This window comes from Coptis chinensis, chromosome 8, assembly GCF_015680905.1.
Source record: "Coptis chinensis isolate HL-2020 chromosome 8, ASM1568090v1, whole genome shotgun sequence".
NCBI classification, from domain to species: Eukaryota; Viridiplantae; Streptophyta; class Magnoliopsida; order Ranunculales; family Ranunculaceae; genus Coptis; species Coptis chinensis.
The window spans coordinates 63,759,589-63,824,318 of NC_141463.1; the positions used below are offsets into that span (position 1 = coordinate 63,759,589).

At 37.5% G+C, this 64,730-nt stretch overlaps 3 protein-coding genes and 1 pseudogene across 3 annotated transcripts; 2 read left to right on the forward strand and 2 right to left on the reverse strand.

Moving 5' to 3' along the window:
• Nucleotides 1–9,713: 9,713 nt before the first annotated feature.
• Nucleotides 9,714–11,052, forward strand: LOC147482387 (inositol-3-phosphate synthase 1-like; annotated as a pseudogene).
• A 3,624-nt stretch (nt 11,053–14,676) lies between these two features.
• LOC147482388 (zinc finger protein) lies at nt 14,677–25,482 on the reverse strand. The gene is made up of 5 exons (XM_086580124.1): nt 25,348–25,482; nt 24,432–24,686; nt 16,220–16,307; nt 15,142–15,208; nt 14,677–15,036 (listed from the first exon to the last, which is right to left on the reverse strand). The coding sequence occupies exons 2-5, from the start codon at nt 24,544–24,546 to the stop codon at nt 14,983–14,985; spliced, it is 324 nt and encodes a 107-aa protein (XP_086436250.1). The 5' UTR covers nt 24,547–24,686; nt 25,348–25,482; the 3' UTR covers nt 14,677–14,982.
• A 9,690-nt stretch (nt 25,483–35,172) lies between these two features.
• On the forward strand, nt 35,173–37,043 carry LOC147482389 (zinc finger BED domain-containing protein RICESLEEPER 1-like). Its single transcript, XM_086576198.1, has 3 exons — nt 35,173–35,860; nt 36,101–36,659; nt 36,751–37,043. The coding sequence occupies exons 1-3, from the start codon at nt 35,432–35,434 to the stop codon at nt 37,041–37,043; spliced, it is 1,281 nt and encodes a 426-aa protein (XP_086432324.1). The 5' UTR covers nt 35,173–35,431.
• A 17,742-nt stretch (nt 37,044–54,785) lies between these two features.
• LOC147482390 (uncharacterized) lies at nt 54,786–56,438 on the reverse strand. Its single transcript, XM_086579301.1, has one exon. The coding sequence runs from the start codon at nt 56,436–56,438 to the stop codon at nt 54,786–54,788; it is 1,653 nt and encodes a 550-aa protein (XP_086435427.1).
• Nucleotides 56,439–64,730: the final 8,292 nt, after the last annotated feature.

Consider the following 64,730-nt stretch of genomic DNA (forward strand, 5'->3'; position numbering starts at 1 on the left):
TAATTTGAGTATACACTCAAACGACTTGGTCACGTGTTTGAGTGTACACTCAAACGACGTGGACACGCACTCAAACATTTCCAAACGCACTCAAACGATTTCAATTGAATTAGAAAAATTGAAATCCGATTTAAAAAATTGGGTTAGAAATAACACAATTACATCAATAAAACTACATGCACTCTGCACTCTTTTCTGTTATGACATAGTATCTTTATAACCAAGTTAAAACATGTAATCAAACATGCTAAAATCTAAAATAATAATTTGTTTTATATCTAAACTTGTTATTATTATTATTTTTTCAATTGTTAATCATAAACTAGTTTGGGGTTTGGAGTTCAGAGTTCAGGGTTTAGAAATTTCGTGACATAGTATCTTTATAACCAAGTTAAAACATGTAATCAAATATGCTACATGTAATCAAACATGCTATAAAATCTAAAATAATAATTTGTTTTATATCTAAACTTGTTATTATTATTATTTTTTCAATTGTGAATCATAAACTAGTTTGGGGTTTAGAGTTCAGAGTTCAAGGTTTAGAAATTTCGTACCAACATATTTCACTTAATTATTTGAAATAATAATTTGTTTTATATTTAAACTTGTTATTTTTTATTTTATTTTTAAAATTGTGAATCATAAACTAGGTTGAGATTTAGGGTTTAGGGTTTAGAGTTGTTTACAAATTTCGTGCTAACATATTTTACTTAATTATTCAAAATAATAATTTGTTTTATTTATAAACTTATTATTTTTTATTTTCTTTTTCAAATTTTGAATTATAAACTAGTTTGGGGGTTTGGGGTTTGGGGTTTGGGTTTAGGGTTTAGGGTTTACAAATTTCGTACCGACATAAAAAAAAAATTTAATTTCAAACATATTTCACTAAATTATCCAAATCTAAAATAATAATTTGTTTTATATCTAAACTTGTTATTTTCCATTTTTTTTTATTCAATTGTAAATAATAAACTAGTTTGGGGGGTTTACAAATATATTTCACTCAATTATTCGAAATATATCAAAATTTCAAATATATATAGAATACTCATTCACTCAGTTTAGAGTTTAGGGTTTACATAGAATACTCAAGTTTGTCTACATACTCAAGTTTCTCTACACACTCAAGTTTCTCTAAATGGAACATGAAGATGAAGAAGAAATATTTGAGGTAATGTTTGAGGTACAACAACAAATTAGAGAAGAACAACAAATTAGAGAAGGAGAAAATAGAAGATATGTTGAAAGTGAAGAAGTGGAACAAAATGTTGAAGGTCAAGGTGAAGAATTTGAAGATCGACAAGTCGAAAGCAAATGAAATTCGAAAATCGTCGACGGCAAAAATGCAAACCTAAATAATGAGGTAACACTTTATTAAAATGAATACAAAACACTTGATTGATTGAATGAATGAATGAATGGATGCAAAATAAATGAATGCAAAACCCGAGCCCAAACGACATGGCTGGGTCGTTTGGGAACACTATCAAACGACATGGGCTTGTAGTTTGAGAACACTACCGAACGACATGGCGGTGTAGTTTGAGAACACTACAGAACGACATGGCCGGGTCGTTTCATTACACTATAGCACTACATGGCTGGGTCGTTTGGTAAAACTATAGAACGACTTCTCCAAATCGTTTGGGGACACTATAGAACTACATGGCCGGGTCATTTGGACTCTTGATGAAACTACATGGCTGGGTCGTTTGGACTAAATTTAATTAAAAGTTTTTTTTTTGTAACTTTGAAACTAAATGCAAATTGTTTGAGACTCTTGTTTTATTCTTCTATATGTAGAATTCTTTGCCGCTATCCGGGAACCGATCTTCTGCAAACTCGAATGATGTGGATTGTCAACCGATTTTAAGTGATACAACAGAAATTTTTACTACGGAAGAGGTATGATTGAGTAGGCATTGATTTCATTTTTTTTTTTAAATTTTCTAAATATAGTTTTATTAGTGTATTAATAATAGTTGTTGTTTTTTATGTGTTTAGGTCTTTCATACATGTAGCGAGGCAATCGATTGGGCAACCGCTAGAGAAAGACAAGTTAATGTTGTTGTGGTCATTGAAAAGTCGGAGTGTACCAAAGGAAACCGAGTAGCAAGATTGAATTTGGCTTGCGAGTGCTCGGGTGTGTATCGATCACACAAGAAGGAAGGCGAAGAGAAGGCTAATAAGAGAAGGTCGGGAACCAAGAAATCGGGATGTCCATTTAAGTTAAAAGGTGTTTTCCAACGCGGCACTATCGATAGTTGGAAAATTGTCATTCTTAATGGTGTTCACAACCATCCATTAGCGAAGACCCTTGAAGGACATGCATTTGCTACTCGACTAACCGTTCGAGTTCGAAAGTTATTTGTCGAGATGAGTAAGTGTGGAATAAAACCTAAACAAATATTGGATTCCATCAAGAATAGGTATCATGATAACATCTCTAGTATATCCCAAGTCTACACTGCAAGGCAGAAGGTGAGGAAATTGGATATGAACGGTCTCACACAATTATAGAGATTGCGTGAGTTGTTAGCAAAAGAACATTATTTTGAGGAGTTGAGATAGGATGAGAATACCGAGGAGATAACGGGATTGTTATGGGCCCATCCAGAAGGTGTTAAGTTGGCTCGGACTTTTCCAACAGTTTTCATGTTAGACGCTACCTACAAAACTAACAGGTATCGGTGGCCTTTCGTACAGTTTGTTGGGGTGACTTCAACGTGGAAATCTTTCACCGTGTGTCGTGCTTTCTTCACCAAACAACGGTCGACTATGAGTGGGCCCCGCATCATTTTAGTGGCTTGCTTGGTGACATAAGCTCATCCGTGCGGATCGTGTAATGCGACGGGACTTAGCCCCACGATGAGTCTTTCTTGACGGCGAGTTTTTCCTAACGCACACAAGCATCTATGTAGATGGCATATCGCTACGTGCATCCTTTCAAAATGTTACGATATTTTTCCAACTACAGAACTTGTAGAGAAGGCCCAGTTCTCGTGGAACACTGTAGTCAAATCGAAGACGAGGGTTATTTTCCAAAAGATGGGATGATTTGGAAAAATATTACGGGTTGAGTACTCAATTTTGTTTGTTATTTGCGAGAGACTTGGTTTCCTCCACGGGGATCGATTTGTATGTTGTTGGACTGACCAACACATTCACTTTGGGGAGTACAACGACCAATAGAGTTGAAGGGTCTCATGCTCGGTGAAGCGTGTACTAGGAAATGCAAACCGCCATGATTTTTTTTGAGTATGTTTAGCTTAATCCACCCAATTCTAGAGATCCGGATGTTCGAGATTAGAGCTACCTTCGAGAGAAGTATGATTGTAACTTCAAGACCACCACCGATTCCTTTGTTTCGCGAACTTCGGAGGCCTTGTCTCACGAAAATGTTTAGACTTGTTATTTGAAGAAATAGATACCCGCGTAAAAGCGTGTTAAAGATGGAGAGATAAGGTGTTGGTGCTATTTTGGCGCCACGAGCCATGGACCGCCATGTGCTCATGAATTAATTGAGTTTGAAGAGCAAGAGCGGTCCATCCCTTTGATCGCTATCGACCCCTTTTGAAAACATTGTCCGCTTCTCCCAATGTGTCGATGGGTGTTGGTCCCGATGTTGCACCTTCGATGGACTTGTTCATGAATAGGTTTGCAATGGTTTCGAAGAAGAAGCGGGGTTATGATTAGGAAGCTTATGGAGATTGCCGTACCGAGAAAAGTACATGGCTAGTACCGCCTTGTGAGGAAGCAAAACCAAAGGTCGCCCGAAGGTAGGCTGCAGCAAAAGCTTCAAACCGGAGATGATAACTCTTCAAAGCGAGATCCATCTCATTTTGAACATTCTCAACGTAACCATGAAGAGTGGGTCTCGTCCACAACCAAACATTACCCACCCAAAAACACCCACACTACACCAAGAAAGAAGTCTTCTCCAAAACTACCAACCCAAAACATCCACACCACACCAACAAATAAGCCTTCTCCAAAACACCAAAACAACCACACCAAGAAATAAACCTTCTCCCAAAACACCAAAACAACCACACCACGAAATAAGCCTTCTCCAAAACACACACCACGAAAAATGTGAGAGATGGCTTAGACTTTGGAAAGACGAGGGGTCCTAAGGATTACGGGTTGGATATTCCTGAAGAAATGCATAAATACATTGTTAGAGTCCATGACCCTGTTGGCGATGGCAACTGCGGTTATAGAGCTTTCTGCATTGCATTAGGAATAAGTCAAGAAGAATGGCCATAGATGAGAAGGGAGTTGTACGAAGAGCTTACTGACAACCTCCCCCTTTATTGTACTTTGTACAATCAAAGTGAGGTTTTTTATTCGATGAAGGAAATCCTACATGAAGAAGGTTACGCACCCTTAAATAAGTGGATGAGCATGCCTTTTGCTGGACAATTATTTGCTTCAAGATTTAATGTTGTCCTTATGCATTTAGGAGCTCGTCAGTGCTTCCTTCTCATGCCGCTGATAACCCAAGCAAATCCTGAGAGAGTGACCCAAGTATTGGGTAGCGCACATGTTGGTGGAAATCATTTTGTCAATGTTGAACTTGTTGAAGATTGTCCGGTTCCTCCAGTAATGTGCCAATGGCTTAGAGCTGAAAGTTGGAATTTGGCCTTGACAGTAAGGCAATTGCAATTTATGGCATTGAACATTCCCAATTTAATATGGGAAAAGGAGCTCGTTGAAGACCCAACAGTACATGTTATCGACTAAGTTGTTTGTATGTTGTCGATATGATATTTTGATGTAATTTGTATTTTGATGTAATTTGGAACAAGTGTAATTTGATTTGATTTTTATGTTATCAATGTTAGGGCTTTTATTTGATTTGATTTGGAAATCGAAAGTAATCGACTAAGTTGATTCGACGGCAATCGAAAGTGATTTTGAAATCGAAATTATCGACTAAGTGATATATTGATGTAATTTGATATTTTGATGTAATTTGGAACAAATGTAATTTTATTTTATTTTTGTTATTTGGAAATAATGTTAGGGCTTTTATTTGATTTGATTTGGAAATTGAGTGATCGATTAAGTTGATTCGACGGCAATCGAAAGATTTGGAAATAGAGCGTCGACTAAGTTGATTCGGACGTCAATCGAGTGATTTTGAAATCGAATGATCGACTAAGTTGATTCGGATGGCAATCGAAAGTGATCGACTAGTTGATTCGGACCCTTGTCGAAAGTGATTTGAAATAATGTTCGTATGTTGTCAATAATGACCGAAACTACACGGTGAAGTCGTTTAGCTTTAATACAAAACGACCCAGCCAGATCGTTTGGTCTAAAGGCCAAACGATGTGGTCATGTCGTTTGGCCTTTAGACCAAACGATGTGTCCATGTCGTTTGGCCTTTAGACCAAACGATTTGGGTGGGTCGTTTGAGATTAAAAGCGAACGATCTGCCGTGGTCGTTTGGTATAAAGGAAAAACGATCTACTGAGGTCGTTTGGCCTTTATGCCAAACGATGCAGCTGGGTCGTTTGGAAAAAAAAAAAAATCAAAATTCGTTTTGTTTTTACAACACTTTCATATTCATCAAATTCCACTTTTCCATTCAAACATCAAGTATCAAACACTCTCATTCATCAAATTCCACTTTTCTATTCAAACATCAGATATCAAACACTCTCATTCATCAAATTCATCCATACATAAAATTCCATTCAAACATTAAACCCTAAACTAAAACAAATTACATTCAAACATTAAACCCTAAACCCTAAACATTAAATTCCATTCAAACATTCATGCAAACATCATATCCATCAATTCATTCGAAGTTAACAAAATTACAAACCCTAAACTGAAACAAAGTATATCCATCAAACTAAATTACAAAGTTACAAACCTTAAACTGAAACAAATCAACTATAGTGCCCACCAATGTACTTGCACCTAGTCAAGTTGTACGTCTGTTCGAAGGAGGACCTTGCTTCCTCGGCATATCATTCCCGACCAATTGCGGACCTCTCTCTAGCAAACGACTGGTTTCATCGATGACGCCGTTCATTTAAAAAAAGAAAAATCAAGATAAGTTACCAATCGAATGCAAAAATCACGGTTAGATAAAACTCAATTAAAAATCACAATACTTACAATCGGTGAACAGTTAAGGGCAAATGTCTCGGGGAGGGATGAATAGGAAGAAGCTCGGGGTTCACCAAAACTACATGAGAATTCCTCGCATACCAAGTCATGTAGTTTTGATGACACTCCCATGGATAAGGCGAAATACGTCCTCGGTTGCGAGTTGGATCACGTGATTCTGCCCACGACTCCCGAAAAAAGTGGCCCAATATTGGTCCAAATTTCACCTCGTACCCGCGTCCCCCCCGCGGTTCTTGTTCTCCAATTTGGCATTGGAGGATCTTTAGGTACAAGTTGCACGTGACCCAACCGACGCACCACCACTTGCGATAGCGTAAAAAGCTCGACAATGTTGAAAAAACATAGCAATCCCTCAAAAATGCAATGTCATCGATCGGTTTGTATCTCCGATATTTTTTGTAGGGATGCCAAACAACCTTAAAACAAAATCAAATGTGTCATTAACAACTCTAATGATCAATTACTAAAAATAAATATAAACAAACTTAAATACCAAATTGTCATTGAATTTAATACTTACATTGAACTCATTCAAATCATCAATTATCGCCGATAAAACTGCAATGCATACGTTGTGTCGTAATAGTGTGGAGCGACCGGCATTTGTCTATGAGCACGCCGGTGAGACGAGATATAGTTGAAGTTTGGGACTGCCATGAATACCGGAAAATACTCATAGATCCATGCCTAGATATACACAAATAGTTAACATATTGATAGAGTAATAAAATTAACATTAAAAAAAAATAAACTCTAAAATACTCAAGTTTTACAGTAGAAGAGTCATATAGCACAAACCCTTTCACCTTCACACATGTGGCGGCCCCGAGACCTCTCTATATAAAAACGCCAAAATTGCCGCACCCCATGCATACTCTTCTATCTCAATCAATTTCAACAACGACCTCGGATAACATATAGGCACTCCAATCCCGGACTTGTCGATAAAAACAGCACATCCAAAGAAAAAGCAGAATAAAAGCTCTAACGGTCCGTTGAACATCCCGAAACTTCGAGGCCTTCTCTACACATTCCCAACGTCACATATATGGCTATTATTATGAATCTTATTCGCAAAAATGCTTCCGGATGAATTCTAGCCTTACTTTTGAAGTGAACTTGCTAGCTTCCATCTCCGCCCTAATCAAATCAATAGGGAGCCCCGGACCAAGATGTAAGAGATTTATCGATTGTTGTAAGTTCACTTTCATCGTCCCTTTGCACCGCTCTTCCTCTAATCAGACTCCACAGATTTGGACAACATCGTCCAAAGTCACAATCATCTCCCCCTAACCGCATATGGAAGGTGTTGGTCTCCGGATGCCATCTCTCTACAAACGCAGAGATCAATGGTGGATCCATATGCTCGTGATAACCTTCCACGAGATCAAACAACCCAATCCTTCTCAACCGCGGCAAATCTCTGGAGAGACCTTTCACATTCATTTTTGAAATTCCATTGGGATAACTTCGCTAAGTGTGAAACACACTTCAACGCTCGCGATCCTCCTCAAACAACCGAAAGCACGCATTAGATATATATGAAATGAAAACAAAAGATTTTGTAAAAGAAAATCAAAGTACACAAGAAAAACAAAATATTACCCTTCTCTCCCAAACCATCGCGGCGACATGCACCGCATAGTCATACAACAACTCTGGACTCATACGGGCCTCCCCATACACACCTCTTTGAAACTCCAAATCATCATTGGATTTTCTTACGAAATCCAATACCGGAGGTGCTTCTTCCACTGGTGGTACGTCTTCTACCACATATTCTTCAACATCATCATCCTGCTCATCCTCCTCCTCACTCTCCTCCTCACTCTCACTCTCCTCTTCTACTATACTCTTCCCTTTGTCTAAACCTACATCTAAACCTACATCTAAACCTACATTAGTATCACTATCTACACTATCTACACTATCTTCACTAAACGAATCAACCTCAGGAACCTCTTTTTCCAAATGGTCCCCTCTACGCTATCTTGCCGTTAAGCCGTCACGCCTCTATGTCTTTTCTTCCAACTGCATCACCGCTAGAGGAACCGCCACCAAACAATTTCTTAACACCCTTGAATGTAGTTTTAGCTACATTCTTCACATTCTTTGATCGAGGACCCATCGCTACAAAGAAAAATAAAACAAGTATTAGTAAACCATATTTAAATAAACAATGTACAAAGAAAACCACTAGAAAAAAGAGATCATCCCAGTCAAATAAAACTAATATATACTTATAAGCTTGCTATGATAACTCCAAGTATATATGAAGAAATAGAATGAGGCGTTACGCTATCCAAATTCTATCGAATTTTTTTGGCGAGTTTCCTTTGTTTGGTCAACGTTTAGTATACTTAAACCTATCATAACACGGAAATCAATAATGACATCCTTCCAAAACCATATGTACATAACACCCTATAAAGTATTCAACCCACAATACAATTTCTAGCCGCGATATACAAGATCAAGTTTACGTATGAACCGTCATTTATGTACATCAAGTATTACAAAGAAAAATAAGCGGACTCTCTCTACAACAAAATGAACTTGACTCGTCCCTCGTCAAGCATAAGGAAACCACCCAAAAACCACCTTGATTGTACATTCAAGAAATTTGATAACCAAAGAAAGAGCTTCTCACCTATAATGCTTTACCGGTTTGTTCCCCTCATCCGGACCTTAAGCAAGTACTCGTAAAAGCCGCATGTGATCAAGGTCATTACTCATTAGCCAAGACTCAAGAACATAAGCAGTATGAAAGGTGAGTAACAGAATGTACAGAAACACTAATCATAAAATGGTAAAAGTATCTTCTCTTATAATATCAGGCCCTAAAGGAAAATACTAGGTATATATGAAAGATGAGCACTATGAAAGTTTAAGCCCGCCGGTAGAATGCTAAGATTGCTAGGGCTATTGAATCAAAAGATTGAGGTAGAATTACATCAATTGAGGAAAAATCTTTTGTAGTCTTGCCTAGTGGTGTTCAATAGTTCAATCAAAGTGGGTCTACTTGTATTATCAAGGAGAGACAAAAAGCTCAAATGTAGCCATTCTCTTTTCAGAGTCTAGACATTTAATAAAGACTTACAATAATGTATGATACATTGATACCATGAATGCCATCCTATTTTAAGGTGCAAGTTCAAAATTTTAGATACAAAATTTCCAAAAGTCTCTATATTCCGACAAGAAAGACCTAAATTTTCAGTGATATCTACACTTTTCGGCACATTCCAGTACTTTTAGACCAAATTCTTCCTAACTGAATTTCTAATGGAACTTGTGTTTACGCACTAAGTTTAGAACAATATCGGAAGTTTAATCCAAGGTTATTGAAATGGAGTTCTTGGGCCAATAACAAGGATTAATGACCGATTTTTGTCATCAAGGACTCAGGGAAAAGTTCTCAGTGCTAGTGGAAGGTTGACATATAAACAAACTCATTGTCGTTGAATTGGTCCCATTAGAAAAGCATAGATACGGTTGGTTTTTGTAGGCATGATCTCCTAAGTAGAATCTATGATAAACCTAAGTAGAATCCTAAGTAGAATCTGTGCTGGTTGATTTTCTTGTGGGAGCTGGAATCAAGGTGAGAGTAATTGGTGATTAACTGTCATGCTTTATTTAAGTGGTTATGGTGTTTAACGGTAATTGTGCTGTTAACTTGGTATTACAGCCAACATCAATAGTAAGCTACAACCATCTCGGTAACAATGATGGCATGAATCTTTCGGCACCTCGGACTTTCGGTCAAAAGGAAATCTCAAAAGTAATGTTGTCGGCGACATGGTTTCTAGCAATGGTATCCTTTATGAGCGGGGCGAGCACCCGACCATGTCATTGTCATCAAGGTACAAAGACAATCTCATTTTTCATCAATGAACTCTTTTGAGATGGTGTAATCTTACTTTTGGTATTAATGAATTGACATTTTATATTCTTCTAGTATGTGCCATATGTGGGGGATAGCAAGAGAGCTATGGATGAGTACACATTAGAGATATTCATGGGTGGTAAGAGCATTATTGTCATGCACAATACTTGTGAGGATTCCTTGTTGGCTGCTGCCATCATACTAGACTTGGTCCCGCTTTTGAACTCGGCACCGAATCTAGCTCAAAGTCGGAGGAGAGAGGTAATTTTCTAATATGCACTCGGTTAGTATGTTTTAGTACCTAATAATGTTTGAGCTAATTTGTTTGTTTTATTGCTTTTAATAGGGCAAGTTCCATTCCTTCCACCTAGTTGCTACTATTCTCGGTTATCTCACCAAGGCCCCACGTAAAGCAAACATGCCTCGTCTAATTTTTACTTATAAAGTCATTGTACTAGTCATAATGATCGCCTCCCTCGATTTGCTAGTTGGTGAGGGTGTGAGGCGATGCCTCACCAACTGGACTTGTCCTAGAATCTATGATACGGTTGGGTGTCTCGTCTCTAGAGTTTATGAAAATAGACATGCCCCCATCAGCAAGCCCAAATGCCACAAGAGTAAATTTGCCCCGGCCTTTCGATCCTACTACGCTAGATTAAGGGGAGTCCCCCCCTCCACATCTAGAGCTAAATCATCCATAAAAAGTTTATTGCCGCGACTTAGTTTCAAGTTCAGGAATACTACTTCAGAGATAGAAAAAGCTGCCATCTTGTCAGTAGGTGCGTCGTCTGCGGGAGTTCAAGAAAAGTCTATTGTGTCAAGGATATCATCTCTTACCAAGATATTTATTCCTAAGGTTTGGAGAACATCTTTCCTTCCTGTTACCTCATTTTTGAACACTCAAATCCGGAATCTCTCGCATGGAGGTAGCATGGTCAATCCAATCATGTCAACTGTAAGTTTCCCTCTTATTTGCTTCAGAACTAGGTTACATTGACAAAATGCTATAGCTGCTATCTTTTATGTGTTATTAAAGCCAAAACCATAAGTACCTAATAATAGAACTCTAGGTACTTATATACACTCTTATCATCGATGCTCTAGACAATCATCTACAGTCTCTAAGTCTAATCAAATTGGAACGGCCTAACATGATAAAGTGGAATACTTGGGATCATGAAATATGTACAAGTGTACAACATCACTTGGAATATGGTTCTTACAGTAGAATATAGGATTAAATAAGGTCATAAAGAAAGAGAGAAAGTAAAAGTTCATGAACTGTAAAGAAACCCAACTACTTCTCCTTAACACAAATATTCAAACATCATAATATCATAAACAAACAACAAAACTGGAGAAAACAAAAGTTAAGATTTATGTAATGTACACGAAAAAGCAAACGCGACCAGGGGTTCACGAAATTCTCTTAACACCTCTTTGATCAACTATTCTAGTTGCACGCTCAAAAATTCTTCCCAAATAAAAATGCAAACTGCATAAACAAAAACAGCCAACACTTTAAAACATTCTACATATAATTTTTTTTTTTCTTCTAATTGACGTGAAATTTAAGAGAAAATAAGATGAAGAACTGAAGAACTAATCCATCAAATTTAGTATTTGCATCCATAAATCCATCAAATTTAGTGTTTTTTTTTTTCCTTCTAATCCATCAAAAGCAGTCAATTTTAGTGTTTTGCATTCACTATCGCGTGTTTTTCAATAATTTCTTTGAAACAACTCAAACAAGAAAATTTTTCTTCAATGATCTGAGACATGACTTATAATTGGAGGGGAAATAATAAAAAAAAGAGAAACTTACAACTTTCTCCGCGAGGTCGGAGTTCGACATGAAAGCCCGAAGCAATTGAAGAACTTCATGAAAGAACTTCGCGAGAAATTGTACACATATGCTTCACATATTGTGGCAAATAATTGAAGAACTCGCAGAGATTGAAAAACTCACAGAGATTGAAGAACTTGCAACCAATTCGCAGAGATTGAAGAACTCTCAGAGATTGAAGAACTTCACTAAAACTGAATTAGATCCCGTTTATGGATTGTTTCAATTAGATTGTCGAAGGGTTCAATTGGATTGCTTGCCGATTGTTGATTTTGGGTTTTTTTTTGTTAGGGCAATAACAAACGTCGAAGGGTTTTGGACGACAAAGATGACCGAAGGAATAGGTTTTTCGGTTTCTGCGATTTGGTGGGGTGTCTTGGGCTTTCTTGTTTGGACTTTGTTGTTTGAAGGGCCGAGGTTTTGCCGATCTAATTCGAAAGGCGCCCAATACAACACTCTTTTTTAATTCAAATTTGTACTGTGTTTAGAAACTGATTGTGGCGTGATTAGTGAAATGCACGTGGGGTGCTTACTATTACTTTACTGCTAATTGTCAAGTGAGGCCGGCAGACAACGTTTTTTAAGTAGGGTTTGGAAAGGGGGCCAAAATGCGTTTAGTTAGTTCTCCCATAGCCCTCTCTCTTTGTCCTCCTCTCTCTCCTACTCACGCCCCCACTACATTGTAGTAATACTAGTAACTTATGGTGTGTGAATCAAGCTCATCTTTAATATATAGAAAAACGAGGGTCGAGTGAACAGTGAATGTGTGTGGATGTAGGGGTATTTTGGTCATTTCATATTTTTATTATTTTTTTAACTTTTAAAGAGTAAAATAGTAATTTAAAGTTTATAAGTTTAAAAAAAAAAGTCTGTGGGTACCAGGTGCACAGTAGCTAGTAAAAGTAACTTATGAGCATGTTATGACCGCTTGAGGACAGTCGACACAAGCGAGTGGCTGGGGCCCCCTAAAATTGGCTTAAAATTAGGCCCCATCCTCCTCAACAATATATTGTATATTAGCTTAGTAAATACTAGATTTGAACATGAAATAGCTCGGTTGGTAGTAAAACTAACTTTCAACTTGTTGTTCCTGAGTTCAAGTCTTCTCAAGGTCAATTTGTTCGTGTTGGTTGTCATGAGTGATGGTTTAGACCCATGTCGAATTGTAAATGGCGCAAGGGTGTTGTTTTGAAGTGTCGAAGGTGAAAAACAAAAGTGAGTGACTTATTCTTACATGTTATAGGTCTATCTTCTTCTATTGTTGTTTATTTGTTATTACAGTTGTGACTTCATTGTAGGTATATTGGTATAACCATATGATGAGGTACTTAAGGTAGACCACAACCTTTCCCTACTTAAAATTATAGGTACACTGAACCTATCTCCCACTATTACATTTAGGCTGCATTTGTTTTAGCGAAAACTAATGGAAAAGAAAGGAAAGGAAAAATATGAGGTGGTCCATTTTTTCCATAAATTTGGTGTGTTTGTTTGCTATGAAAAAAAAAATAAATTCTCTTGTGGAAACCAAACTATGGAATGGAAAGGTTTTTTAATTCCGATGGTCAACCCACGGGAAAAGGAAAATGGTTGTTTTCTTTTCCTTTCTTTAGTTTTCGAATAACAAACATGAAATGGAAAATAATATAGGAAAAATAAAAAATAAACATGAATAAACACATTTCATTTCCATTTTCTTTTCCTTTCTTTAGTATTTGCATAACAAACATGGTTTACTTCATCCCGTTGGTTTTCCTTTGTTTTCTCCATTTTACCAAGCATCCAATACCAAAATTTAGTTTCTATAGCTTTCATTTCCTTTCCTTAGCTAAGTGAGTAAACAAACGCACCCTTAAACTTTCCTAAAGTGGAGGAATGCAATCCAAAACAAAGTTTACACTGGGAGTGCACATTTTTGCTATAAAATCTGCTGCTCTGTGTTTTCTCTCTCTGAAGACATGATATGTGAGACTTCTATGCTGATTAACCTTGTCATGAGTACCCTAATGGATACCTGAGCATCTGAACAGTATGGACATACATGGTTCATTATCCATAATAATTTGAGCTGCTCTTTTGGAATCTGCTTATCCAAAAGAAAGTTTGCACTTCACAAAGTTAGACCTGATTTGGCTGCTCTTATATCATCAAGAATACCCTCGAACTGAGTCTGCTTTTGTAACTCTCTGCTCTAATTGCACGTCACAAAGAGATATTTTGTTAGTCACACTAATGTTTAGCCACTCAACAATTTAATATCCTCAAAACCAAGCGCTCAGTTCCCAACTCCGATCCTTCAGTAAGGGCATTTATCAGACGAAGCAACTGCCAACTGTTCAAACTGTTTCTTTTTATTCAGTTATGTAACAACCTGTACTCAATTGTCTATATATAATATAATGTTGTGCGGTTCCTGTAACTCTGTAAGTAAAAGAAGCTGGACCTTATATCTAACCTGTGAAATTCAAAGAGTTGCTCTGCAAAATGCACATGCAAGTTGCATTCTACTCAGGCTACCTTGTTCCAACTTCCAATCAGCAGGCTAATATAGGCTGCCGAATACCAACTTCGACACGGTTAAGGTTCGGGAAACCAATATGAATTTCCCCTAAAGAGATAGTACGGACATATTTCTTGCAAGGTTGAACTGAGAAGTACCATTTACAGATAGCACTATTGTATTTTAGCTAACCATTTTAATAGTAACTAACATGAGAATCAAACTCCAGTGATGGGAGGAAAACAGTCACCAATAGACGACTAACAGGGATGATAAATTTAACTATCAGAATGATAATGGTTTGAGTAAGATAACATCTTTGATTAGCCTCAAATGGAAAGTAAGCTAATGAATCCGATAACACCAAAAATCTGACAATTATAAACGTGCTAGACTGTGTCCAAGTACAGAGTTACACTGCGTAAGCAGACTTACAAAGTTTGTAAGTAAAGAATAAGGTAGTATGAAGTATCCTGGGCGTTACAAATTGGTGGGTCAAACGACAACAAAATATAGCATCCTCAAATAATTTTCCACAATCAAAGCTTGGTAACATTTTTAACTTCCGTGATGCCATCTACCGAAGTTTACCCATTAGTCAAAGAGCCCCTCATCATGCCAGATATCGACTAAAAAATCAACCATCTCCTGCACAGTCCAGAATAACAGATAAGTGCAATACGTATTGAAACTGTCCACAAAATGATATTAAGTGATGTGATGAACAGATAAAAGGCCAAGTCCGGAGATTACAGGGAGTGGTATTGGCTGAGAGAAGGGTTCAGAAGTGGAGAGCAGATCTTCATAAGTCATGGACCAGCTACAAGAGAGGAATACAGTTATTTTCATGTTATCAGTTGATATAATGCACATAAGATGTATGTAACCTGTGAGTCTGTGACCTTTATACAGAGTAACATAATATTCTTTTTTCAAGTTTTCAATCAGAAAATACTGGGTGAACTCATTCCATCAGGGACATCTAACAAAAGCATGCAGGATTGCAGGATCATTTTGGCTTCCACAACTAGTGAGTGCACAGGCCCAGAAGAAACAAATAAGACAACTAATCAGATCCAATGTAATCTTACGTGTTGTTTGCAATGCAAAGGATAATGCATTGCAAAACATCTAGCTATATTCAGTCCAATTCATCGAGTAGATCAAAGAAAAAAAGTTTAAATAGTAATTTCTGGTAATGGTGCCTATATCTCTTATACAGTTTTGTATAAACCTATGACACTTATAGATAAAACTCATAAAAGCCAATGGACAAGTGAATATACAACTTCTCATTTCAACGCATCAATGACATAGACAGAAACATACAATTTACTGGCTGGGTCAAGAAGGCAATACTTTCTGGGAAATGGTGTCTTTCATACAGTAGTATACAACCTAAGACACTTATAGACAAAAGCCAAAGGACAGGTAATTACAGAACTTCAATTTCACAATATCAATACAGACATCGGGAACCCCAGTTTCTCACGTTAAATGCAATGCAATTTTTCTGTTGCAATTTTATTTATTTTGTAGTGGTAAGGGAACTCTGTCCCATAAAAGTATCCATATCAGCATTGTAGCTTCAACAGTACCATTGAGGGCATGCAGAGCTATGATGTCAAGAACACGTAGACCATGAATTTTATCTACTACTACCCACTGACTGCCACTTTCTATTGTTCAAAGAAAACGAAGCAGAAAAGAGTAGGATACTTCCAGTCATTACATCAGAGAAAAATAGAAAGATATAACCACCGTAAGAATTGTACACCTTTAACATTGAAGGCCCTGGTGAGACTTAATTGTAACTTTTGGAAAGTAATACCTTATAACTGGGTCTTTTGGCACTGTTTGCTGCTTCTGAGATTGATCTCCCACCCATTCTCTTCTCTTCTCATGCCAAGCTATTGCAGCTACAAAAAACATCCTTATTAACCTCAAGAGAAAAATCACTCTTATAATAAAAGAGTAGACAGTATCAATAATATCTAAAAGAGGATAAACTAAACACTGCCCATAGATCACAATCTTAAAAACAAGAGCAATTAAGCTTTTATGTCAAAATATTAAGTTGTGCAACAATGTTAAGTTCACTTATAACAGGCACCAATAAGTAAAGTATTCCACTATATAATGAAGTCTTAAAATGGTTCTCCAAATTTTATCCGCTGAGATGAACTACTAAAAAATACGACAACGAGTTATTCCCTATGTAACATGGACACGCCACATCCCAAAAATAATCCGTGTCGGATATGTATCCATGTTTCCTTGTCGGACACACAAGTCATATACCTCGGTATTTTATATTTTGCCATGTCAGACACTTTGTATCCGTGTCGGATACGGACACACTTATCCGTGTCAATGTAACTTAGGTTATTCCCTACCTGAACAATACGCTCCTCTATCCAGATAAATTTTAAATGATAATCATTATCACTTATCTCAAGTAGGGTTATTATTGTGCGCCACCAAAGGAGCTAGCAACAACTGTGATCCACTGTTCACTTTATTTAACATTCTAAGTTTCTAAAAACAGAGGTATACATAAATAAAGTCACAAAGAGTGAAACGAAGTATAGCTTTAGGATTCAAATTAGTATTATACTATTATGCCCATTATAACCGCTATTATTTTTCAACAATGGCTATGACAAATTTGATAAAAAGCTATCTCGTCAAAAAGTAGAATGGATTGGGAAAAAAAATGATGTAGAACATGAGTTCATTGCTTTGAAGACATAGGTGTGTGCCTATATTCCCTCTACATGTTATGAACGTGAGCCCCTTAGTTGAGTCCAAGCCCATGGTTCGAGTCCATTAGTTAGTTGGACACATGTCGTGTTCCTATTGGTTTATGCTTTCTAGGTTTATTTTAAATAACGGGCTTGTAGTTAGGGTTTCGGGAGTTGTGTTTATGTGTGTGATTTGTGATTGAGAGATTAAATAAAAGAGTGATTTTTAGGTCGTCTTTTAATTGTGTTTCAATTAAAGTGTAGATTCAATTAAACTGAAGCTTCCACCAGTAAGATCTACATTATTTGGTATCGGAACAGATTAATTCCAGGAGTTACTATTCACGTTACTGTTCACCAAAAACATTGTTCATGAAACACTGTTCATCAGGTGATGTTTACGCATTACTGTTCACTCGGTTATTGTTCATCGCGAATCCAATTTCGCGAATCCAATTTTATTTTTGTAAATCAAGATATGTCTACAACATCAGAGATGAAGAATTCATGGAGAACTCATGGATTCATATTAACCCCTAGAGTTCGGGTTGCTCGATTAGAAGAGTTGAAAGAAACGTTAATGCAAAACAGGTTTGATCGATTAGAAGAAGCGACTAGTCGACTGAGGGAGGCTATGGTGGAGCTTTTGCAGCCCAAACCCCCCATCGTTGGTGGAGCTTCTATAGCCCAACGTAAAACACCGGTTGTTATCGATGACAGCAAAGAGAAGGAAGGAACTTCTGAAGCCGTTGTGTTGTGTCTTGAGCGTGATTACAAATGCCATTAGCAGCAGTGCTCACCACTATGGACTTGTGACAAACAGGTCCAAAGAAGCCCACACAAATTCTTTTGGGACGGCTTTTAGTGAACATCAATTAGTTGCTGGAACGTCAATGTGACATTCTGGATTTTGGCCTCCAATATCGCATGGGTCAGTATTTTTCGACAGTGATTATGTGGATCCTTTTCTGCCCAACATTGAGACATTTTCTTTAGGGAAAAGCAGAGAAATACAGTGCACATTTGTGATATCGTGGTGCATTATTCCCTTTGTGAGTAGATACAAAGCCAAAACTCGAGGTCGAATTCCTCCGAACCCCAAGAGGGTGATGTATACAAGAATGAAGAGCTTTTGCATATTGGTGGGTTTTCATGTCAACAAGCTTGTGGACAAGCTTCTTCAACTTGGAGACAGGGCCGGCTCTGAGGGGGTAGGCAGCATAGGCCACCGCCTAGGTCCCCCATTTGACTGCTAATATTTAGGGCCTCCAGCTGCTACACAAGTCCACACCCACTGAGGCACTGACCCACGTCCATCACTCCATATTTTTATTTTTTTTAGTTTAGCTGTTTGGCCCATTTAGTACTCAAAAGCCCAACTGCACTAAACAAAAGAAACCAACCGAAACCTATAGACTTTAGACTTACAGTAGCAATTAACAAAACAAGAGATATGAGGAATGAGGATGCCGGATTTCAGACTATTTTAGCAAATTAGCGGATGCCGGATTTCTTCTCTTTTGATTTTTTCCTACAAAAGTCGAAAGTTCTTCTAACAAATGTATGAGGTCTCAAACTCTCAATGCTAAAGTTATTTGAATTGCTTATTCTATTATTTCAATTTAAAATTTCTTTTGTTTATGAATTATGAGTTTGAATATATAATATGTTAGACAAAGTTTTAAACTGAATTAGGACTTTTAGGAGTAGAAATTATTTGAATTGGATATTTGCCATTGGTTTAGGCATGCATTTAAGTGCTACATCACAATTTTGTTTGTGAAGTTTCGAAATTCGTCGGTTATTTTGTTGTGATGACTAATGAAGTCGATGAATTGTAATTGTTGACTAGTTGTTTCACTGAGTTGTTTTACTGAGTGAGTAATAACTTCTAATCTTTCCTATGCAGAACACTCTTATTTAATTGGTTATTGTCATGAAGAATGCTAGAAAGCATCCCTCCGGTAGTGAAAAGAGAAGAAAGAAGCAAAGACTAGAACAACTCACTCAATCTCAGGTTGGAAGCATTCGAAAGTTTTTCCCTGGCAATAGACAAGTAGAAAGTTCTAATGAAAATTTGGTAGGTGAAGATATTGTGCCTGAAGAACTTGATGATATAATAAATACTGAACCCGAAGAGAGATTAGATGTTGAAACCGAAATAGGGGTGAATGTTGAACATGAAGAGAGGATTGATGCTGAAAATAACGAGGGAGTTGATGCTGAAATTGAAGAGGAAGCTATGAATGAGAATGAAGAATGTGGACCGTTTAACTTATTTGATCTAGGGAATTGGAATAATATTGATAAGAAATGCAGAGATTTTTTAGTTGAGAAAGGTCCAATAAGAGATAATGCTATTGATTTTCCTAGAAATGGTGAAGGCAGGCGTTTTTCTATTGTGCATTACATTCGACATATGGATAGTGGTTTGAAGCAGGATAGAGAATGGCTTGTCTATTCACATTCACTAGATAGGGTGTTTTGTTTTTGTTGCAAGTTGTTCAAGCAAAATGGAAAGACTTCTCAACTAGATAGTGAAGGATGTTCTACATGGCACAACATTGGTCAGAAGCTTAAAGATCATGAGAAAAGTGATGACCACAAAAAAATCTTGAATAGCTAGTGTGAATTGAAAAAAAGATTGGAAAGGAATGAAACAATTGATAAGAGTGTTCAAGACCAAATTAGTAAAGATAAAAAACATTGGAGACAACTTTTCTTCGGGATACTTGGCATTCGTTAAAACTCTAGCTAAAAATAATTTGGCATTTCGTGGGGACAATGAGAAGATTTATGAAGAAAACAATGGTATCTTTTTGAATATGATTGAAATGATTGCGGAGTTTGATCCAATATTGGCAGAGCACATGTGGCGTATTATGAAGTCTGAAGTTCATTACCATTACCTTGGTCATAACATTCAAAATGAACTAATTCAAATGTTAGCATCCGAGGTTAAAAATGTGATTCTTCAGAAAATCCGAGAAGCAAAGTTTTTTTCAGTTATTCTCGATTACACTCCAGATATAAGCCATGAAGAACAGATGTCGCTTGTAATACGATGTGTAGATGTTTCGACGAATCCTGTCAAGATAGAAGAGTTCTTTCTAGAATTTATGAAAGTAGACGACACATCGGGTTTGGGACTCTTTAATGTGTTGAAAGGTGTATTGAGTACTCTTCAACTAGATATTGGTGATGTAAGAGGACAAGGGTATGACAATGGATCTAATATGAAAAGCAAATACAAAGGTGTACAGAAAAGATTACTCGAAATAAATCCTAGAGTTTTCTATACCCCATGCTATTGCCATAGCCTTAATCTTGCATTGTGTGATATGGCCAATTCTTGTTCCAAAGCAGTATCATTTTTTGGAGTGGTGCAACGTGTTTATACACTGTTTTCTTCTTCTACGAAGCATTGGCAAGTTTTCAAAGACCATGTGAAAAAAGCTCCGAATCTTACTCTAAAGACATTATCGCCAACACGTTGGGAAAGTCGCGTAGACAGTGTTAAAGCTATTAGAAGTCAAGCTCGAGAGATAAGACACGCTTTAATTCACTTGGCTGACACTAGTGATGATCCAAAGACAAAGAGTGAAACCGAGTCTCTAGCCATACATGAAATTGAGAATTTTGAGTTCTTGGTCGGCATGATTGTTTGGCACACTATATTGAGTGGTGTTAACTCTATTAGTAAATTGATGCAAGCTGAAGATATGCAGATAGATGTTGCTATTAGTGAGTTGAAAAGGCTCATTTCTTTTTTTGAAAAGTATCGAGAAACTGGATTTGAATAAGCCATGATAGAAGCTAAAGAAGTTGCAACTAGTATGGAAATTGAACCTGTTTTCCGTGAAAAACGTATTATTCGAAGAAAAAGACAATTTGATGAGAATGCCAATGAAGAGGTTCTACAATCAGCTGAAGAATCCTTTAGAGTCAACTACTTCATTTACACTATAGACCAAGCTCTTTCTTCACTTAAGAGTAGGTTTGAACAATTTCAAGTATATGAGAAAATTTTTGGGTTTTTGTTTAATTTGGAGAAGTTGAAGTCTGCGGATAGGACTAGCTTAATGGCTTCTTGTGGCAATCTTGCGGAGTTTCTGAAACATGATGGCATCTCTGATATTGATGGGACAGAGTTACTTTTGGAATTGCAAATCTTGAGAGAAGTCTTACTAGAGGACACAAAGAAGGCAATTGATGTGCTAACTCATTTGAACTCGAGGGCTAGTTGTTTTCCAAATGCATGGGTTGCTTATAGAATTTTGTTGACTGTACCGATTCTGATTTGCCTCTGTTTGAGAAAGCTTTTCTAAGTTGAAACTAATCAAGTCTTACCTTCGGTCAAGCATGTCGCAAGAAAGACTAAATGGATTGGGTATGTTATCTATTGAAAAGGAATTGGTAGAGAAGTTGGATTATACAAATGTAATTACTGATTTTGCAAAATAAAACTTGAGGACGGGTAAATTTTAGGTGAAGGTATTCAACCTTTCCGATTGGTGCTTCAATTCTTATCATGTTCTTAACAGGGAGAAGTTATCGCCTATCACGCAGTAATGAACCATTGCCTATTGGATTTTGAACTTAATGCGACTATTTGTAGCTTTATTCGGACGGAAATGCTCCCGAAAGTTTTTTCCCCATTTCTTTTATGATGGTTTACATTATTAATGGAAAGAGAAGGTCTTTGGAGGGTAATGTGGAACCAACGGATCACCGTTTTGTCACAAAGCATTTCCCGTTAATACTATTTGAACCAGATAGTCTAAGTTGTTTCCACAATGGCTTGCGATTCCTCGTTGTTGTGAAGCGTTACTCAGATCGGGCAATTAGCTTGTATAATGGAAAGGCGGTAATTGCATCCAAGGGAGACACAAACACAAATTGGAAAGTGCATCAGCTGATTTTATACAGCGCATGTGGTATACTAGTTGGTGTGGTCGGCGAGCTCCTTGGAGTCCTTGGTCTTGGTGGTGGATTCATATTGGGTCCTCTATTCTTGGAACTTGGCATTCCTCCCCAGGTGTGTATCTGGAACCATTCTTACATTAGCTAGAACTTGTACGAGAGATAGAGAGGGCATAATATTAATTGGAGCTATATATGGATCACCCCTACTTATGTTATTTGTTTTTGTCATTTTTATATTTATTATATCTGTATATCGTAGACCGGTAAATAAAAAGGCACATCAAGCGTCGAGATAGCCGCCCATGAGTATCGATCGATGCCTCATGGTCGTAGGCACCGATCCTAGTAATTTAAAAAAAAATACGCGTGTGTGTGCGTGTGTGTGTGCGTACTTTTTTTTTTCCTAAGACAAAGGGCCCATTTTTAGGAGATCGCCTAGGGCCACCCAAACCTCAGAGCCAGCCCTGCTTGGAGAGAATGATGTAGAACATGAGTTCATTGCTTTGAAGACATAGGTGTGCGCCTATATTCCCTCTACGTGTTATGGGTGTGAGCCCCTTAGTTGAGTCCAAACCTATGGTTCGAGTCCATTAGTTAGTTGGACACATGTCGTGTTCCTATTGGTTTATGGTTTCTAGGTTTACTTTAAATAACGGGCTTGTAGTTAGGGTTTCAGGAGTTGTGTTTATGTGTGTGATTTGTGATTGAGAGATTCAATAAAAGAGTGATTTTTAGGTCATCTTTTAATTGTGTTTCAATTAAAGTGTAGATTCAATTAAACTGAAGCTTCCGCCAGTAAGATCTACATTAAAAAAGGCTCATGAAAGAACATCAAACACTCAAAGGAAGGAACAGTATGATTTTATAAAAGATACACCTAAGGTAGAAGGTAAGAAATTGTGGAATCTCCTGCCAGCTGGGATAGTTGGAATTAATGCAAATAAGGAGCATGATATATTTTTGAGAGCTAGAAAAACCAGGAACCAGAGTGACCCTCCTATCAATACCCCTATAAATTTATTTCAAGAACTTTGCTATATGATGCCATATTTGACCCCATAAAGTGGTGGTCGATGACGTCCCAAGTCCCAACAGGTGGCCACCACTATGCCCTTACCATTCTTCCATCCTAGGCTAGCCCTTCATCATAATTTCTTCGGAAAAAAACCGATAAAACCACAATTCCATCCACAGATGAGTGCCAACTGTTGGATTTAGTGTCTTTTGAAACCACAATTCCATCCACAGATGACTACCAACTACTCGTTTTGTGGATCTTTGCTCACAATGGGTTTAGTTGGGATGTAAGCATTAAACTTGCTGAAGTTCTTTCCCCTCTATCAAGAAGTCGTCACAGATTTGCTTTGAGCAAGTCTCACTTTAACTGATCAGAAGTCTCCCTTTTATGGTTTAACAGGTTAATGTATATATTCACAGGTTAGGACATAAAATCCCGATGTGGGACAACTAATCTCAACATAAGAGAAGCCACAAGGTAAACCAATTGTTGCACCATGGTAAGCCTATAGAAATAAAGAGAAAACAGAGTGCAAGAACCTATCTCCCAAGTCCATTAAAAATGGGCACCCAAACCAAAAACAAATGAACAATGGTATCCTCCTTAGGATTGCACATGAGGACATGTCACATCAGATTTGGATCCCGATATCTCTTCCCAGGCATCAATCCACTGTAAGTATCCTTTAAAGAACCACAATCCAACATAAGAAGACTTTTCTGTATTCATTTCTTTTTGCACAGTAATAAAACCTTCTTCATGAAACCTTAGTAGGTCTAAAAAAACAATTGCAAAGACAAACACGTTACTTTTAATTTTATCGATAAAAGATAATATGTTGATATAATTGCTCAAATTACAACTTTGTTAATTTTTTGATCGACAAACATGTTAATTTAAAATGGGAAATTGAACTTTGTATTTCTTGTTTGAAGAAAAAACCATTAAGTAGGAGAACCAAGAAAGATTGCCAAATAAAATTAATACTTGAAATGAAAAACACCTATGAAGAAGTTCAGAGTAAAGATTGAGAAATTCTTAAGCAAAAATACTTTGTTGTGCTCCATAGGGAGAAGTAATAGTTACCGCTAACGTCATACGTTAAATGTAAAATTACTGTTTTGCAAGTCAGTGTTTTCATGGAGGATGGTGAGTGATATTTCTTATCAATGTAATCGAGTGCAGTCCACAGCATCAAACTTTATACTTTATCTAGGTCTAAGTTTACTTTATTGTTGTCCTGACATTGAGGTTTAGCAATTAAAAAGGTGATTAAGTCGAGCATAAGAAAAGATTGTATGAAAAGGAAAAATCAGTGACTATGGAAACAATTAATTCTTTAAGGAGAGGCGTACCTTGATTTACAAACGTGGGGACATTCTCATTGAATCTTTTTTCCTCGCCAATGAATGTGGAAGGAGCTGAAGGTTTCTTTTCCTGGGGATGAGAATTGCTGACGTTGTTTTCCATCGTCACCGGACTGAATGATCATTGCCTTAGAACTCAACGATTGTCAACCCAAGCCCACCCTTAGTGGAGCCTTTCTCAAAAATCTTTCAACAGGTAAAAGCACTCGTACTTACAATCAGAACTTCAAAACAGCCACTGCTCTGTAAAATGAAAATGAGTACAAACTCATTGTAAGACATCAAGCACCTATAAAAAATTTGCATGCCCTAACAAACTCATACGGAAAGCCACATATTGAAAAATGCTTCTAGATTCCGTAAAACATGAGCCTTTTAGTGAGGTATATATGAATATATACAGATAATTTGCAAATTGTATCTAAGCATTTTCTCCAACTATAAGAAAATTGTCAAGATGGGCCTCTATACAGGACATAGTATCACTCGTATAAATTCTAACACCGAAAAGCATAAAAGGAACCTCCCTCAGCTCCTCCACTAAAATACTCAAAGTTGTTATCTAAACGATGATACCACTTTGTTCTGAAACAACATAAAAAATTAGGAAAATTCCTAATTCAAACATGATTCTAGAAAACCCTTCCTCTACCTAACAAGTCCAAATACGTTTTGCAGTGGGGAAATTTTGTATTAAACATCAACAAGTCTATCTATTAACTCTTCTTTGCCAAAACAATACCCCATATAATCACCAAAGACAAAGATACAACATTACGCTACTATCAGTGAATATAAACGAAAAAAGCAAGAAAATTAAAAAAAAAAAAAAAAATGCTAAAGATATATATAATGGGTAAACAAGAAAATGAAGGTTTGGGTATTTGAAACAAAAGATTACTACCTTGTGTTGAAGTTGAAGCAGTGAAGCATGCAAAGTGGGGCTGGAGTGGAATCTATGAGAAGATTCAAGATTGTGAAGAAAAAGGAAGGTGGGCTTATTATTAGATTTTGGTTGGTGGAACTATTAAAACACGTGGTGGGTTTCTTTCTTTCTTTCTTGTCGTTTAGTGCACTTTATTAATACAGTCACCTTTCTGATGTGGATTTGTGTGTTAATTGAGTAATGACTGAATGGATAAAGCTATCGCCTTTTTTTATAGTCTGACTCTCAAATTACCAATTTTATTATATCAAAAATTAGTAGACGAATTGACTTTTCATGTTTTTAAAGTACCGATATGCCAATGAAAATAAATTCAACCTTGGTTGACCAATAATTACAGTTTTAGCACAAATCAACTAGGTCAATGTAAGCAATTACGGTTCCAGGACAATTTTTTCTATTTTTATTTTATTTAATTCTAATAATAATTTTCTCCTCCTATACATAATAGAATTAGAAAATTTCCTAAATAAACCCAACTTTTATTCGCAAATTCTTGTTTACTTTCTGTCATTCCACTTCTCTCAATCAATTCCACTATTCTCTATCAATCGTTGCTCATCTAGGTCCGTTTTTGTTTTTCTTTCTCATTTTTCCATTTCATCTCATCTTCTTTTTATTTTTATTTTATTGTTTTGAATTGTAAATTTTTCATTTGTAGGTATTAATGTATTCTTCAATTTGAGGCATGTGATACAGATTGTATTCTTCAATTATTTGTAATACATCTTTATTAAGGTTTAATTTAGTGTTATTCATAGTTAATTCATTGTTTGTTTTGATTTTTTATGGTGTTGTGTCATTTGTTGTTGATTGTTTATGGCATGCAAAATATGTCTTTGTATGAAATGTAATGAGTTTACTTTTAATGAATATAAGTTTTTTTTTTCTTGTACTTATATGGATTTTTCAGTACTAGCAGTGTTTTGTTATGACCGTGATAGTTTCACTTTTCGTATCGGAATAAATTCAATATTTTCTAAAATTAAGGAAGAGATCCGAAATAAGTGGAATGAATTGTGTAAAACGGATTTTAATATATGGATTTCTTGTGATAGTAAGCAATCTATCATGAAACTGATGCCGAGCTCCAAGTCATTGCTTGTTATAGTTACGCGAAACATATAAGCATGATTGATTTAATATAGGATTGGGTTTGCCTTCTTCAATTATTGTTGGGAATTGTGAGGGTGAAGGGAGTACTAACTCAGGTGGTTCTATTTTTCTTGATCATGATATTGAGTTTACTCGTGATATCATCTACCCCATCTCAGATAGCCAGTGGGTTAGCCCTATACAAGTTGTACCCAAGAAATCTGGGATAACTGTTGTCCCAAATGATGAAAATGAGTTAGTCCCAACCAGAGTTCAAACCGGATGGAGAATGTGCATAGATTTTAGGAAGCTTAATGCACAAACAAGATAAGATCATTTCCCTCTCCCGTTTATTGATCAGATGTTAGACCGATTAGCAGGTCATGCTTTCTATTGTTTCTTAGATGGTTTCTTTGGTTACTTTCATATTGTTATATCCCCAGAAGCATGGGCGGACCCAGTGTATAGGCAGGGTATTCAAGTGAATACCCTCAAATTTCTCCCAAAAATAAAAATAAAAAAATAGTAGGCTTAAATGTTTAATATTTAACTTAACCCATTAGTATTTAGCCCAAAAAAAAAAAACTTGGCTCATTAGTTAATGATTTTTAACATTTTGGATTAAGGACTCTGTAAGACCTGTAACGTAGGCCAAATCCACACTTTTACTTTTACTCCAATGAGTAATTCATTTTGTTTTTTTTTCTAGTAAATTTCTCAAATGTTTTCGATTTCTCAATCACCTTCTCTATTATTTGGACATTTTCTCGGATTCATTTATCAAACCATCTTGAATTCTCAATTCAATTTCTCGCGGGTATCATTTTGCTTTTTGAAATCATATGTTTATACTCGTTATTTTTTATTTATTTATTTATTTTACATAACACTAAAGAAAATTTTCGTTGTTGAATTTCCTACTTAGCTTGAATATCCTCGACGAAACTCCTGGGTCCGCCCCTGCCCATAAGACCAAGAAAAAAACTACCTTTACTTGTCCTTTCGGTACGTTTGCTTATCGACACATGCCTTTCGGGCTCTGTAATGCACCTATGACTTTTCAAAGGTGTATGGTTAGTATCTTTTCTGACATGGTAGAGAGATTTTTAGAAGTTTTCATAGATGACTTCTCTGTCTTTGGTTCTTCCTTTGATGATTGCTTGAACCATCTGAGTCTTGTCTTAGAAAGATGTGAAGAGAAAAACTTAGTCCTCAATTGGGAGAAATGCCATTTCATGGTGAAGAAAGGCATTGTCTTGGGTCACGTTGTTTCTAGTGAGGGTATCCAAGTTGAGAAGTCTAAAATTAATGTGATTTCTACTCTACCCATTCCCAAGTCTGTTAAAGATGTTAGATCATTTTTAGGGCATGCGGGTTTTTATCTTCGGTTCATAAAGGACTTTAGTCAAATCGCTAGGCCTTTGAGTAACTTACTTGCTAAGGATGCTCCTTTTGATTTCATTGAGGCCTGTATTAAAGCTTTTGACTATCTGAAAAATGCTTTGACCACTGCACCCATCATTCGACCACCTAACTGGTCACTCCCTTTTGAGTTGATGTGTGATGCTTCTGATTACGCAATTGGTGCAGTCTTAGGTCAAAAGGTTGATAAACTCCCTCATATCATCTATTATGCTAATAGAACTCTCAATGATGCCCAACTTAACTACTCAACCACCGAGAAAGAGTTGTTGGCAATTGTTTTTGCTTTTGATAAGTTTTGACACTATTTGATTGGTTCCAAAGTGATTGTTACTCTGATCATGCGGCTTTAAGGCATCTTCTTTCTAAGAAAGATGCCAAACCACGATTGATCCAATGGATCTTGTTGCTGTAGGAGTTTGATCTTGAGATTTGTGATAAAAAAGAAACTAAAAATGTAGTTGCCGATCATTTGTCTAGGCTAGTGACTGAGGCCATTGAAAATTGGCCTATTTCTAAGAGTTTTTCTGATGAGCACTTGATGGATGTTGGTCAGACCCCATGGTATGCTGAGATAGTGAACTTCCTTGTCACCACTAAATTACCCAATCATTGGAGTAAGCACAATAGGTTTAAGTTTTTGGCCACTGCCAAATATTTCATTTGGGATGACCCCTACCTCTTTAAGTGTTGTCCAGACTAGATAGTACATAGATGCATTCCTGAGTGGGAACAGAGAACTATTCTCTCATTTTGTCATGATCATGCATGTGGTGGCCATTTTGGCTCTAAAAAGACCGCTGCAAAAGTGTTGCAATGCAGATTTTATTGGCCTACAATATTGTTTCATGATTCCCATACTTATTGTCAAGCTTGCAGTAAATGTCAACACCTAGGACATATGTCTCGTAGACACATGATGCCTCTTACCCCTATTCTGATTGTGGAATTTTTTAATGTGTGGGGTATTGACTTTATGGGACCTTTTCCTAACTCGCATGGCTTTGAGTACATTTTAGTGGTAGTTGACTATGTCTCAAAGTGGATTGAGGCTATTGCATGTAGGACCAATGACCACAAAGTTGTTCTCAATTTTCTAAGGGAACACATTTTTTCAAGATTTGGTACTCCCCGCACTATCATTAGTGATGAGGGAAAACACTTTTGCAACAAGGTGACATGCGCTCCTTTTTGCGTATGTAGATGATATATGGATGATGTAGATAGATGATGGTCGTTGAACAAAATAGAAGCGTATCAAAACCTAATTATCCCTCACTAAGGGATGAGTAGGGTATCGTTCCACTTTTAAGTGTATGTTTATATGAAGAACAAGACTAGAATTAAAAACTATTATTATAGATTTTAGATTCTAATGCTAAACTAAACTAAATGAACTAAACTATTGAGAATTTATAAGATAGAGAATTCAAGAGATTAGAATACATCAATACTTTTGATTCAATGACCTTTTGCTTCATGGTTGTTCTCACAAGTAGACTACAATTAGGCAATCGAGCGAGTGCTGATGCCCTCTTGGACGAAACATCGTTAACGAACAACTCTACTTAAGGTTGTTCCTATGTTCATGTTATTAATATCTTCTTTCCTTTTATGTGAGCTTAGGCAGCAATTCAATGAATCACCATCTAAGGCAAACACAAAGAATACTTCCTTTACTCTAAAACACTACACAACTAGAAGAAAAATAGAGAATAATAGTATAATATTCAATTACAATAAATAAAACCCCATTCTAGCATTATATTCAACTACAATAAATAAAAGCATGTCACTAAAAAATATTCAATTGCAATAAATAAAACCCTAAACTAGCATGATATTCAATTGCAATAAATAAAAACCTTAATATATACTTCCATCCCCTGGTCTGGGCAATGGAACTAATAACTAAAAACATAAAAAACTAACCTGATTGAAGAACACCATGAACTAGAAGAATCATTAAATCTTAAGTACCGGTTTCATCTCCTCCCTTGAAGGAGAAGATTAGCCTTCCATAAAGAAGGAATAACACGAAAAACGAGAAGAAGAAGAGTTGAAGAACATAAGACTAGAAAGACTAATTTATTAAGACTCGGCTAGTTAAAACCGAATATTTTATTATTAATCTCTCTCTGCCTCAAGTTCTGGAGACAAGAGTATAAGTGAATTGGCAAATTACATGAGGCACTTAGGTCATCTATTTATAGGGGTTACAATGAGTTCTAGAAGCATTCCAAACCGCCATTTGTTTCCTAATACAAATAGACTTCTTTCAGAGTTCAACTTCGTCTCCAAAACTGAGAAAGAATTGGCTACAATGTCGTTTCATGCGTCTGGACGCACGATCCATGCATCTAAGACGCGAGCAATGCGTCTGGACGTGCGATCCATGCGTCCCAGACGCGAAAGTCTATTTTGTCTCTTCTGCTCTATCCTTTTATCCTCTTTTGCGGGCTTTGGTCCAAGCAACGAATTCTTTGGCCTTGGGCTTCCAAATAGGCTTTAAAATAGGACCAAGTCACATCTTTAATAGCTTCAATTCCTTGGCCTTCTCTATGATTGTCCACGAGCTTCCCATGTGATCTTTAATACTTTGAATTGCTCCGTTTTACCCTTTTTTCTCTAATATTCTACAAAACTCTCTTTTTCACCTGTAGAATCATAAACATAACTTACAAATATTATTAGTTCACTAAGATGGTTAAACAAGAGGCATAATCGAGGGTTAAATTGCACTTTTTGAGCACTTATCACAACTCCCAATTAACCTTTTGCTAATCTCTTAGCAAATAAGATAAAGAAATAGATAAGTGAACAAAAATCAAATCCTAACTCACTTTCACAGGCATCGCGATTGCATTTATCATATGCAACAAGATTTTAAACCTGTAAGTTCCCCAAAAAGGACGAGTTATAGTCTCATGAGGGTTTTCAGGTGATATACCCACAAAATCAATCAATAGCATGTTCAAGAATGATAGTATTTTTCAGAAAGAGAAATTCCTTACCCACTTAGTGCTTACTCCAATGAGGGCGGTCTTCATTGCTAACTACATTGCTGCAAAGACTCATAAATTATGATGGGAGATAGTAAAAATTGACAAAATTCTCAATCAAGGCTTATGTGTGTACTTAGTCAATCTCCTGTACTCTCCTATCCAAGAAAGCAGATAATCTCGACTTTCAATCCTCACCGGTCATACTCTCATAAAAGAATCTCTCAGAAGATGGTCTACTATTTTACCTCATGTATGTGGGGAAAAGAATAATGAATACGAACATCCCACATACTATCTTGAAAAACGGACTTCTGAATGAAAGTAGTCTCATGGAAAGAATGGCAATCACATATGAAATGTCAGGTCCTTCACTTTAGCATCCTCTTACCTATTCTAGACTTCGTACCATACTGTAGTAATAAGTTATGGGTTGTAACTTGGTTTATGAAGAAAAGGTAAAAAGGATTGAAAGGTTATTTCTGAAAACACTAAGGGTTTTACTTCTTTCTTTGGAAGATTTCTTCAAATCCTGTATTGCAGAGAAAATTATTCCTTTGTCTTAGCTTTTCCATCCATTCTGTTCAACTTTTTTTTTTTTTTTTTTTTTTTTTTTTTTTTTTAAGCTTAGTAGTATATCCTTGATTAGTACTAGATATGCTTGTTTTCCACTAGCTTCTTTCACTTTGAATAGAATGATGGTCTTCATTGTATCTCTCTGATATTTTCTTGTAATCTTCCTTTTGTGTTCTTTCTTCCTCTTTGTTCCCCTCGTATTCTCATAAACATATGGGTATGGCTGATAAAGGTTTTGCCTATACTCCTTGTCTGGAGTTGGGTAAAGGGTAAAGGGTTTTATGAAAGAAAATGGCTTATTGTAAGGCTCAAAAGGGTTTAACATAATGGTCATACTAGGTGGGATAAAGGCTGAATGGGTTCACTACTTGACTTATCAGTATGATACTCTATGTCGAATAGACTACAAGACCTAATGGCTATCTCCCCAGTTGATGTCACTTCGTGATTAACCAAATCAACAAATAATGAGACTATATTACAACGACATAAAGAACTGAAAGATGTTGAGTCACTAAAACTCAGATGTTTTTGTAAGAACTCTCCAAAGAATAGGTATAAAGCTCAAGTCTCACGGGCTAAGTCTAAAAAAATATGCTTCCAGTTTACTAGGGATTAAATCTCTCTTCTAACAAACGTACACAAAACTGACCAAGTACTATGGTGGTGCCTTGATAACGAATTCTATCAACAAGAACTATGTCTGAGCATAATAAATAGTCTAAGCGGTAATAAAATCAACAATATCAACTATCTATCAAACTCAACACAAAGCAGTATAGAATATATATCCCAGACTCATCATTAAAATTCATTTTTTCTCATGCTGCTGAAATAGAAACAAAAATATTTTTGTTTTTGAAAACTAATTTTTGAAATTCATTTATCAAGTACACCCTCCCCCTACTTATGCATGCATTGACCTCAATGTATATAGAAGTAAATGAAATGGATGAGAAAAAGGTAGGATGTTACCATTGATGCCGAATATCAAAATTAATTCCAAAAATAAGAATATTTCCTTTTACCAAGATTTTTTTTAAGGTTTTTTTAAGTCAGATCCCCAAGACTATATATCATGCATTATCAATTTGGAGTGAGGAGATCACCTTGTGGGTCGTCAAAAATACTCTTTGATATGCTGGAAAGATTGCTGGTGAAGTTGCTTCTCTACCTTGAACTATTTCAGGTCTGATGATTGTGTGATAGGCCCTGTGATTTCTCTGTGTAGAAGATTGACGAAAATCTTTTTTTCTAACAAGACAATAGTATCTGATGTGCCCTTTACCACCACAGTAATGATAATGGATGTTTGGCTAAATGCGCTCAAGGTGGGCAGTAGACTGGTTCACATACCTCTCTCGTTCAGACAATGATGGTGTACAAGAAGCTTCAACAGTGCAATGCTTATTATCAATATGGTCCACTTTCTACTTTAGAAGACTCATTTCAGTTTCTAGATTCTATTGTTTTTCCAAAACTTCTTTAAAAGATTTCTCTAACAACCGATTTTTTAAAGGCGTAAGTCATTTGTTTATCCTGAAATATAGAGTTCATCTTCTCAAGATATGATACTCTCTCTGTCAATTTTCCATTCTGCTCACTTAAATCCTGAATTTTCTGCAGAGATTCCAAGAACATGGCTAGCAACGCCTCTGTGGTGGGGTTCTCAGGTTCATCACAATTTTCTATAGATTGAGCACTCTCAATTGTATCTTCGGATGGGCAGGATTCTTGTATCATGCTATTGAGGAAGTACACCGCTCCACCTTCGACATCATCACAATCCTTATGCAACAGGTGAAAGATATTTATGTCCATGGACATCTTACCAAAGTTGATCTTCATTTCACCGTTATGACAATTTATTAAAGCTTTTGCGGTAGCGAGGAAAGGTCGGCCTAGAATAATTGGAATTTTATCAAAGGCCTCCTAGGTGTCTATCACAATAAAATATATTGGATAGTAGAAATTGGCTACTTGAACAAGAACATCCTCAACTATGCCTCTAGGGATCTTGGTAGAATGGTCAGCTAACTTCAATTTGACTTTTATAGGCTTTAGGTTCTCCAGGCCCAACGCTTGGTACACATGATATGGCAAGAGATTAACACTAGCACCAAGGTCTAAAAGAGCATTACTTGTGAATTTTTCTCCTATCTTGCATGATATTGTAAGACTTCCTGGATCTTTGAGCTTGACTGGAGCTTGCTAATGGATAATAGATGTTGTTTGTCCAGCTAGAAACGCTCGCTTTGGAACATGAGTACTTCTCTTTATGTTGCATGCATCCTTCAAGAATTTGGCATATGATGGCAACTGCTTGATCGCTTTGAGAAAGGGGATATTAATGTTATCTTTCTCAAATGCCTCCTTCATCTCTAAAAATTGCTTGTCCTTTGTGCTTTGAGCAAAAAACATAGGAAAATGTGTCTTTGGTACAAACACATCAACATGTGTCTGCTCTTCTTTCTCTTTGTCATTCTTGCATATCCTGTCTTGGTCATCTTGACAAATGGGAGTGGAAAGGATTTCCCCCACTTCCTTTCGAACTTCATTTGAAATCTTGACTGATTGCTCTGTAGCAATGTCATCATGAGAAGGTAAGTCAACCTTGTTGTCTATCTTCAATCCTGATCTGAGAGTAGTAATTGAGCTGACATGATCATGGAGGTGATCAGTACTTGAAGTTGTCTTAATGTGGCATACATCTACGCTCCTCGATATCGGTTCTAATAAGCTAGGTTGAGTGGCTTGTGTCTTCTGGACAAAGCGTGGTCGGTTAATTCGACCTTAGCCTCTAGAGACTCCATTCTAGAACATTGACTTGCCCGAGATTACTTGGAGATTGAGTAGGCGACCGCAATAATAAGCTCTAGAACACTTTCAAACTTTTGATTTTTCTGTGATAACAAAGTAATAGCATCTTGGCAGGTGCGGCATACTTTCTCATAGGATCAAGCATTAACTCTTCACTGTATTGGAATTCTGCTGAGAGTATAATTGTTATTGAGTAACTAACTGTGTAGCTTGACTTGTCTGTGTAATATAACTTTGATCTTGAGAGCCTTGGGGTCCAGCATTCTGTCTCCAATAATTGCCTTGAAAGTTATTACCACCTTGGTTGGGCCTCTGAAATGAGTTTATATTATACTCTCCAACTAATGCATGTAGGGCAGGGAATCAGGTCGGGTTGACCCGAATCCGACCTGACCCGATTACCGAATATATCGAGTTCGGGTGTATTTTCATATCTGCATAAGTATTTCGGGTTGGGTTCGGTTAAATTTGGCTTACCCAATCGGGTTCGGATACGAATTCGAATAGACATTATAAAGCCCGTTAACCCGAATGTATATCCATGTTATCCAATTACATTTACACTTGTACTTCAAACTTTAACTTCTTCAATATAAATAAAACTAGGTATCAGCCCACAGCCTCCCACCACACCTTTACTTCATCCCAATGAGATAAGAATTGAAGAAGGGTTATTTAATTTAATTCTTATTATGTTGAGGTGAGTTATTTAATTAATTATTGTTTGTTGTCTTGTTGATCCACTACTTTGTTTTTACCACTTTTTCTCTTAAGCTCAAGGAAGTATCGACAGTTCGACACCAAATACTTGTCTAAACAACTTATTTTGCTTTAACCTTGTAGTTTTAAATTTTAATGGTACCCTTCTTCCAAGCTTTTTTTGTTAGAAGTTATGCATTATTCATTTGTATAGTATACTAGCCCCAAGTTCCACATCGTCTGTAGAAATGTTTACTGATCCAAACATACCCACTAATCTGGTTGAACCTCCACTTGCACAACGTCTTTCAAGAGTTCATGATCAGTACTCAAAAACCCATTTACTTGTTTAGTTTTTATTGGTTTGTTTTTTACTTGTAATTAACCATTTCTTTCTTATGCTTTAATGCAGAAATCCGACACCAATCATGGTTAAACCTACAAATGACGCTATTAATTTGCCTGATGGTGATCTTGACGATGGGGTGGTGGTTTTGAATGATCAAGCCAATCCGAAAAGACAGAGAAAGTTAACGTCAAAAGTTTGGTTAGACTTTGATAGGGTACCGAAAGAAAACAAAGCAGTGGACGCGATTTGTAAACATTGTAAGACAAAGATGGATGGGAGAAGCACCAGTGGAACAACTCATCTAAAAAATCATTTAAAGAATTGTCGAAAAAGAAAGAAACCTGACATACGACAACAACTTCTCAGTGTGAAAGAAGAAAATGATGGGTCGACGACGGTTGAGACTTTTAAATTTGACCAAGAAAGAAGTAGACTGGATCTTGCATGCATGTTGATCATTCATGAATTGCCATTTGCTTTTGTTGATTATGATGGCTTTCGGTTATTTGTGAGTAATCTCCAACCTTTATTTAGAGTAAATTGTGCTAAGACCATTGCATCTTATTGTATGGAGGTGTATAAAGGAGAAAAACTCAAGATGTACGATAAACTAGAAAATGTTGGTAGGAGAATCAGTATTACTTCAGATTTGTGGACCTCTTGTCAAAATCTAGGGTATATGTCCTTGACTACTCATTATATTGATAAAGACTGGAAGTTGCATAAGATGATACTAAACTTTGTGAAGGTAGATGCGCCTCACACGGCAGATCGTCTTTCAAAAGCTATTATGGCATGTTTAATGGAATGGAACATTGATGGAAAACTATTTGCAATGGCATTAGACAATTGTACAACAAATGATCGAATGTTAGCAACCATTTGTGCGGAATTGGATGATAGAGATTTGCTTTTAGGCAATGGGAAGTTGTTTCATATTCGTTGTACTGCTCACATTCTCAATTTGATTGTTCAAGATGGGTTGAATGCCCTTGGTGATGTGCTCATGAAGGTTAGAGACAGTGTGAAATTTGTTACGAAATCCCAAAAGAAACAAAAGCTTTTCGATGAGGTTGTTAAACAAGTTCAAATAATTTGTGGGAAAAGCTTAATTTTTTATTGTCCCACTAGATGGAACTCGACCTATGACATGATTGAAGTTGCTTTGATGTACAAGAATGCATTTAAACGCTTGCACGACCGTGACCGGGATTATAAGCTTGCTCCAACAAAGGCAGAATGGGATATGGCATATGATGTAGCTGCTTGTTTGAAGAAATTTAATGACTCGACTAAGGTTTTTTCAGGTATGCATGTGTTTAATTATTACATCTTTGTTTTAGGATGTTCTCACATGCTTACTTGTATTGATATAATTAAACTTATATTGTTATTTAGGTTCTCTATATCCAACAATAAACATTTTTTTCCTTCATGTGTGTGAAATTCACATTGCACTAATGGAGTGGGTCTATAATCCAAAGGAGTATATCCACACAATGGCAAATGTTATGAAACTTAAGTTTGACAAATATTGGAGCACTTGTCGCTCTGCTTTAGCTGTTGCTGCCATTTTGGATTCACAATTCAAATTAAAACTAGTGGCATATTTTTTTCCAAAGATTTATGGAGATGGTTCGGCTGATAAAGTTAAGAAGGTCGAAGAAGCTTTCGAAAGTTTGTATAATTAGTATGCAGCACAAGTGCCATTAGATTCTTCTCAAAATATGGCTACGAATGTGGGATCTAATATCATAAACATGGGCAGTGGATTTGACCAATTTGTTCAGAAACTTGACCCCCAAGGCACGAAGAGAGATATAGACTTGTACTTGGAGGAGCCTATTTTGCCTCGTTCCCCGACATTTGACATATTATCTTGGTGGAAAGTGAATGAAGCAAAGTATCCAATCTTGTCAGCTATGGCTCGTGATGTTCTTGGGATTCTGGTATCAACAGTTCCATCTGAATCGGCATTTAGCACCGAAGGCAGAGTTATTACTAAGCATAGGAGTTCTTTGTACCCTGAAACGGTGCAAATGTTGATTTGTACACAAAGTTGGCTCAAAGAAGGAAGGAAAGGTAAACAAACCACCCCCTGGTCCTCCCAAATTATAATAATGGTGTCGGTTATAAATTTTTTATTGCTTCTAACATATTTATTATCTCTGGTTGATAGATCAAGACACACTACTTTGTGGATTTGGTTCTGAATCTTCTTGTGTTGGGTATGTTGACACACTCATTATGTTTTTTCATTTGAACTTTAAAATCCAGTATACTCATTCATTTTTTTATTTTGTTTTTTGTTTTGCATTGGGAATTGACCAAGTGCTCACTTGAGTAACTTCTTTAGATGATGCTGGAAACAATTTTGGGGTATGTACATATGTTTTTGTCATTCCCCAATCTTTACATAAACATAAGGTATGTTCATATAAAGTTGGAACTCTATACATGCAGTTAACTAATTTGGTTTTTTTCTATTTGCAGGTGTATATGCCATGTGGATATTTTGTGAAGAGGATTCTCACTTGTCATTTTTTAAATTGTGATGAGATTTTGCTTGTTAGCTGGACTGTGAGTCTCTGACTGCAGTATATATGATGTCCCTTCTTATGAGTTATTGAGTTATGACAAACAATTTTTTCATGGATTGATGGGAGTATGGAACCCGGCCATCTCAGTAGTTCAAAACTTCAAAAGTTCAAAGTCAAGATAGCTAGTTAGCTACGAGTTGCCTGTTGGACTAATACTTTTTTGTTTTTTCCTACATAGATATTGTTATAGTGTTGTACATTTTTCCAAATTCAAGTTTGAAATGTGTGGTTGTGTTTTGGGTTGCTGCAAGCCTGCAACCATAACATTAACAGGTGGAGGACTGGAGGATATGGTACACTTCTTCCTTAGATATTATTTGATTAAAAGTTATTACTTATTATACCAGTTGAGAAAATAGGTTTAATCGGGTTTCAAATTCGGGTTCGGGTTTGATAATCGGATTCGAATTCGGATTCGGTATGATTATCCAAACCTTAATCGGGTTCGGGTTCGAATTCGGATAGAGTGAAATTATTCGGATTCGGATATACCCTATCTAACCCGAACCCGACCCGTTCCCTGCCCTAGATGCATGTTGATAGTAACCAGGACATTCTAAAGTTGCATGAGAAATGTCCGAACAGACTTCGCAGTATCGGCTAGCTTGCATGACTGGGAGAGATTTAGCTTGAGACTTGTTGATCTTGGAGGGATTCATGGAGAACTGATTGAATTTCTTACTCAAAGTTTCAATGCTAGTGGCTAGGCTAGCCAATGTAGGCTTCAGTTATTGATCTGATTGTTCATGTGCTTGGTAACCAAATTGCTTTGGCTCCCCCTCCATGCTAGCGACATCCTCTTTTCTAGTAGTCTATTGTTGTGTTTCTTCAGCTAAATTCTAGAGAAAGTTGTAAGCTTCCTCTCCATCCATTGATGTAAACTTGCCTTTGTGCATTGACTGTATCATTTACTTGTTCATCATCGAGAGTCCTCGATAGAAAAAATGAGCCAGTGTGCTCTTATCATAACCATGATGTGGACACGAGACTAGCAGATTGTTGAATCGCTCCCAACTATAATGATATTCTTCAGTCGCTTTTCCTTTGAAATTGCTGATAGCTTGCTGCATGGCATCAGTTTTTTGGGGTGGGTAAAACTTGTTCATAAACTTCGTTCTCAACTTCTCCCAGTTGTCTATTGAATTGATCGGTTGTGTAGTTAACCATTTGGAGGCTTTACCTTCGAGTGAGAGCGAAAAAAGAATCAACTTGATACTCTCATCTTTAATATTCTGGTTCTTGAAAGTTCTGAGGACTGATAGAAATTTGTTCATGTGAACATATGGCTGAACATTGTCTGAACCATTGAACTTTGGAAGCATAAAGATTACTGATGCTCTAAGTTCAAACTGGTTAGATTCTGTCTCTGGAAAAACAATATTGCTGGGTGGGTCTCCAATGATTGGCGAATAGAAATCGCTCAACTTCTTTCTCTGTTGTGCTTGCATAGGTGGGATAGCTTCAGGATTATTGGTGTCCATAACACCTCCATCATTGCGTACGGCCATTATATCAATCTCGTCTAGTACTCTTGTGAGTCGGTTATTAAACCTTGTCCACTGTTGTGTTCTTACTAGACGATGATTGGGACAACGGGGTATACACTAGAAAATGCTATGCAAAGATGATGAAAAACTATCCTACTATGCTTGAATGCAATTAAACTAATATGCAACTATTCTAAATTATACTAATATGCAAAACTACTTTCCTTCAACCGGGTTGGGCTTTGCAGCTAGGATCTCGCCCGTTGTCTAAAGCTGTCTCTTCTAGGGTTATGGTGAATCACTTAGATTACTTAAGTACCACGACCCACAGACGATAGTCCGTTTGTCAAGATTGAGACAAGAAACACTAGAGTTTGATGTTTCACTATGTTGGCTTACAACTTCAATTGTTGAAAAGGTCCTAAATGCAATTATACTAGAAAGCAATAAAACTAAACTACGATGCAACTATACTAAGAATGAAATAAAAAGAATGAAGATTCGACTAACCTGGATGGTAGATCTTGTCTTCGAGATGTCCTTCAAGCTTCTTTCTTTCTCAAAAGGATGGATGATGCTGCTAAAATTACCTCAAGATCCAAACTTCTAATCTTGAAAGAAAACGTTAAACATAAACAACCTTCCCCGGCAGCGGCGCCATTTGACACGCGCTCCTTTTTTGTGTATATAGATGATATATGGATGATGTAAATAGATGATGGTCGTTGAACAAAATAGAAGCATATCAAAACCTAATTATCCCTCACTAAGTAAAGGATGAGTAGGGTATCGTTCAACTTTTAAGTGTATGTTTATATGAAGTACAGGACTGGAAAGGGGGTCTGAGGGATTAAAAACTATTATTATAGATTTTAGATTATAATACTAAACTAAACTAAACTAACTAAACTATTGAGAATTTATAAGAGAGGGAATTTAAGAGATTAGAATCCACCAATATTTTTTATTCAATGGCCTTTTGCTTCATGGTTGTTCTCACAAGTAGACTAAAATTAGGCAATCGAGCGAGTATCGATGCCCTCTTAGACGAAACATCGTTAACGAATAACTCTACTTAAGGTTGTTCCTATGTTCATGTTATTAATATATTCTTTCTTTTTATGTGAGCTTGGGCAGCTATTCAATGAATCACCATCTAAGGGAAACACAAGGAATACTTTTCTTACTCTAAAACACTATACAACTAGAAGAAAAATAGAAAATAATAATATAATATTCAATTACAATAAATAAAACCCTATTCTAGCATTATATTCAACTGCAATAAATATAAGCATGTCACTAGCAAATATTCAATTGCAATAAATAAAACCCTAAACTAGCATGATATTCAATTACAATAAATAAAAACCTTAATTTATACTTCCATCCCCTGGTTTGGGCAATGAAACTAATAACTAAAAATATAAAGAACTAACTTGAATAAAGAACACCATGAACCAAAAGAATCATTAAATCTTAAGTACCGGCTTCATCTCCTCCCTTAAAGGAGAAGATTAGCCTTCCATAAAGAAGGAAGAACACGAAAAATGAGAAGAAGAAAAGTTGAAGAACATAAGACTAGAAAGACTAATTTATTAAGACTCGGCTAGTTAAAACTGAATCTTTTATTATTAATCTCTCTCTGCCTCAAGTTCTGGAGACAAGAGTATAAGTGGATTGGCAAATTACATGAGGCACTTATGTCCTCTATTTATAAGGGTTACAATGAGTTCTAGAAGTATTCCAAACCGCCATTTGTTTCCTAATACAAATAGACTTCTTTCAGAGTCCAATTTCGTCTCCAAAACTGAGAAGGAATTGGCTACAGTGTCGTTTCATGCGTCTGGATGCACGATCCATGCATCTAAGATGCGAGCAATGCGTCTGGACGCGCGATCCATGCGTCCTAGATGCGGAAGTCTATTTTGTCTCTTCTGCTCTATCCTTCTATCATCTTTTGCGGGCTTTGGTCCAAGCAACGAATCCTTTGGCCTTGGGATTCCAAATAGGCTTTAAAATAGGTCCAAGTCGCATTTTTAATAGCTTCTATTCCTTGGCCTTCTCCATGATTGTCTATGGGCTTCCCATGTGATCTTTAATGCTCTGAATTGCTCTGTTTTACCCTTTTTTCTCTAATATTCTACAAAACTCTCTTTTTCACCTGTAGAATCATACACATAACTTACAAACACTATTAGTCCACTAAGATGGCTAAATAAAAGGCATAATCGAGGGTTAAATTGCAATTTTTGAGCATTTATCACAAGGCTTTTGAAAGTTTAATGAAGAAATATGGGGTTACTCACAAGGTTGTCTTACCTTACCACCCCTAGACTAATGGCCAATCCGAGGTCTCTAATAGGGAAATTAAGCAAATCTTTGAAAAGATGGTCTGACTAGATAGGAAAGATTGGAGTTTAAGACTCACTTTGGGCCTACAGAACTGCTTTCAAAACACCTATTGGTATGTCACCTTATCGTCTAGTATTTGGTAAGCCCTGCCATTTGCCTGTAGAGTTAGAGTATAAAGCCTATTGCCCCATAAAAAGCCTTAATTTTGACCTTGTCAAGGCTGGTGACCATAGGAAGTTGCAATTGAATGAGCTTGAGGAGCTTAGGAATGATGCATATGACCTCTCTAAAAATTACAAAGCCAATATGAAGAGGGTGCACGATAACCAAATCATGAGGAAGGAATTTTTTGTTAGTCAAAAAGTTTTACTGTATAATTCCCGTCTTCATTTGTTCCCTGGGAAATTAAAAACTCGTTGGTCTGGTCCTTTCATAGTCACGCATGTCACTCCTTATGGACCAATCACAGTTGAGAACCCAAAAGATGGTAGTAGTTTTAAAGTCGATGGTCAACATTTTAAGCCATTTTTGGAGTTACGTTCCCCAGAAGTAAAGGAAGTACTTCTGGAAGATCCTGTCTATCAAGATTGATCATCTCTTCAATCACCGCTGCGTCGGGCTAATGACGTAAACCTTAGCGCTTTTTGGGAGGCAACCCAAAGTATTGTACCTATTCTAAACTTTAGGTTTGGGGGTGCACTTGTATATATAGTCGTTGTAGTATAGTTGTATTTCCTTGTGCTTTCATTCTTATTTTATTGGCAAAAAATGTGATTAGTAAATAAGCATCAAACAAGGTAAAATGTTTTAATTTCTCTCTTTCCAAGCTTACGTTCATTTTGTCTTTAACATCATTATTGTCATTTTTGTGGCTTAGTTTTCAACATTGGGGACAATGTTTCATTTAGGTTTGGGGGTGTTGAAATTTAAAATTTTCTCTTTGATGTTTGTGATTTTTGTTATTAAAAAAAAATATTTTTTTGAAAAAAACAAAAAAAATGGTGTTATAGATTTCAACTATGGGATTCTTATGATAATAAAGGTTTGATACCCTTTCGATGATGAAATAGGTCTAGAAGTCTCAATTTGGCTACATACTTTGACTTGAGTCTTAGAAATCTGAGTTAATTAGAGTGTAATAGACCTTGCATTAGTTCTTGAGTATCTTTGCATGAATCTTGCATTGCATTTTATGAGTAATGAACTTCTAGAATCCAAGAGTCAGATGAATTAACTAGACAAAACATGTGAGTCTGAGCCAAAAGCCTGCATTATGTGTGAATTTTCTCGAGTGATGACACCATGGATGAAGCTTTTCTGAGTAGAGAGATGCACACTTCTTCTTGCTAGATCACCACACAGACACCTAGGTAGAATTTAGGCATTCTTTGACCATTTAAGCCTGGTATATCCCACCTATATATATCATTTCCTTAGAAGCCCTTGAAGCCTTGCTCTTTAAGCCTTTTTCTTATGAACCAAATTCCTTAACCCATATCTTTTAACCCATAATATAGCCTACCTAAGTTGTTACTTGAGAGTTAGGATGACTGTGAAGAAAATAAAAAAAGTGTACTCAAAATCAGTTGCTTCCTTAATAGAAAATTCAGAGTTTCAAGACCTTGCCACAAGTCAATTAAAAATCAAAATGGCAAGAAGATGTGCCCACCTTCAAAAAAAAAAAAAAAAAAAAAAAAAAAGCTTGGGCCTCCTTGAAAGTTACAATTTGAATTGAAGAAGCACTAAAGTTCGAAGTTTCTATAAGTAGTTGTGAAGGCCCTATTCTCTCAAGTAATAGCTCTTTGAAATATCCATTCCTTTTCTTGTAAACCCCTACCTAAGCCCCATTACAACCCATTTAAGACCTCTAGCTTCATAGGCTAAGTGTGGTGTGAAAGTAAGAAGATGATGTGATGACCGACCTCGGCTTCTTTGGTTAGTCATTGAGAGTGTAAGGATTGAGTGTGCCCTCGCACACTAGAGAGACCTTAATTTGGAGTGTAATAATATGAGTAATACGTGTTTATGACACAACCGGTGAGAACCCAAGTTATTGATTCTTTCTAAATATACCAGAAGTGAAGTTACTCGTGCATAGCATTGCATATTTTCATAGCAGAGTGCTTATATTGTTTAATGCTTGTGTTTATTGCATTTTTATTAACTCTGGTGTCACGAGAATTGAAGTTTGTTGCCAAAAGAGATGAAAGGACTTTGTTGAGATAACTTAGGGTGATAACCTTGATAATCGAGTCTTTATAGTCTAATTCAAAACACCATAATTTTGTGGGTATATTCTCTACAAACCCTCACGAGACAACACTCGTCCTCTAGGGGTAACCTTGAGGTTTAACGGCTTGTTGCACAAATTAAGTGCAGCCGCGATTCCTGCGAATGTGAGTTGGGATTTTGTTTTGTTTTGTTTTGCTCAAGGACTAGCAAAATATAGGTTTGGGGGTGTTTGATAAGTGCCTAAAGTTGTATATTTTATATAGTTTTATAGGCACTTTATAATATCATTTATGCTTAATTGCATATTTTTAACGTAAAACCATACATTTGTTTTATTCCATGACATTATGCACATTTTTTTGTCATAAAGGTTTATTTGCATATATGTGCATATCTTTGGAAAAGTCCCATGTAAAATATGTTTTATTAATTTGGTTTAATATTTTTTTTTTGTAGGAAATAAAGATGTTGGTCAAAGGCCAATCAAATCCCGAGCCCATGAGCCAAAAAGGATCATTTAAAGAATCAATAAGTGAGAGCTCATTAAATAAATTCTGCTATCAAGAATGGAAGAAAATGTTAGAGAATTGATAATTATGGAAGGAAATCAAGAAAGGATAATCACAACTACCACTATATATCCTTACCATTTTCACCCCATTAAATATTCTCATTTCCATTAATCATTTATTCCCTTGACATGATTTTATTATATCAAATTATTCCTTAATACCTTATATTTTTGTCACCATATATATTCCCCCATATCCTCCATATTCTTGCCAATCACTCCATTCCTAATTCAAAACCATATCATTCAATTTTATCCTTTATTTGATTACCAATTTATATTTCCTTCCCTCATCATGCCTTGATAATATCTCTTCTATATTCCATTTCCAAAATTTCTTTATCTTATATTCTTTTCCCATATCACAAAAATTGTTTCCATTTCATGTGAAGATATTATGCACCAAGATATTCTTTGTAGAAGCTATAAATAGATAAGAGAATTGGCATTGAAGACATCCAGACTTGAGAGAAAAATACATCAAGCTAGTTCTTTAGTTAGTTCATTTTTGTTTTAAGGGAGAAAGTTTTGAGCTTGTATTAGTTTCTCTTGTTCTCGATCAACAATCAATACAATAATTCAAGTTTCAAGTGCAATGGTGGTATCTACTTCTTATCTTTTTATGTGTTCTAAACTCATGATGGGGTAAAATCTTTACCCTAATGGTGGAAGATGAATCCCCTATCATGAAGATGTAGGCTTATTTTCTTGTATTTTCAATTTTTATTCGCCAGTATAATCTTTAACGTATCCAATTATATTCTTCATATGAATTAATAATATTGAAACGAAATGTGCACAAGTTCTATCACCATAATAATTGGGGTATTTCTCATTGTTAGTTTCTTTTACCATTATTATTTTTATTAAAGCTTGTTCAATAACGTTTTAGTTGCCTATCCTTGATGACTTATACTACTTTAATTTGTTTGAGTTGATTTGTTATGTTTAGATAGCTTCCTATAATGCTTGAAGAATTTGAGGATTTATTCTTTTAAAAAAAAATGTGACTAGCGTCCATAAAATGCATTTATTGAAAATCATCCATTAAACTTGCAATTAGCGTTGGAGAATAAATGTTAGGAAATATATGAAATTTAATTTGATAAAATTTATAAAATAGAAAGGAGAATAAATGTTTGGAAATATATGAAATAATGTATTCTTTAAAAGTAGGGGTGAAGTCATTCACCATTATGATTTCTCATTAATTGAATTCTTGAAAACCAAAAAAAAATTAGTTTAATTAGTTGATAAAATAGAAGCAAATTTTCATTCTTAGATTAAATTAGGTTGATAAAATCAAAATCCAAAAAAAATTGTTTTAAATCTCGCATACCTAGTTAGTTATTGGTTTATTAATTCTCTTCGCTCTAATTTCTCCATTTCAAGGTGTGGTACGACTCTAACTTGCCACTATTCTTTTTAATTGTCGCAGGTTTGAAAATTATATTTATTGATTTGCAGGTTCGAAACGACAAGAATTTGTGTAAATTAGATAGCCTCTTCACTTTGTGGTTTAGAATATTAATCCGTAATTTTCAAATTGAATTATCTTAAACTCAATCTAGCTTGTATAATAGTTTTATTAGATTTATGGTGATTTAGCGGTAAATCATCACCGTTCGGCTTACGTACTAATGTGTACAAATTACGAAAACAGATTGATTGTTTCCATATCCTCAAAGAATACACTACTCCCACTTGAAAAGATTTATCACATGAACGTGGCCTACGAACGGGTGTCGTTATATTAAATTATTCTAAAAAATATTAGCAACTATGCATAGCTATGAGATATGAAAATTATATTAATTACTCATTTAAATTTCTTGCAACACTCTCTATAAAAAGGAAGCACCAAACCTTGATAAAACTCATCGATTTCTTTTTATTGTTAGGTTTAATAATAGAAGTTTGATTGAAGTTTTTGTGAGAATTCCCAATGTGGCGAAGATAATGTTGAAGCTACTTGAATAGCAAGGCATTCCCAATCACAATAAAAGAATTATAATAAACACTACTTAGAATGCAAAACTATATTTGTCGAGACATTTATTCCCCCTACATATAATACAAATATGTTTTAAGGTTATTAGTTCAATGCATTTGCATCAAGTTTCTGAATTTCCATTAATTATTCTTTGAGGTTAGTTTAATGTAGTACGTTGCATCCAGTTTCCAATTTCTCATTAATTATTCTTTGAGGTTAGTTCAATGCAGTTGCATCAAGTTTCCGATTTCCCGTTAATTATTATTTGAGGTTAGTTCAGTACGTACAATTGCATCCACTTTATGATTTCCCGTTAGTTATTCATTAAAGTTAATTCAGTATAGTTGCATCCAGTTTTCGATGTTTCGTTAATTAGTATTTGAGATTAGTTCATTGTATTTGCATCATTGTTCCAATATCCCGTTAATTACTCTTTGAGGTTAGTTTAATACATCTGAATCCAGTTTCTGATTTTTCGTTAATTGTTTTTCTAGGTTAGTTCGATAGTTTATAATTTCTATACAGTTTGTATACATGTAAGAGTCTGTTTTTATAAACTCGCTTTCGTTTTGGGTTCCTAATTACTCGTAATTACTCATGTGAGAAGGCTAAAAAAGTGGACATTTATGCTTTGAGGTCAGTGCGATGCAGTTACATCCGATTTCCAATTTCTAGTTAACTATTTTTGTAGGTTATTTCAATCATTTGCATCCAATTTCTGATTTTCTGTTAGTTAATCTCTGACTTTAGTTTAATGCAGTTGCATCCAGTTTTGGGTTTTCCGTTAATTATTCTTTGAAGTTAGTTCAATGCAGTTGCATCCAATTTCTGATTTTATGTTAATTGTTATTTGAGGTTAGTGTTACAACCCTTTTTCTACTACAAGAACTAACCCCTAGCTCTCAGACCCTCTTTACAGTTCCAATCTCTTTCCTCTCACTCTTTTCTCTCTCTTCAGACACTATTCTCTCCCTTTTTCTGATGGCTGCCTCCTCCTTCTTCTTCCCTTCACTTTCTCTTTATATCCTTTCCTTTCTTCATCCGGGCCCTCCACCTGTCCCTCCATCTCGCGGTCTCCTTCTCTACGCGTGTAGGGTTTCCGTACTGCGACCACGTGACTTAGCCCCGATCCAGTACATCGCGGCATGCTATCTTTCGTTAACTCGGGCGCATCCTCTCTTTGATACTTTGGGCCTCCAATACTACCACTACAGATGCCCCCTCTCGAGTCCGCTACCATTTGGTGATCGGGGAGTCAAGAGTCCCTGATGTCACGTTTTCCTCCGCGGTTCCCAAAGATTCTTTTTCCTCGCTGGACTCACGAGTCCCATCGCAATTATAACCTGCGTCCCCTCATTTCTTGCGCATCCACGCGTCAATCCCTGACTGATCCCTTTTAGTGTCGCCTCGATTTCAGCCCCTTCCAATTACTCTTTTGCCCCTTCCTCTTATAAAAAGCCCGCTCGATTCTTTCCCTTTCCATTCAGTCTTTCATTTTCCTCCTAACTGCTCTCCCTTTTCTCTACTCTTCCCCTTGGTTAACTGCTCCGGTCACGCGCGCGGCTGTTCTTCCTATTTTCTTTTGTGGAGGGTTTTGTTCTTGCTGCTCCTCCCTTCCCTCAGGTTGGTCCCCTTTCCTCCTTAATCCATTATTTGCTATATTGCGTGTTTCTCTCTTGAATTTGAGACTATTCAGCTTCTTCTCTCTCCAACCGGTCTTGTCGTTTTAACTTCTTCCTCGACCTCGATGTCGGCGTCCGGATCCGACACCTCATCCTCCCTCCCGTCCCGTGGTGTCACCTCCCCCACCCGACCGGATCGGGGCTCCTTCCACCTCTCGGCGCCCTTTTGCCCTTCCTCCATTACCCCCCCGCCCGCCCGCCGACCTAATCTCGAAGTGTCAAAGGCAAAGGCGACTTTACGGCATACCCGGCGTCATATATGGAGCATGTCCCCGCCTCTAACCTACTACCCTCATCTGGTTCCCTATAAGCCGGGCTGTCTAGTTGCCACGGTGGGGCAGATTCTAGCCGGCCTCCGTTTGCCCCTCACCCGTCTTGACGTCGAAGTATGCAATCACTTCAACATACCTCCTTGCCAAGGCATCGACAATTTCACGGAGGGTTATGTATCTTTCGCGAACCACTACAACCGGTCGAAGTCCCCAAAATAACGATCCAGCGACATGACGCTCATTTTACATAAAAAGAGCACCAAGGATGTCGGCGTGGGATACCATTCTTTACGTGTTTGACCTGGAAGCAACATTTTATACTTCGTGTCACCTCCTCGGACAAGTTGTGGCACCATTACCCCCTTTACATCTCTGGGAACTTCCTCTCCGCGGATCTTCCTCCCGACTTGAGCCTTAATCATCTGGCCTTTCTCCCCAGCGGTGAGTTTGCCTCTCTACTAATCCCTTGGTGTAGGTCTTCTTTGCTCCCCCTTCTGACTTGACCGTTTTCTTTTTCAGGTTGGCGTCCGGACTCGAAGTCGCAGCCCTACGATAATTTCTTTTCCACCACATTCAGGAAGATTCGCGACCTGGGACAGGCCCAATCTGCGGTACTAGGAATTGATCCCGTCACTGCCACTCCCCTCCTCTCCGATCCCCAACTAAAGTTTATTGGAAAATATTGTTCCCCTTTTTACCACCCCCCACCGCCCAAAGAGAGAAAGCCTCGGGATTCACCCCCTCCCAAGAAGAAGAGCCACACCAAAAAAGCTTCCCCCCGCCACCGACCAAATCGCCGTCCCCCTTATTCATCCTCCGCTTCCCCACCTCATTCCGCTGACCCACACCCTTACCGGTCCCTGACCACTTGGGAAGACCAATACTCTTCCCCTCATTCGCTCTCCACTTCTTCTCCTCATCCCGACATGAAACCCACAAAGCGCAAGCTTTTCGGCAGACGACTTCGATGATGATGAGGATGTCTCCGTTAATGCGTCCCTACACTGCCACTCAATCCTCCCCTCCTCCGGCTCCTAAGCGTCCGCGGACCTCTACATCTGAAGAGGACCCGCCCATCATCATCCAGCGGACCAACCTCTTTGCTCCCCTGGTCGAAAGCGGCCGGCGGAAGGAAGTGGCCCCCCGCTCTCTGAAAGAGGGGGCACTGAGCCCATTCCTACTTTCTGCCCCACCTTCAAGGTTCGGAACCGCACTCTCAACATTTGCGATTTGGCCTTGGACAACGCCGTCGTGGCCTCCTCTCTGTTCTATGGGTCTCATCTCCCCAGGGACATGGCCTATGCTGATGGGGGAACGTTCGACTCTCACCGGACCTCCTTTTACACTGGCTGGGAGAAGGTACTCTCTCTCTTGTACTGGGTGCCTTTCCCCCCCCCTTTGAATGCTCTAACCTCTGTTATTTCTTTTCAGATGAGCTTGGACATCTCTTACATGATCCGAGGCCTTTTTGGTGCAAGGGCCCGGATCGACCAATTCAGACGGCGACATTGCCGCTGGAGCAAAAATGAGGGCTCGCGGACATAGAAAGCTTCGGGGCCCGGGGAAGGTGAAGGCTGGCTTTGGAGCCGCCCACCCGCCTATATGGATAAGGTTAATGACCGCTGAGTAATCGGCGGGGAAACCCTCTTGGCTCGGCATACCGCCCGCCACGGCCTCCCTCCTCGAAAGCACCGGGCTGAAATGGCGGCGCTCCACAAGCAAAGACGACGATTAATCGACATAGATGAGCTCGGGGATCACCGGGTGCCCAGGCCGACAAGAGAGTGGCCAAAAAGATTAAGGAGGAGCATGAGCGGCTTATCAAAGAAGGGCGACTTCTCCCTGAAGCCCCGACCGCGGTCCCCCCTTCAGAGGTGGCGGCTCCACTTCCGGAATATGTTTCAGCGGTCGATGATGCCACTGTCATAGTGGCCGGGGTGATAGACGCTGCTGCGGATGCCGCCCTCGAGGAAGCCGCCGAGTCAGTGGTCCACGAAAATGTTTAAGTGTGTTCTGCTTGAAATGGCCTGTTTTGTGCCCTGGCCAGGCTTCTTTGTTACTATTTGTAGTATTTCTGATACCTTTCATTTTATTTTTAGTCTCTCCGGTTGAGGATAACTGATTATGGATACACCAAATATTTTGTCTTTGTCAATCCCAAGTGTCCTTGTCGGTATCCGATATTTGTATGACTTTAGTGGTAATGGTCCTCTATCATCGTCTTCACCCATTTGGTCGGGAGCCTCGCTCCCTTTGCCCCCTGTTCAGGTCGAGACCACGCCCTTGACCTATACTCATGTCGGACCCCTTGTCCGCGGACAGAGGAAGCCTCTTCGCTTCCCCTTGCCGGCATCTCATATCGTGTCCGGGGCGACTCCTCCTCGCCGGCTTCGCTGAATCTCGCGACCCGTCGTGGACACTCTTTTTGCCCGATTGAGTTTTAGACTTCTCCCCTCGGAGGGCTCTCCCCTTCGTTCCCTCTACTCAAGGGCGGTAAAATTCACGCGACATTAACCATCTCAAAAGTACTAAAGTTTTATATATGTACAACTAGCTCATGTGGTTTACAGCCACTCCCCATTACATTTACTCATGAAATTTTTTTAGCAGCCTTACATTCCACGGTTTTTCAACAGCTCTCCCTTCCAAGGTTCGCAACCTGTAGGTGCCTGACCCTCCCACCTCAATCACCACATAAGGCCCTCCCATGTTGGACCCAAATTTCCCTCGCTCACCTTCTTGGTGTTGGGGGTTACCCGCCCAGCATGCCGGTCTCCCACCTTAAAGCTCCTAGGCTTCACCCTCTTGTTATCTTTGCCGTTGGAGGCGGCGATGGTACTCTTCTAGTCGGATGCGCGCGGTGTCTCTTCTTTCTTCAGCTAGATTCATATCTCTGGCTAGGATGCCCCAGTTTGATCCATCCTCAATGGCTGAGGTTCTAGTAGTAGCTGCCACCAGTTCTGTTGGTATCACGGCCTCAACACCATATGCTAAAGAAAAGGGGGTCTCCTTTGTAGTGGTCCGCGGCGTTGTTCGATATGCCCATAGTACATGGTTGAGCTCGTCGGCCCAGGACCCTTTCTTGCTTTCCAACTTTCTCTTGAGATTGTTTAGTATGGTCTTGTTGGAGGACTCCGCCTGCCCATTGCCCTCGGGGTTGTACGGGGCCGAGAACCCCTGCTTCACATGATAGGCCTGCAGAAAGCTCTTAACTCTCGATCCCGTGAACTGCGCTCCATTATCTGCAACGATAGCATACGACAACCCGAAACGGCAAATGATATTCTCCCACAAGAACTTAATTACTTGGGCTTCCTTTACCACTTGCAGGGGCACGGCTTCAATCCACTTTGTAAAGTAGTCTGTCGCGACCAACAGGAACCTCCTCTTACCTCGGGCCATTGGCAGCGGCCCCACTATGTCGAGGGCCCACATTGCAAATGGCCATGGACTCGATACACAGAGCGATTGGCTCGGGGGCCCATATATCAGTTGAGAGAATCTTTGACATTTCTCACACTTCCTGGAGAACTCTACAGCGTCTCTTTTCATGTGCGGCCAAAAGTAACCTTGTGTTAACAACCGGTGTACCGTTGTCCGGCCCGCTGAATGACTCCCGCAGTCTCCTTCGTGAAGCTCACTGAGCACCTCTTGAGCCAGCTTCGGCCCCAAACATTTCAACAGAGGCCCGTTGAAGTTCCTTCTATATAATTCTCCTCGAATCAGTGTGTACCTCTCGAGACGCCTGTTCCAATCTCCGCCTTTCTTTAGGGTCTTTCACCTCGACCCCCTCCAAGAACTATTTGAACGGACCCATCCATCCATCATCACCCCTTGTCGTGATCATTACCTCTAACCTTTCCTCGGTACTCGGCCTGCTCAATTTCCTTATCTCGATCATCCTTTCCTCAGATCCTGGAATGGCGGCGGCCACGTAAGCCAGAGCATCGGCGTGGCAGTTCTCCCCACGGTTCAGATGGAGGAATCGGATTTGGTTGAACTTCGAGGCCCAAGCCCGCAGGACCCCCAAATACCTTGCCATTCTGGGACACCGAGCCGCGAATCCTCCATTCGCCTGGCATACCACCAAATTGGAGTCGGAGTATACGGTGAGTTCTCTCACGCCCAATTCTACCGCCATTCTCATGCCCGCGATCACGCGCTTCATACTCCGCCTCGTTATTTGATCTTTTTGAAAAGCCCAATTTCATCGTCTGCTCTAACCTATTGTTCTCCGGAGTGACCCGATTACCGCGCTTCCATTCATTGCCGGCATCTCATTTGGCGATCCATCAAAACACCCTCAACCATTCCTTGCATCCCAGGGGTTCAGACAATCCAGCTCCTCCTCTCTCTCGGGCTCCAAAACCATCTCCTCCCCCCATGTAGGATCCTCTGCAGGGAACTCCGCCAAGAATTCCGCCCTGCCTGAGCCTTCTCTGCTGTCCTGACTTGATACTGAATCTCATATGAACTAAGCATCACGGCCCATTTCAAAGATCCTCCTGATTTTTCAGCCCCGAGCCCAGCGAGGGCGGGTTAGTCACCACAATTACTGCATGGGCTTCGAAATAGGGCTTCAGCTTCAGGGCCGAGAACACCAAGGCTAGGGCGTACTTCTCTACTCGACTGTACCTAGTCTCTGCGTCTAATAAGGTTTTGCTCTAAAAGTACACTGGTCTTTCTATTTTATCTACTACCCGAACGAGGACTGAGCTGATCGCGTAATCTGTGACCCCCAAGTACAAAAATAGTTTTTCTCCCACTTCGGGCCGCGACAGCAACAGTGTCTCCTCTAAATAACTCTTAAGCCCCCGAAGTGCCTCTTTGCACTCACGTCCATTTGAAATCTGTGGTGTTCCTCAACAGATCGATCTGATGGCCTACATTTGTCGGATGACTTTGAGATAAACTTGTTGAGAGCCGCGACTCTACCCTTGCCAACCGCACCTCCTTCATCAGATCGCGGCGGCGGCATCTCCACCAGCGATCTTATCTGTTGGGGTTTGCCTCTATTCCCATTTCGTCCACGATGTACCCCAAATTTCCCTGTGGTGACTCCAAATGTGCATTTCTCGGGTTAAGTTTGGGTTGTGGACCCGCAGTATCTGGAACGTCTCCCTCAACCCCTCCAGGTGCTCTAATTCTGACATGCTTTTCTCCACCATATCATCGATGTATATCTCAATGCCCCGTCGGATCTTGCCCTCAAACATTTTCTCTCCCAACCGCTGGAACGTAGCCCCTGCATTTTTCAACCCGAATGGCATCCTCGTATAGCAGTATGTGCCTCCTTCCACCACGAATGATGTCTTTTCCTGATCAGGACCATACATCGCGACCTGGTTGTACCCCATGGACGCATCCATAAATGAGAATATACTGAAGCCCGCCATCCTGTCTACCAATTCGTCCACTCGCGGCATAGGATAACTATCCTTCGGACACTCCAGGTTTACGTCCGTGAAGTCGACACACATTCGCACCTTCCTATTTTTCTTTGGGACCGCAACTATATTGGACAGCCACTCCGTGAACTCCACCTCTCTTATGATCCCGGCATTCTTTAGTCTGGCAACCTCTTCCCGGATTCCTTCCGCGTATTTAGCCCTCATTCCCCTCATCTTCTGTCTCACCGGCTTCGCGTCCTCCCTCATATGTAGGTGATGACATGCGAATCTCGGATCCAAGCCCGTAACATCCTCTATTCCCCATGCGAACACGTCCTTGTTCTCCACCAAACATTGCACCAACTTAGCCTTCCACTCGCTCGTCAGCCTCGATCCAATCGACGTCAACTTCCCCTCTCCGCCCTCTCCCAGATCCACTACTGTTTCATCTAAAGTCTTCGAAACCATCGCGGCCTCTTCCGCCCCCTCCACGGCCCCGCACTGTAATTGCTATGCCGACCTCTTCCTTGGGTTCGCCGATCCACACCCCGGCTCACGGGACATCCTCTTAATTGTGTTCTGGTGGCTGTTCTTGGAGGCCACCTGATCTCCGCGGACCTCGTATGTTCCCGTAGGGGTAGGGAAGCGTATGACCTGATAATAAGTCGAGGGCACCGCTCTCATCTCATGTATCCATCTCCTCCCTAGGATCGCGTTGTACTGGGATTGGGAGTCCACCACCATAAATCTCGAGAACACCGTCACCGGACCCGTTGTCACTGGCAGCAAAAGTTCACCCATAGGCTCCGTGACGCTCCCATTGAACCCATACAAACTGGTCCGCGGGGGCCTTAGTTTCCCCGGGTCCATCCCCATCTCCTCAAGAGCTCCCTTAAACAACAAATCCGCGGTCTTTGCCCGCGGTCAATCAGGACTCTTTTGACCACATAATTATCCATTGCTACCGTGATGACTAGCGCATCTTCATGCGGAGTATCCACGGTTCGGAGATCTGCATTGGAGAATGTAATCCCCTCTTCCCCCTTCCTTAGCTCTGTGCCGTAACTTTGCCCTCGGTGGGACTCATTAACTTGTTGAATGCTCGCTGTCCTCCTGACCTTATCCCGGTGGTCATTGTGACTCAGTGCTTCCCCACTGAAGATAACGTTTATGGTTCCCAATATTCTTCCATCATTGGGCGCCGGCTCCCTATTCTGTGGCTCCGCTACGAACTCCCTCATCACTCCCTTCTCAACTAATCTCTGAACCAACCATTTCAAAGCATAGCAGTCGTTTGTTCCATGATTGTGCACCTGGTGATATTCGCAGTAGGGCTTATTAGGCATTTCGGCAGGAAACGTTCGCGGACCTTCATATCCCGGCACATTCTTTATCAACGGCAGTATCTCACTCAACGGTCTCGCCAGGGGCACTTGTTCCACCTCGCGGTATGGCTTTCTCTCCCTCTGCTCCCTGCGTGCCATTTCCCTCCCCCTCTCCAGCCGCGGTGTCTTACCACGATACCTTTCCCCACCTCTGTCTTCTCCCTCTATCTTCCTGCGCTCCCTTCCTTTTTCTACCGCTGTAACTGCCTTAGCTCCCCTCTTTGAGTCTTTCTGCATAGTGTCCTCATATCTGATATACTTCTCTACACGCGGATAGAGCTCGTGCAATGTCGCAATCTCATTCTTTGCCACGGACTGATGTACCGCCGTACCTGGTCGCAGCCCCCTCTCGAACGCTATTACCGCCGTCCTCTCATCCAGATTTTCCACTTTAAGTGTTTCCGCCTTGAAGCGACATAGGTACTCCCTAACTGATTCGGCGGACCTTTGTCTGACATTAAATAAGGCCGCGATGTCTACCACCCTCCGCTTCTGATGTATAAAGTGATCAACAAAGGCTTGCTCCAACTCTTGGAAATTGGTTATGCTCCTTGACGGCAACCGATAGTACCAGTCGAAAGCCCCTCCTTTAAGACTGGCCGGGAACATCATACACCGCAGACCATCGTACTTCGCCTCTTGCCAGAGAGGCATCTGTTGCCAAAAGTGATGGATGTGATCTGCCGGGTCTCCCGTTCCATCATATCTCTCAAACCTTGGCTGATTGAAACGTTTTGGCACCTCAGAAGTCCATATCGCATCTGCCAGCGGGTTGCGGTTCAGTCCCGCCACCACCTGACTGGCCGCGCCCGTCTGAACTTTCGTTTGCAGCAGATTCGCCTCCCGGTCGTTGTTAATCATTTGTTGGACTTGCTCCATCGTTAATCCTGTCACCGGGTTGTCCACCAGAGTCGGCCCCTGTTCCTCCTCCTCTTCCACCCTTTCGTTCTCCGATTCCTCCCTTGTCTCTTCCCCGGACTCCTCCTCACTCCTTTCTCTTTCTCTCCTCAGCCCCTCATTTTCTTCCCTCAGCCTTTCAATCTCCTCCCGCATAAGTCGAACTTCTTCTTCTCCCCTTCCTTCCCTCGCTCTTCCCGCTTCCTCCACCGCCGCCGGCATTTGTTCTAGGACTCTTACCTTCCGAGGTCTACCCACCGCCTTCTTTGGTGCCATTTCTTCGTTCCCCATAGACGGCGCCAAATGTTACAACCCTTTTTCTACTACAAGAACTAACCCCTAGCTCTCAGACCCTCTTTACAGTTCCAATCTCTTTCCTCTCACTCTTTTCTCTCTCTTGACACTATTCTCTCCCTTTTTCCTCATGGCTGCCTCCTCCTCCTTCTTCCCTTCCCTTTCACTTTCTCTTTTATCCTTTCCTTTCTTCATCCGGGCCCTCCACCTGTCCCTCCATCTCATGTCTCCCTTCTCTACGTGTAGGGGTTTCCGATCTTCGCGACCAATTGACTTAGCCCCGATCCAGTACGTCACGGCATGCTATCTTTCGTTAACTCGGGCGCATCCTCTCTTTGATACTTTGGGCCCCCAATACTACCACTACAGTTAGTTTAATGCATTTGCATCAAGTTTCCAATTTCCCGTTAATTATTTTTTGAGGTTAGTTCAATGCAGTTACATCAAATTTATAATTTTCCGTAATTATTCATTTAGGTTAGTTCAGTACAGTTTCATCCATTTTTCAATATTTTGTTAATTAGTCATTGAGATTAGTTCATTGCATTTGGATCCAGTTTTCGATTTCCCAATAATAACTCTTTAAGGTTAGTTCAATACATCTGCATCTAGTTTATGATTATTTATGCTTCGAGGTTAGTTCGATACAATTATATCCGGTTTCTGATTTCCCATTAACTATTATTTGAGGTTATTTCAATGCATTTCCATTTAGTTTCCGATTTTCCACCAATTATTCTATGAGGTTAGTTCAATGCAGTTGCATTCAGTTTTTGATTTTGTGTTAATTATTTTTTGAGTTAAGTTCAATGCATTTACATCTAGTTTTTGGTTTCCCATTAATTATTATTTGAGGTTTGTTTGATGTGTTTGCATACCGTTTCCGATTTTTCGTTAAATATTTTTCAAAGATTTGCATCCAATTTCTAATTTCCAGTTAGTTATTCTCTGTCGTTTGTTTAATGCAATTTACATAAAGTTTCCGATTTCCTTATAATTATCTAATATGGTGTGTAATACCAACTTTTACTGATCCATCTGTAGTGTCCTTGCAAACATGACATAAAAAGTAAATTATGCTTAATTTACTATGTGGGATTATCGAAGATTATCCAGTTCCCGATTTCCCATTAATTATTCTTTAAATTATGTATGACTCACTATGTGAAATCTTCAAAGATTATCTATGAACGGGTGTTGTTATATTAATTATTCTAAAAAATATTTGCAAATGTGCATAACTATTATATAATAATATTATATTGATCACTCAACAAAATTTCTTATAACGTGAAAACTTCACTCTCCATTAAAAAAAAAAGAACTCACATTTGATAAAACCCTTCAACTTCATTTTGTTGTTTAATAATAGAAATTTGATTGAAGTTTAATTTGTGAGATTGCCTAATAAGGCGAAGTTCATATATATTGAAGCTACTTGAATAGCAAGGAATTCCCAATCATACGGAAAGAGATAAGATAAACACCAGTTTAAATGCAAAACTATACTTATCGAGACATTCTCATAACATATAACCCAACTATGTTTTGAGGTTAGTTCAATGCATTTGCATTCAGTTTCTGATTTTCCGTTATTTATATTTTGAGGTTAGTTCAATGCAGTTGCCATCCAATTTCCAATCCCCGTTATTATTTTTTGAGATCAGTTCAATGCAGTTACATCCAGTTTTTTATTTCTCATTAATTATTCTTTTTGGTTAGTTCAATACATTTGCATCTAATTTCCAATTTCCTGTTAATTGTTCTTTGAGGTCAGTTCAATACATTTGCATTCAGTTTCTGATTTCCCATTAATTATTCTGTGAGATTAGTTTAATGCATTTGCATTCAGTTTTCGATTTCTCGTTTATTATTTGATAAAGTTGCATTTACATCAAGTTTCTGATTTCCTGTTAATTATTGTTTGAGGTTAGTTCAATGAGTTTGCATCCAGTTTCTGATTTCCCGTTAATTATTTCTTAAGGTTTTGCATCCAATTTAATTTTTTTGATTAGTTCAATGAAGTTCCATCCGGTTTTCAATTTCCAGTTAATTATTTTTTAAGATTAGTTTCACACATTTGCATTATGTTTCCAATTTATAATTAATTTTTCTTTGAGGTTAGTTTAATGCAGTTGCATCCAGATTCCGATTTTCCGTTAATTTAATCTTTGAGGGTTAGCTCAATGCATTTGTATCAATTTTCCGATTTTCAGATTATTATTTTTTTATATTAGTTTGATGTATTTGCATCCAAGTTTTGATTTTCTATTAATTATTTTTTGAGGTTAGTTTAATGCAGTTGTATCCATATTCTGATTTTCTATTAATTACTTTTTAAGATTAGTTTAATGTTTACATTTGCATCTAGTTTCCGATTTCTCGTTAAATATTATTTGAGGTTAGTTCGATACATTTGCATACAGTTTTCGGTTCTCCATTAATTGTTTTTTTACGTTAGTTTTATTCAGTATTATATATTTTTTAAAATATTTGTCATTATTATTTTGCAATTAATTTTTTTTTCTAGCTATTATATATTTTGTGATGTTATTTTTTGTATAATTGTTTTTAACTATGTTTTGAGGTCGTGTTAAAGATATATTTGAAATAAGTCGGTGCTTTCTCATAGACATTAAAATTGTATGATTTGTAATAGAAAATTAGTTTATACAAATTACCTATTTTTTAGCAATTTTTTTTATTTGATCAAATATATAAGAATTGGAAATACACTCAAACTCTCTAAATATAAGAATTAGAAATACACTCAAACTCTCCAAAGGGGTTCCATATACGTGGGATTGTAGGCTATTAGAAAATACTATCTTTCATATTACAGTGCCACATAGGAGAGAGAAAAGGTTAACTCTCATATTAGAGTGCCATATAGGAGAGAGAAAATCCTCTATTAAAGGTCTCTACTCATACGCCCGGGATCTATTAAATATTTTGTGTGCTGAAAAGGCTTTACAAAATGTCTCACACAAATTTTCGAATCAGAATATATTTTTATTGAAAATAAACCGAAATACGTTAATGAGCAGCGATTATATTGCATAAGTACTTGGGAACTAAGGGATCAAATTAAGATAGCCTCTTTACTTTGTGGTTTAAGATATTAATCCATAATTTTCAAATATAATTAACTTAAACTCGATCTAGCTTGTATAATAGTTTTCTTAGATTTATGGTGATTTAGCAGCAAATTTTCTAATCATAATATATTTTTATTGAAAATAAACCGAAACACGTTAATGAGAAGCAATTATAGTGCATAAGTACTTGGAAACTAAGAGATTAAATTAAGATAGCATCTTCACTTTGTGGTTTAGGATATTAATTCGTAATTTTCAAATAGACTTATCTTAAACTCGATCTAGCTTGCATAATAGTTTTCTTAGATTTATAGTGATTTAGCGGCAAATTTTCGAATTAGATTATATTTTTATTGAAAATAAACCGAAATACGTTAATGAGCAGCGAGTATGGTCCATAAGTACTTGGAAACTAAGGGATCAAATTGAGATAGCTTCTTCACTTTGTGGTTTAGGATATTAATCCATAATTTTCAAATGGAATTATCTTAAACTCAATCTAGCTTGTATAATAGTTTTATTAGATTTATAGTGATTTAACGATAAATCATCACCGCTCGACTTACATACTAATGTGTACAAATCACTAAAACAGATTGATTGTTTCCATATCCTCAAAGAATACACTACTCTCACTTGAAAAGATTTATCACATGAATGTGTTCTGCGAACGGGTGTCGTTATATTAAATTATTCTAAAAAATATTAGCAACTATGCATAGCTATGAGATATGAAAATTATATTAATTACTCATTTAAATTTCTTGCACCACTCTCTATAAAAAGGAAGCACCAAACCTTGATAAAACTCATCGACTTCTTTTTATTGTTAGGTTTAACAATAGAAGTTTGATTGAAGTTTTGTGAGAATGCCTAATGTGGCGAAGATAATATTGAAGCTACTTGAATAGCAAAGCATTCCCAATCACAATAAAAAATTATGATAAACACTACTTAAAATGCAAAATTATATTTGTCGAGACATTTATTCCTCATACATATAATACTAATATATTTTAAGATTATTAGTTCAATGCATTTGCTTCAAGTTTCTAATTTTCCATTAATTATGCTTTGAGGTTAGTTTAATGTAGTACGTTGCATCCAGTTTCCAATTTCTCATTAATTATTCTTTGAGGTTAGTTCAATACAGTTGCATCAAGTTTTCGATTTCCCGTTAATTATTATTTAAGGTTAGTTCAGTGCAATTGCATCCAGTTTATGATTTCCTGTTAGTTATTCATTAAGGTTAATTCAGTACAGTGGCATCCAGTTTTCGATGTTTCGTTAATTAGTATTTGAGATTAGTTCATTGCATTTGCATCTAAGTTCCAATCTCCCGTTAATTACTCTTGGATGTTAGTTCAATACATCTACATCCAGTTTCTGATTTCCCGTTAATTGTTTTTCTAGATTAGTTCGATAGTTTATAATTTATATGCAGTTTGCATACATGTAAGAGTCTATTTTATAAAGTCACTTTTGTTTTGGGTTCCTAATTACTCGTAATTATTTATGTGAGAAAGCTAAAAAAACGGACATTTATGTTTTAAGGTTAGTGCGATGTTGTTACATCCGACTTCCTATTTCCAGTTAACTATTTTTTTAGGTTATTTCAATGCATTTGCATCCAATTTCGGATTTTCCGTTAGTTAATCTCTGATTTTAGTTTAATGCAGTTGCATCCAGTTTTTGGTTTTCTGTTAATTATTCTTTGAGGATAGTTCAATGTAGTTGCATCCAATTTCCTATTTTATGTTAATTGTTCTTTGAAGTTAGTTCAAAGCATTTTCATCAAGTTTCCGTTTTCCCGTTAATTATTTTTTGAAGTTAGCTCAATGCAATTACATCAAATTTATAATTTCCCATTAATTATTCATTTAGGTCAGTTCAGTTCAGTTTCATCCATTTTTCAATGTTTCGTTAATTAGTCTTTGAGATTAGTTCATTGCATTTGGATCCAGTTTCTGATTTCCCGTTAATAACTCTTTAAGGTTAGTTCAATACATCTGCATATAGTTTATGACTATTTATACTTTGAGATTAGTTTGATGCAATTATATCCGGTTTCTAATTTCCCGTTAATTATTCGTTGAGATTATTTCAATGCATTTGTATTTAGTTTCCGATTTCTCACCAATTATTCCATGAGGTTAGTTCAATGCAGTTGTATTCGATTTTTGATTTTCTATTAATTATTTTTTGAGTTAAGTTCAATGTATTTGCATCCAGTTTCCGGTTTTCCATTAATTATTATATGAGGTTTGTTTGATATATTTGCATACCGTTTCTGATTTTTCGTTAAATATTTTTCAAGGATTTGCATCCAATTTCTAATTTCCTGTTAGTTATTTTCTAAAGTTAGATTAATGTCATTGCATCTAGTTTCCGATTTCTAGTTAATTACTTTTTAAGTTTAGTTTATTGCATTTGTATAAAGTTTCCGATTTCCCATTAATTACTCTCTGAGCTCAATTATGTATTTGAATCCAGTTTCTGATTTTCTTTTAATTATCCAATGTGGTGTATAATACCAACTTCTACAGATCCATCTGTAGTGTCCTTACAAACATGACATAAATAGTAAATTATGTTAGATTTACTATATGGGATCATCGAAGATTATTTAGTTCCCGATTTCCCATTAATTATTCTTTAAATTATGCATGACTCACTATGTAGAATCTTCAAAGATTATCTACGAACGGGTGTTGTTATATTAATTATTCTGAAAAATATTTGCAAATATGCATAACTATTATATATTAATATTATATTGATCACTCAACCAAATTTCTTATAACGTGAAAACCTCACTCTCCATTAAAAAAAAATAACTCACCTTTGATAAATCTCTTCAATTTTATTTTGTTGTTTATTAAAAGAAGTTTGATTGAAATTTTGTGAGATTGCCTAATAAGGTAAAGTTCATATATATTAAAGATACTTAAATAGCAAGGAAATCTCAATCATACAGAAAGAGATAAAATAAACATCATTTTAAATGCAAAACTATACTTATCGAGACATTCCCACAACATATAACCCAACTATGTTTTGAGGTTAGTTCAATACATTTGTATCCAGTTTCTTATTTTCCGTTATTTATATTTTGAGGTTAGTTCAATGCAGTTGCATCCAATTTCCAATTCCCATTATTTATTTATTTAGATAAGTTCAATGCAGTTGCATCCAGTTTCTGATTTTTCATTAATTATTCTTTTCGGTTAATTCAATACATTTGCATCCAATTTCCAATTTCTTGTTAATTGTTATTTGAGGTCAGTTCAATGCATTTGCATCTAGTTTCTGATTTCCCGTTAGTTATTCTGTGAGATTAGTTTAATGCATTTGCATCCAGTTTCCGATTTAATTTCTCATTTATTATTTGATAAAGTTGCATTTGCATCCAGTTTCCGATTTCCTGTTAATTATAGTTTGAGGTTAGTTCAATGAATTTGCATCCAGTTTCCGATTTCCCATTAATTATTTCTTGAGGTTAGTTCAATGCATTTGCATCCAGTTTATTTTTTTAGATTAGTTCAATGCAGTTGCATCCGGTTTCTGATTTTTTGTTAATTATTTTTTAAGATTAGTTCAACGCATTTGCATCATATTTCCAATTTATAATTATTTTTTCTTTGAGGTTAGTTCAATGCAGTTGCATCCAGTTTCTGATTACCCATTAATTTAATCTTTGAGGGTTAGCTCAATGCATTTCCATCCAGTTTTCGATTTTCCGACAATTATTTTTTTATGTTAGTTTGATGTATTTGCATTCAAGTTTTGATTTTTCGTTAATTATTATTTGAAGTTAGTTTAATACAGTAGTATTCATATTCCAATTTTCTATTAATTACTTTTTAAGATTAGTTTAATACTTGCATTTGCATCCAGTTTTCGATTTCCCGTTAAATATTATTTGAGGTTAGTTTGATGTATTTGCATCCTGTTTTCGGTTCCCCATTAATTGTTTTTTTTTTCCGGTAAAACCACTAATTGTTTTTTTACGTTAATTTCATTCAGTATTATATATTTTTTTTAAATACTTGTCATTACTGCTTTGGCGTTATTTTATTTTTTATTTTCTATTATATATTTTGTGATGTTATTTTTTGTATAATTGTTTTTAACTATGTTTTGAGGCCATGTTAAGGATATATTCGAAATAAGTCGGTGTTTTATCATAAACACTAAAATTGTATGATTTGTAGTAGGGAATTAGTTTCTACAAATCACATATTTTTTTGCAATTTTTTTTATTTGATCAAATATATAAGAATTGGAACACTAAAAGTGTTTAATTCATAATAGGAAATTACCTTTTACAAATCACCTATTTTTAGTAATTTTTTTTATTTGATCAAATATATAAGAATTGGAAATACACTCAAACTCTCCAAATATAAGAATTAGAAATACACTCAAACTCTCTAAAGAGATTCCATGTACGTGGGATTGTAGGCTATTAGAAAAGACTATCTTTCATATTAGAGTGTCACATAAGAGAGAGAAAAAACTAACTCTCATATTAAAGTGCCACATAGGAGAGAGAAAATCCTTCATTAGAGGTCTCTGCTTTAGTATATAGATAGTAGATAGTAGATGCAGTTGCATTCAGTTTTTTATTTTTTGTTAATTATTTTTTGAGTTAAGTTCAATGCATTTGTATCCAGTTTCCGGTTTCCCATTAACAATTATTTGAGGTTTGTTTGATATATTTGCATACCGTTTCCGATTTCACGTTAAATATTTTTCAAGGATTTGCATCCAATTTATAATTTTCCGTTAGCTATTCTTTGACGTTAGTTTAATACAATTGCATCCAGTTTTCGATTTCTAGTTAATTACTTTTTTAGTTTAGTTTATTGCATTTGCATAAAGTTTATGATTTCCCGTTAATTACTATTTAAGCTCAGTTATGTATTTGAATCTAGTGTTCGATTTCTTTATAATTATCCAATGTGGTGTGTAATATCAATTTCTACTGATCCATCTGTAGTGTCCTTGAAAACATCACATAAAAAATAAATTATGCTTAATTTACTATGTGGGATCATCGAAGATTATCCAGTTCCCAATTTTCCGTTAATTATTATTTAAATTATGCATGACTTACTAT

Bases quoted from the DNA above. Each gene is read 5' to 3' on its own strand.
- LOC147482388 (XM_086580124.1), bottom strand. From the start codon at position 24,546: ATGGAAAACAACGTCAGCAATTCTCATCCCCAGGAAAAGAAACCTTCA. The intron at 15,209-16,219 runs GTATTACTTTCC...CCTCTCTTGTAG, and splicing joins CCAAAAGACCCAGTTATAAG to CTGGTCCATGACTTATGAAG. The intron at 15,037-15,141 runs GTAATCTCCGGA...TGGACTGTGCAG, and splicing joins CTCAGCCAATACCACTCCCT to GAGATGGTTGATTTTTTAGT.
- LOC147482389 (XM_086576198.1), top strand. From the start codon at position 35,432: ATGGTTAAACCTACAAATGACGCTATTAATTTGCCTGATGGTGATCTT. The intron at 35,861-36,100 runs GTGAGTAATCTC...AACTTTGTGAAG, and splicing joins ATGATGGCTTTCGGTTATTT to GTAGATGCGCCTCACACGGC. The intron at 36,660-36,750 runs GTATGCATGTGT...ATTGTTATTTAG, and splicing joins CTCGACTAAGGTTTTTTCAG to GTTCTCTATATCCAACAATA.
- LOC147482390 (XM_086579301.1), bottom strand. From the start codon at position 56,438: ATGCCGGCGGCGGTGGAGGAAGCGGGAAGAGCGAGGGAAGGAAGGGGA.